The sequence below is a fragment of the Ascaphus truei genome, chromosome 13 (assembly GCF_040206685.1).
Source record: "Ascaphus truei isolate aAscTru1 chromosome 13, aAscTru1.hap1, whole genome shotgun sequence".
Classification (NCBI taxonomy): domain Eukaryota; kingdom Metazoa; phylum Chordata; class Amphibia; order Anura; family Ascaphidae; genus Ascaphus; species Ascaphus truei.
The window spans coordinates 40,343,697-40,407,368 of record NC_134495.1 but is presented as its reverse complement, the minus strand read 5'-3'; the positions used below and the strand labels follow the sequence as shown (position 1 = coordinate 40,407,368).

Sequence of the window (63,672 nt, the reverse complement as noted above, 5' to 3'; positions counted from 1 at the left end):
TCTTGAACACAATTATTTTTCATTTGAGGGAGTTTACTATCTTCAGAAGTGTGGCACCGCCATGGGCACGAAATTTGCACCCAGCTACGCAAACCTTCTCATGGGTGCATGGGAGGAGGAATATATTTGGTCCATTGCGGAGCTGGGTGCGGACCTGTGCCTGTGGCGGCGCTACATCGACGATATCTTCTTCATATGGAGAGGAGATGAGGAGAGTCTGATCAGATTTATCCACTATCTAAATGATAATACCCTAAATTTAAAATTCACCTGCGAATATAGTCAGGAAAGGGTTAATTTCCTCGACATAACAGTCATCATTGATGGTGGTTTGATCAGTACTCAGACTTTCTTTAAAGAGGTGGATATAAATAATTATATATCTCCCCTTAGCTGTCACCATCCCAAATGGTTAAAAAATGTACCATATGGACAACTGAGACGTATCAGAAGAAACTGTTCAAACGATAACACCTTCCGTGAACAGTCTCTTTTTCTGCAGGATAGATTTAGAGAAAAAAATTATGAAACTAAGACTATCAAAGATGCAGTGGAAAAGGTGGAATTTTTGGATAGAGAAAACCTCCTGCTTGAAAATGTAAAAACTGGGCCTAAAAAAAACTTTGATTTTACGTTCATAACAAACTATAACAGACAGTCAGACAGAATTACTAAAATAATTCGGAAATATTGGCACATCATTAAAAATGACTCAATATTAGGTGACTTAGTCCCAGACCAGCCTATGGTAATCTTTAAGAAAGCGAATAATTTAAAGGACAAACTCGCACCAAGTGCATTACCTAAGGTTAAGAATAACAGTAATAGGTGGTTGCCCCAAATTAAGGGCTTTTTTGGATGCACAACGTGCACTGCATGTAAATACAGAGCAGATGATAAATTCGGTTTTAAATCAAACATTTCGAAACAACAGTTTCATATAAAGCAACATACCACATGTAAATCTGATCATGTTATATATCTGATACAATGTCCTTGTGGGCTACAATATGTGGGTCAAACCACACGGCCCATAAGGACACGTGTTTTAGAACATGTGGGTAATATTAGAAGGGGGGTAACGACCCATTTTTTATCCCATCATTTTATTTTAAAACACAATGGCGACGCATCAGGCCTGAGGTTTACTGTCCTTGAGCATGTACTGCCCCATTGGAGAGGTGGGGATAGAAGCACAGCACTGAAAAAAAGAGAAAGCTTTTGGATTTTTATGTTGAAAACTTTAGTTCCCCAGGGCCTAAATGTGGATTTTGAATTGGGTGCCTTTTTATAAGATAATTCAATTTTAAAAGCCCCTCTTTTATTGACATTTGAATACATTTTAATAATTTTTATTAATTTTTATAGATTTTATAACATCTGCTTTGTATATGTGCACAGTTTCTTTTGATGTATGAGATATGAAATTCCTGTTTCCTTAATTTTCCTTAACATTCTTTTGTTTTATGTCTTTTAAGATACATCTATCGTCGTCCCTTAGTGTTAGTAATTAGTTATAGTGAGTTCTAATGCTATAATGTTTTATTGATTTTTATATATAATAAAGTTGTATGTATAATTTTAATATGATTCTCCTCTTAAATATGTAAAGAGAGAATCTTTCTGCTATGGTTATTTTATGTATTGTATAAAATTTTGTCCATAATGTATACCTAGACAACTGGGATAGATACTATTGCTGCCCAGATGATAGGATATTTAAATGATTAACCTTTTGGAGGAGGGGTTAACATATGTTTGAGTGGGTATAAAAAGCCTCTTAGGACAGGTCACAAACACTCCTGATGAAGACGTCATTCTAGTGCGTCGAAACGCGTTGAGTGTGACCCTGAGACTGAGTGAGAGAGAACACGGAGCCTGTGACGTCATCTCCAACCGGCCGGGATTCCGGAAGTGACGTGACGGCTGTTCGAGACACAGTCGGGTGGCGTGCAGCAGTGCAGCAGTAGCAGTGACCGGATGATCGAAAGATTACCTACTCCCTATGCTGTTAATCCTTTTGGATTCTGTAAGCCTCCAATTCATTTATTTATGGATAAAAGTGTTTTGCTTATCCCTGTGTTTGTCTCTACTTAAGGTCTTAACTCCTCTTGGTGTTTATACCATTGTTGGGTGGTTATATGTGCTATAGCCTTCCCATATAGATTTCTAAGTTTGGTGTCTATATATTTGTTGGGTGGTTGTATGTGCTATAGCCTTCCCATATTTCTAAGCTTCTTAGAAACCACTTTATTGTGCTTTACAGTATCACACTATGCAGATTCTGTTTTTATTTTAAGGTACAATCGCTCCCCTGGTTTTTCCTGATCATACTGTTTCCTGGACCCTGAAACAGTCCATCTAAGGGTTTGAGTGTACTATTGTACCCATATTTGCACTTGTTTTAATTTATTTGATTATCACATTGCACTTTGTATATCACATTTATACACTGTATTTTATTTATAGTATTAGAGCGCCATCTACTGTTTGTTTGTTAGAATGAGGAAGAACCCACCAAATAGCAATGTTCTTATAATGGGGCACACTCCCAGCCACTCCATGTAATCACTGACACTGTAACGGGTGCTCACCACAAACAGGACGGGACCGCGGGGCTGAGGTAGGGATGTGTGAGGATTGGATTTCGGTCCCACTTCTTGATGCATTGGGTGACGCCCCTCGCACGAGCGCTGAAATACTCCTGCCGACACTGGACCTAGGCTCCGCCCCCCCACCGCCTTCCGTGACGCAACGGAGGACGCTCCTGTCTCCAATACACGGCGGCGTAGCATTTCCAGAAGTACATGAGGGGTTAATGCTGTCAATTACTCCTCATCTGCACTTCCCCCCTGCCCCTGCCTATCAGTGGACTGAATATGTCTAAGTGGCGGTTCTCTTTCGTTACCTTGCAGCTGTGTGCTGCCTTTACCATTGGCTGGCTACCTGCCCTTTAAGTACTGAGCCAGCCCTCCCACAAAATGGTTGAGCATAAACTCTTGTTTGTGAACCCATGCTTGCTGTTTGTTGCAGTTACTGTACCTTGCCTGACCTTTTGTTGTGACCCCTGCTCGTACCTGGACTTCTCCCTTCTGTGCTCCTGAACCTCGGCTCGCTTTTCGACTCCGCTCTCTCCTCGGCTACGGATTACGACTGCTCGCCTCTCTCCAACCCTTGACTACCATGACTTACCAGAACTCTACTAGCCTGACCAGCTACATGACCCTGACTCTGCAATCTGGACATGGTCTTGCGGTTGTAGGGCGGTGGTTATATACATCCCCACCTCAGCCTCACGGTCTAGTCTCATTTGTGGTGAGCACACGTTACAGGATGTTGGTATACACTGACCTAAAACCGCGAAACCTCATCCGGAGTGCAGAGTGGTAGTCGTTTAGCCGGGTCAGGTTAGAAGAGGTCAGAATGGTTGTGATACTCGCCATGGTCTAGGATTGGAGAAGGCGGATGGTCGCTGTGCATAGTCGGGGTCCAGGAGTAGAGAAGGTGGGAGTCCAAATGCAAGCCGAAGTCAAGGGTAAGAGAAGGCAGTGATACAGGTACAATCTGAGGTCAGGGTACAACGAGAAAGGCAACAGGTAGAATGCAAAGGAAAGGCAGCAGGGTGCTTGAGGCAAGCACTACGTCACAAACAAAGGTTATGCTCAGCCAATTTGCAGGAGGGATGGCTGAGCATACACTGGCGACACACTTTATTCGAGCTCGGCTAGTCCCACGAATTCGGGTATACCCAGGTGTATTGAGGTTTGTGACTGTTTTCTGCCCGAGTGCATTGAGGTATTTTCCAGGCAGGTATTGAAGCATTTTCTTCCCGCTGGCTGCAATACTGCACAGTATATATATATACTGCATTACAATTCATGAATTTATGCCATCTGGTAGACACGCGAAGCATTGCAGCCTATTAAATCCTAATCATTATCATTTAACAGATCAGCCGCCCGTCAGCCAGGCATGAACCCAGGCTGGGAAGGCAAACGCAACGGGGCTTGTCAGAGGTGAGGAGCGGCGCATTCCAGGTATCTGCCAGGTACATACTGGGTATTTGCTCGAATAAAGTGTGTCGGTGCAGTATAAAGGACTGGCAGTCAATGGCAGGACTGCACAAGGCTTTTAGGCAATGTGTGCTCAGAGGTATTCTGCCACTGGTAAGCAGGGGTGGAGTGTACCGCAGGTGTGGAGTAGTTGTAGATAGCATTAACCCTACGCGTTTCACTGGTAATGCTGCGCCGGCGTGTAATCACCTGAGTGCGAGGGGCTTTCTCTGTGGCGTCAAGGGATGCTTCGTGGGGGTGGGGCCTAAGCCCGCTGATGGTCGTGGTAACGCGGTGCTTGCGCGTAGCTCCTGTGTGAGGGGCGTCAACAGAGACGTCATGGGACAAGTCACGAGGGCAGAGCCTAAGCCCGATCCGTGTGGTGTTCTTCAGCCTGGCAGCACGGCGCCTATGCGTAACCTCAGTGTGAGGCGTGTCACCCGCCTCGTCACGGGACGCCTCACATCACGGGGGCGGGACCGAAGCACAATCCATACTCTCACACAAAGAGTCAGCCCTACTTCAAAGATCCTTCAGTGGTTACGGAGGACAATGGAACTCAAGTGACAACCAGATTTACAGAGTTCCAAGTACACTGGCGACACACTTTATTCGAGCTTGGCTAGTCCCACGAATTCGGGTATACCCGGGTGTATTGAGGTTTGTGACTGTTTTCTGCCCGAGTACATTGAGTTATTTTCCAAGCAGGGATTGAAGCATTTTATTCCCGCTGACTGCAATACTGCACAGTATATATATATAAACTGCATTACAATTCATGAATTTATGCCATCTGGTAGACACGCGAAGCATTGCAGCCTATTAAATCCTAATCATTATCATTTAACAGATCAGCCGCCCATCAGCCAGGCATGAACCCAGGCTGGGAAGGCAAATGCAACGGGGCTTGTCAGAGGTGAGGAGCGGCGCATTCCAGGTATCTGCCAGGTACATACCGGGTATTTGCTCGAATAAAGTGTGTCGGTGCAGTAAGCACAATAGCAAATGCCACACAATACAGTATGCATCAGGATAACCAAGTACTAAGGATCACATGATCCAATACACAGGCACGAGAATACATTTAATAAAGAGAGGTACAGTACACAAACGTTTATCATACAATTCATCTTTTTTTGTCCAGCTTCGGTTATGCTCCGTTTTACACACAGACGCTTATGCTCCGTTTTACACACAGACGCTTCTTGGATAACATACAATTCAGCAGCAAGCAGCAGTAAAATAAATGGGAGGGTAGTCAATGTTCCTACAAATTACAGTATAAGAGAAGTTGCAGCCCGTAGGGACAGAAGGCTGGGTGCTGAGGCAGCAGGTTCCTGTATGGTCCAGCATGTCCAAGGAGAGACAGCACAGCAGGTGAATGGCTTCCCCATGTGAGTCTTAAAACAAGACTGCCAGGAAGGGAATTTTAAAAATGTTGTGCCCAATTGTTCCCAATGGGCTTTTTTGACTATATGGACATTTGTGTCAGTTTCCCGCACATAACAGAAATGTGAAAATAAGAGTGAATCCAGACATGAAGGGATAATGATCCCATAAACAAGTGTGCCACTTTGCCCGAGATCTAGGAAGCATCAAAGGCCCCATCTCATCAGGGGTCATGCAGCAAATGGCAGCAGGCAGGCACAGGAAACACTGCATGGGGCCTCTGCTGGATTTGAGTGGGGGAAGGGTGTACAGTGTACCAAAAATCAATACCTTACTTTAAATACATTTATTTTCTATTTCTCTCCAAAATGAAGGTACCTGATGGGAAAATTGGCTGTAGGCTCTGCATAACTTTTATTTAAGGGTCACTTCAATCACATATGGCCCTTAATGTCTTGATCTTTCTGGGAGCGAAAATCCATGATTCTCACAGTGATATTTTAAATGCTATATATTTAAACTCTGTGGTGTCTCTGATTATTATCAAGCTTCAAAATGTGGGTAAAACATTTTCCATATTAGGAGTAATCACGTTTTTTCATCTGAGAACTTAAAATCTAATTAACTATTTGGTATGTTTCTGTGAGATGATTAGGCAAACCACTCCCTTAATTGTTAGTCAAATGCATGTTATCAGAGTATCTAATACAGTCTATCTTGGCTGTGAGCCATATGCTTTTGTGTAACATCAAGGTGTCACATTTAAAGTGTCTGTAGAGTTCCTTTTGGAGTTGAAAGTGGAGGTGAAGATTAGAGGAAGATCTGGACTCTGCAACTTTGCAACTGTGAGAACTTGACTTTCTATAAGCTGTGATTATTTGTACTCTTCATATCCTCCAATAACTGGGAAGTCTCTCGTCCTGCATCTCACAATGCCCTCCCTATTGCCTTTTCTGTTTACTGTTTCCTCACTCCTTTGTGAACGCCTCTGTTCTCTCTAACTTTCCCAATCCCCACTGCACCATTATTTATACACCTATCTCCCAACAACTTCTTTAGCCTTCAATAAAAAAACACCCACACAAATTCTCTATTCATAACCTCTATCTACTCCTTCCTGCTGCTTGGGATCTCTCCTAAGCCTGAATGCAGACATACACACCTGCTCTCACCCACGCCTCCCTGCCATCTCTTCCCCTGTAAATGGTATTAACCTTCCGATTTAATACGGACTAACATTAAAACTCGTCCCACAAATCAAGCATCCCAATAGCCTGCACTCATTGCTATTGTCCCACACACACAGTCACAGTCACTCCTACCACCCATTGTGACCAAGCACTGCCATCTATAGCACTTATTCCCTCACCTGCTGTCTCTGTAAATCTTCCATCATATCACTTAGATTGTAAGCTCTTCGGGCCAGGGATTCCTTTTATTGTCTGATTTTGCTGCGCTTGTTGTATTAATATAATTCCCAGAACTGTATTCTTTGTGAAGCGCTGAGTACACTTTTGGCGCTATATAAATAAAGACATACAATACAATGTGTGTGAATTCTCTGATGTTTAACAACAAGATCTGACTTATGGAAAAAATATTTTCCACATTCAGAGCAAACAAATGGTCTTGGTCTCTCCTGTGTGAATTATCTGATATGTATTAGGCTTAGAGCTGGAGGAAAAACATTTCCCAAATTCAGAGCAAACAAATGGTTTCTATCCAGGGTGATTTCTCTGATGTCTAATAAGACTTGAGCTCCGAGAAAAACAGTTCCCACATTCAGAGCAAACATATGGCTTTCCTCCTTTGTGAATATTCTGATGTCTAACAAGACTTGAATTCTGAGAAAAAGATTTCCCACATTCAGCACAAAGAAATGGTCTCTCTCCTGTGTGAAATCTCTGATGTACAACAAGACTTGAATTCTGAGAAAAACATTTCCCACATTCAGAGCAAACATATGGCTTTTCTCCTTTGTGAATTTTCAGATGTTGAACTAGATGTGACTTAAGGGAAAATGATTTCCCACATTCAGAGCAAACATGTGGCTTTTCTCCTTTGTGAATTTTCTGATGCCTAACAAAATCTGACTTACGGGAAAAAGATTTCCCACATTCAGCACAAAGAAATGGTCTCTCTCCTGTATGAAATCTCTGATGTGTAATAAGATTTCTGTTGTTGGAAAGATATTTCCCAGATTTAGAGCAAGAAAATTGTTTCTCTGCTCCATGCATTCTCTGATGACTAAAAAGAAATGATTTACTAGAGAAGTGTTTCCCACATTCAGAGCAAGGAAAGAACTTCACTCCCTCGTGAATTCTCTGATGTATAACAAGAGCAGAGTTACTAGTAAAGCATTTCTGACATTCAGAACACGTATACAGCCTTTCTGTAGTGTGTGTTCTTTGGTGAATTGTATAATCTGATTGATTATTAAAGTCTTTACCACATTCACTGCACTTATACTTCATTACTGACAAGTTTTTGTGAATTTCCTGAGCCTTGGTGTTTCCTTTGTCCCACTTCTTAATATGAGCAGATGCATATTCATGTTCTTTCAGTGTATAAATGTGGGAGACTGTGGGATTTTCTTCTTTACATGAGTCTGATTCCTTAGCCATAATTCTCACAGCTTTTCTTTGTCTCTTACTGGGGTTATTTTGCCTCAAGTAATTTGCTCCTTGATCACTTTTAATAACACGGTTATCTTCATTCACACGATCTGGTGAACAAAGAGGAGTGTGCCATCCTGCAGGTGTACTTCTGCTTATGAGTTTATCTGTTGGAAATAAATGCACAATGTGAAAAAAAGTTAATTAATAGCATAAACATCATTTAACAATACTGGTTAAACATTACAATTAGTATAAAACACTTCTGAAATTACAATTGGAATATACTGCAAGCTAAAGAAGTATTGTGGCAAAATTGAAAACAAATCGGGGAACCCCTACAAATGTAGGGGTTCTACAAATCTATTGAAATAGGCTTTGAGAACTAAAATGTTCTAGTCCTTCCTGGAACAAAGTGGGTTAAGTTTGCTGAGATAAACAAAACGTCACAGATGTATAACTGACCCTCAGAAATGTCACCTGGAAGCCCACATCCAATACCAAGGACCAGAGTAAAAGCCAAACAGAATGGTTGTCCTGACTCCTTGAGGTTGGAATCAGCTAAGAATATATACTGTGAGAGAATCCCTGACAATGCATTTGTGTGCTGTAAATGCCACTGGAGCTAAACTTTTCAGAAACCTGCGGTGATGTGAAATTATATTTATATTGTTTTGTATGTTTACAAAGTAAGAGTGCATGTGGTGCTCAGTAATCAGACACGGTTCCGTCTGCAAGGTATATGCAGCATAATTTCCAGATAAGAATGGAGTGTCCACAAAGTTATAATTCAATGGAACTGGGAGGGATATGTGTCTAGTGGTGTCGACCACACAAATTGACACATTAATGAACACCCAAACAGTATGAATACATAGAATAATGTCCAGTGTATACAGGAAATATAACAAGGCACAGCGGCCCTTTATCTGTATACTCACAGGGACAATCCAGATATCTGCGGCTTGCAGTCCATCCAAGTGAGTAATCCAGAGAGCAGCAGGTGTCGATAGAGCACAGCCAGGGGGATCCAACCTCTAGTTTCAAGAAGAAAAAAGTATCCAGGCAACTCCAAAATTAGATGAATTTATCAAATTTATTACAATAAAAATGGACAACATGAACTCGCCTACGCGTTTCATGCAACAGCTCAGATCAGATTCCAACAGCCCAGGGTGTGGTTAAGTCTCCCCGGGTACAGCAACACTGTTTCCAGTCGCCATGGCAGGCTGACCGAGGTGGTCCCCGGCCCATTATAATTAGTACAAACCTAACAGTTGCCTTTCAATAAGTGTAAGGAATCCGCTCCTGGCTTTGAATCTAGCCTTGCAGACCTCTGCAGTTTACAAAATCTCCCTCTGGCAATCAATGGCACATGTGTTGCCTCTCACTGCAGCTCCTGCCCTGTGCTCTGTCATTGGAGGAATGCTCACACACCTCCCTCCTGTGATTGGCTCGCTGCCCTTTATATGCTGGGCTCTGGCACTGATTCAGTGCCGAGCATAATGCTTCTCTGGATGTTAGTGTTCTGCCACAAGCCTCCTGGCTTGTTTCGTTTGTTTACTAATCTTTGCCATGCTTTAGTCTTTAGTTCTCAGCATTAGTTCCTATATATCCTGAGACCTGCTGCTACTCTCTACGCAGAGGTCTGTGTACCTGTTTCCTGCGGCCTGCTGCACGATCCCTTCTGCAGGGGCCTACTTCGGACTCGTGAGCTGAAGCGCTGTTTTTTCCCCGGCATTGCCCTGCGGTGTTCTTCGGCCAGCCTGCTGTTTCCTCCTACTGAGACCGGCATCATGGACCATGCCCTCTCCTCGCACAGAGGCCGCTCTTGCTCCTATGCTGAAGCAGAGAGCACCCATCTACCCGTTGCCGAACTCCTGCCTGAACCACGACGATGCTGCCTTCTCCGATCCTGACCCTGGCTTCTCCTCAGACTACGCTGCCTTCTCCAGTCCGGACCCTGGCTTGTTTGACCACGAACTTCGCACTCTGGATCCGAGGCCTAAGGTCGTGATTATGCAACCCCACCTCAGCCTCGCGGTCCGGTCCTGGTTTGTGGCAAGCACAACCGTGACAATAAGGAACCATTTTTCCTAATAACAAGAACTTCCTTTCTGTCTTAGGTTTGTAACCTTTTTCTCCAACTTCATCTGAGAAACCTCCTGCTTGGCAGCAGTAGAGTCCAACGTAGCATCCCGGTCAGTCTTCAGAGCTTCGAGCTCCTCGCCCAGGTCACGCTTTTGGTTCTCTGCCATCATACGGCCATTACGCTCGGGCTCCAGGTCCTTCCTCAGGTCTTGAAGCTGTCCTTCTGTATTTCTTTTTTCACTCAATGCAGATGCTAGTTCAGCTTCTTTGGAGTTGAGTTGCGAGTCCACATCTGTCAGCTGATTCAGAGCAAGGTTTAACTCTATTTCCTTTTCTCTATTCTAGACCTGCAGCTGCCGGTGCTCCTCCTGGACATTGTCCAGCTCCAGCTGCACCCTCTCATTGGCCGTGTGGTTCAGCCGCTTGTGGATATCGGCCATCTTGGTTTCATAGCACAATGTCAGGCAGGCCACCTGATGGACGGACACCTCCCTCTCGGCGAGCTGCATCTTGCGTTCAGTAATCTGCATCTGCAGCTCTTCAATTTGATCCTGCAAGTGCCCTCCCTAACAGGGCAATCACCTCTTCCTGGTGCTTGCTCTGGGTTTGCATCAGAGCCTCCTTCATATTTTGGAGTTCTGCAGTTTTTGCAGCTAGGAACCCAGCAGCCTGCCTTGCCCAGGTTTCTTTCTCCTGGACATACTGACTGCTGGGGAGGAGCAGCATCTCTGCTCCTCTAGCTTCAGTTTCTGGACTTTCTCCCGCTCCCTCTCATACAGAGCCACCTGGCCTTTAAGCTCTGCCTCCAGCGATGATCTTGTGATGCTCAATGTGACCTTCAGTTGCTCATGCTGCTCTGTGGGGACACTCGGTATTCAGATGCTCCTGCAGAGCTTTCACTTTGTTAGCAGCCAGGGTACATTCTTCCTGCAGACCCACTGCTTCTCCTTGGCCTCCTGTATATGCGCATTCAGCTCTTGCAGTTGGTTCTGCAGTGCCGCCTGTACTTCTACATTTTCCTGGGACAATTGTTCCGTCACTTTTTCTGCTTAGTGAGGCTTCTTCTTTCCTTCACTAGCCTGGTCAGACAAAACTGAATTTTCTTCTTTTAGACATATTCTCTTTCTTTACAGTCTCTAAATCACTCAGGGCATTCTCATAGGTTTCCTTTAATGTACACAGCTCTGTGTTTGGTGAGAGTGTTCCAGCTCTGTGCTGTGAGCGTAAACCTCTGAGAGACTTCCAAATCTCTACGGCAATTGCGAATCTCTTGCAGAGCCTCCCCCTATTTCCGTTTCAGCAATTGAGGTGTTGGCACTTTCTAGACTTGTCGTCACCTCCTCCAACTCACTCCGTAAGAGACGCTCTGTTTTCTTCCAAGCGTAATACTCCTGTAAAGCTGGGAGTATATTCTTCTGTAAAGCGGCGTTAGCCTACTGCCCCTGGGCATTAATCTCTCGCTCCCTTATCCAATCGTTCCTGCAGGACATCATAATTATGGTGGGCAGTTTGGAGTACAGAAGTGAAGGCCTCTTTATCCTGGATGAAGGATTCAGCTTCCCTTTGCTCCTCCTTTTTCTTTGCCACCGTTTCGGTGACAATTTCGCTCGGCACTCCGGTCTGCAGCACATCTCGGTGCCTTTCTGACCATGTTGCCCTGATATCGCAGGCTCAAGTGGTTCGGTCACTTCCTCTGTGACTTGAGAAATACTTTTCTTTTTCTTCCTCTTCCTCTTTGCTTTATTAGTTCCAGAGACATCAGTATAACTGGGCACACACTCACTGGTGAGCACAAAATGGGTATGTGCACATGCCAACACCAAAGTGAAGACCACCAATTGAGCCGTGGACACTGAGGGGAACTGTGACCAGACCAAAGTCATTCTACAGAGAAGCCCAAATAAAATATACACTTATTAGGATTGGCACTCACACAGGGCCGTGTGAGTAATTATCTATACATACATAGGGTGATATGTATATATATATATATAATTGTCCAGCTGCATTGAACCAATGTCAGTGCTTTGACTGGGGCATCTTACCCCTTGAGCACTGGCTTGGTATTTAAAATACCCGGGAGAATTTCGGTTAAGTCTCCATCCGTCAAACAAATTGTTTAATAATTTATTTCTTTTCACTATCCACTGTTCATTTTGTGCTCCCCTATTGTTTGTTTCTATTTTGCATGGTTTGAGAATCCTGGATAGATCCTGGTGGGGTTGAGCCTCAGGAAGAGACTCAAATTTTAGGGGTACCCTGCGTACCCCTAGTGGATTATTATTTTTCACACGTTTACTAGTTAAGTGAGTTAGCGCCCAGGTATTTCTTTTCTCGTTCTTTTCACACACTCACTGGTATCAGCTACCACATCGTGTTTGCGCTCACAGGGTGTTGCTTGCTTTTGCAGCTGTTTGTATTTGAGAATTTGGGGACATAAGTCTTCCATATAACCTACTTCATGACAGGCCCAGCATACTAAATTAATCTGTGGGTACGAGTTGTCATCATCATCGTCATATGGTCTGAAGGGACACTGTTTTCCATGGTTATGTACATAACAAAATAAATATTTCACATTGGCCATTTAAAAAACCCGGCAGGAAAACTTGACACTCAGCACTTTGCTTATGGCGTTAGCTTTACACAGCACAGCAATCTTTTCATACCCGACAGGGCAGACTTTACACTCAGCACTTGCTTGATGCAATTTTCACTTTCTTCAGCAAACATTTTGGTTTTCTGCTTGAGTTCAGGGCCTTAACATATCTTGATCTACTGAGCTCTGGGCGCTATTGCATCCACACTTCACACATTCTCTGTGTATGCTGTAAGCACAACTGGTCACACACAGTGGAAAAAACTTCACTCGCAGACTCTGCACTTTACTTCGGCCGGGCGGCCATTTTAAATGCCTACGTTTTTTCCTCAAACCCACAGACCTTTCAGTGTCTGCCCGCACTCATCCACTATATGTGGCAAACTGCTCCCTTTATGTAGCGCTGCCGCTTGCCCAGGATCTTCCTGACACAGTCTTCTAGGTTTTGTTTTGTAAAAAGGGGGACAAACACGTATATAGACACAAGGGGCACACAGCCCTCAACCTTCAGAGGTTTATTTCTCCATTAGTGACACTACACATTTTTAAACACCATCACTTTAAGTCAAAACAAACTAAAAAACAACACCTATTCCCTTTAGGAAAAACTAACTACACTGTAGCTTTAACCCTTACTAACTGGATGGCCAGCTAAACTGGTTCTGTGAGATGGGGACAGTGTCCCTTTAGATCCTCAGATTCTGCAGTATGTGAAGGGGGCGTCCTCCCCGAACTGGCTGCAGTAGAGCTGCGATACCCCCAGCCTCCAGGCGAGAGACTGAAAAATCAACCCTCTCTACTCTAAATACATGTTCTAGTAATTAGGAGAGCAGGTGTGGTTAAAACCAGAACCACTAATCTGTGGCCTGGAGTTTCTATCTCACAGTCTCAGCATCTGTGGAATGGATCACTTCCATACCAAGTCTGCACTTTCTTCTATAAATTAAACAGAAAGCTGCCCATTATCCTGCGACTATGTCACAATGTGTTCTCCTGTATATGTATTTTCTATTTGTATCTGTTCTGCTATCTTGTGTGTCTGTGTGTGTTTGTCCTGTTCATGTTTTCTTGTGACACTGTCCTGTTTATTTTTGCTGTGACTGTCTTATTTGTCTGTCGAAGTGTGTGTCGACTGTCTATTGTGTGTAGCAATCTGTGTGCGTGTGCAGCGATCTGACCCGCGAGTGTGTGAGAAGCGGCATGTCCCATGTGTGTCCTGTTCGCACTATTGTAAGGGAATCGGCAACCGAGCATTATGAATACGGAGCCTCGAGAGAAAAAAGGTTGGGAACCTCTGCTCTAAATTATTCTGTCCAGAGTGACAGAGATGAGCCTCTGGTTGCCCGGCTCTGTAACTTGTTTCTTGTTCATGCCATAAACCTCCCAACTAAAACACAAAGTATAACTTGAGCTCCTGTTTGCTGGATCCAAACATGACTGAAATCTCTATTAGAATAACAGAAAACCTCCTCTTACTCAGTGAGCTGCGGTTCTGGTTGTTCTCCATCACGTCCTTGTAACGCTCCTTGTGTCCTTCTAAATACTCCCACTCCTCCATGGAGAAATACACAGCAACATCATCACACTTTATAGGTACCTGAAACACAGAGAATCCCCCACTCAGTATCCAGATATAATAATTGGTCCTGTAAGAATCTCTTCCTTATAGAAAGCCAGGTGAGCAAGGCAGAGAGGAAAATACAGATATATAGAACAAAGTTTGCTCAAGAAAAGGCTGAATGAAGACAGAAAGGTGGCAATATCTAACGCTGCCCAGCAGCCCTCACCTCTCCAGTCAGCAGGTGAATGATGATGTTGGCGTGTTCCAGGATCTTCTCAGACATCAGCTTCTTGTCATTGTTTCTCTCATGTATCAGGGAGTTAGTTGGATTCTCCATGATGGGTCTCTGGGTCCTGAAGAATATTTCTGGCACACAGGGACTGCTGCTGTCTGTGACATGCTCACCGGGCTTCTTCACAACAATATAATCCTACATATAGAGAGAGACAGTAATAAATATCCCTGTGCAGAGCAAGAGACAACAATTAATATGTCTCGTGTTCCTGCAGATTTGTTGCTTTGCAGTAAGAGGGACACGTCTCTTCTTAACAGCTCTATACTCAATATATTCAGTGCCCTTCCCACCAATTCTGTCTATTGTATCACTGACATGTCTGCACCAAACTCACTGACTCCCCTGTGCCTATATGAGCACAAAAATCATGGATTGTACACACATCACATTAAAAAGTATATGTAATCATTACAGGACTTGTAACACTGTAGATATTTAATTAATAATCCCTGAAGAACAGGGCATTACTGGCCAATAATGCCCTGTTCCGAGGGGGTATTATTACTATTATAGGCTAAATGTAGGCTTTTTAAAAAAAAATTCATTACTCTATTATTTCCAAACTCTTCCAGTCCCAGTTCCACTGTTAGAACTACGGAACATTCAGTCTCATATCCCCCGTTTCATATGGAAACAGCGCAGACCGAGGGTGCAGAGATCAGTGCTGCTAGCCTCTAAGAGGAGAGGGGGTTTGGGGGCCCCAGATGTGGTCAGATACTACCAGGCAGTCCAGCTGAGGCAGGCGGTGGTCTGGAATAACTCCCCGACCTCTTACTGCTGGTTGGCGATAGAGTCCCACCATGCGGCCCCCACCCCCCTCCCGGTCTTATTATGGTCTCAGACGCACAAAGAAAGGAGACCCCGGAGATTTGAGCTTGGGGCGATGAGATGCACGTGGTCTACCTGGACTAAAACTAATGGGAAAGATGGCCTAGCTTCATCCCCCTCACAACTCACCCCCATTTTCGGGAACCTGGATTTCCCACCCGGATGCGCCCGTAACCAATTTGGTCAATTTCTGGACCTAAACATCAGAATGGTTGCGGATCTGCTGGAAGGTGATGAGGCTCTGTCCTTCCAAGAGCTCAAAAATAAATTCTCCTCCCCTGGCCTCCCCATTTTCAAATATCTACAGATAAGGCACTTCCTGCGAGCTCTATCCCTAAACCCTAAATTCCCAGCGCAGACCAGATTTGAAACACTTTGCCTAAAAGGGGAATATCAGAGGAGGATTAATCTCCGAAATCTATAGAATAAAAAAGGCCTCCCACCCCCCCCCCTCCCTCTCGCATACGTATATGCAAAAATGGAGCGCCGACTTAAACATACAAATTGATCTGGAAGATTGGGAGGATGTCTGGGAAGCTGCTTCCAAAACATCAATTTGCTCCATCACAAAAGAAAATATATATAAAATCCTATTCCAGTGGTACCTAACCCCGAGTAGACTGAGCCAGATCTTCCCAGGCACAACAGACTTGTGCTGGAGAGGATGTGGTCAAAGGGGGGAAATGACCCATATTTGGTGGTTGTGCCTGGAGATCCAGAGGTTCTGGACCAGGATCCAGAGACTCTTGATTGAAACAGTAGGACTGGAGATCCCCCTGGACCCGCTGACATACGTGCTGGGAAAACCAATTGAAGACCTCCCTGCCCCATTGGCCAGATTGATTTCGGCGATCCTAACGGCCGCTAGATGCTGTGTCGCGACGGCCTGGAAACAAATGAAGGCCCCCTCCAGGAGAACAGTAATAAATAGAATAGACATGGTCATGAACATGGAGAGGCTCACAGCCATGCTGAAACAGAGAATGCACTATTTCTACAAAACCTGGGAACCCTGGCCGGGCTCAGGCGCTCCGTCTCTACTACAAGCCCTGGTCCAGCTATGACACCCTGTGGGTCAGAGGGGTCCAGAGACCCATCCAACCCATCCCTGGCTCTCTCTTCCCCCTCTTCATCCCCGTGTCATTCCCAACTATCCACCCGCCCCTTGTCTCTCCCCATCTTTTTCAACAAAAAAGGAAAAAAGGGTTTATTGAGTATCTCAATTCACTTCGCAGTCATGTGCCTATGACTCATAACCATCCGCTCAGCTGTGACTGTTGTTTCTATCTGCATGTACCTTGCAAGATACCAATAAAGTAAAAAAAAAAAAAAGATTAAAAAAAAATAAAAATATAGATATGTAATCATTACAGGACTTCTGACACTGTGGATATTGCAAAATAATGTAACACACACACACACACACACACACACACACACTAGTATCTAGGTTTTCCCTCTGCACAAACATGTCTATTCCTGGATCCAAATACATGCAATCACTGTGCCAGTCCCCTCTGCCAAACTACATCCTTCTCTGACCCTCTCTGTATCTGTGATCTCCTGCAGCCCAATCGTGTCCTTATGTGGTCCTGGGCTCTACATATGACCAAACATCTTGTCTGCCCTTGGGTTCTTTCTTTCTCTAATGACATGTGTCCCTGGATATTGCTTCTCAAGTATCTCCCATGTTAATGCTCTGCAGGTCCCTGCTGTAGTGAGGGAATTAAGAGTGGTGTCATTGTGGCTTTCTCCAGCAGCCCTCACCTCTCCAGTCAGCAGGTACATGATCTCCAGGATGTGATGCAAGATCCTCTCAGTCATCTGCTTCTTGTCCTTGTCCATTATCAGTGAGATATTCAGATGCACCAACAATCGTCTCTGGTTCCTGTGGAAGTGTTTCACCGCGTGGTGACCTCTGCAGTTAGTGATATATATTGTACTTTTCCTTCACAGTAATAACCTCCTACACATGGGGGGAGAGAGAGGAATGTATATGTGACTCTGCAGTGACAGAAAAGGATAAAAATGAAAATAAGTGTCCCTCCCGTCTGTGTCACCCTGCAGTGGGAGGGACAGATGTGAGGGGCTGGGTGTCCTTTCTGTCTGATGAAAGGTCCATATGACACCTGAAACGTTGTCTTTCCCCTGACACATTAAATGGAGAATTGCATTATGAACTTGTGAGTAGAGCTATACTTTGTATCTGTTTTAGAGGAGACCTGTACTTTGAAGAATGTTTGTCTGTATTGTGTTGGCTGCACAAGCAGGATTCTCCTCGCCTGAAATGGTTTCCCCGCACTTCGGAATTGTCATTTCTGTCGTTCTCACCATGCAATGGTAGGGACAGATGTGAGGGGCTGTGTGTCCTTTCTGTCTGTGTCACCCTGCAGTGGGAGGGAAAGCGGTGATCCTAAATAATATGTTGTTGTGTACAGTATTACTTTTCTAAACACTGTGGGAGGAAGTCGGTATATGTGATGAATACGTTGGGCTCGTCCTATTGGAGCAGGCAAATAGTGGTCATAGATCACAGGACCCCTGAGGTCTCTTACCCCTGAGGAAGTCACTGTATGCGATGAAACACGTTGGGCTCATCCTATTGGAGCATAAGGAGTGATCATAGATCACAGGAGTTACTACACTCATTGAGACTCTTGGCTGCTACGAGAGAACCATCTGTGAATTCCCCTTTCTTCAAGCTGCCGGAGACATCAGTCTAGCGTGGACAACTACACAGTATTGAGGCTGGTCTGGGCATTCATCTCTGAGCAATAAGAAAGTGCATGTAAGGGATTTCTCTTTCACAGATCTGGAGATCAGCTGCTTGGAAGACGCTATCTTATTAGCTTGTGACCCACAATTTACACAGTATCAAGGTTGGTCGGGACAGAAGGTAACATCTCCTTCCTAGCGTCTGCCAGCAAGAAAAGTCTGCAATTAAGGGATTTCACTTCTCAGGAGAACAGAGATATAACTGGTGTCTATATGTTTGGGATTACATTTGGGTATAGATAATATCTTGCAGGTTAATCCCCTGCATCGAATGAAGAAAGAGGGGATCGGTGTGACGTCCAAAACCATTGAAAAAAGCGGAACTCACCGGCCAAAAATAATTAAAAATAAAATATCTTTATTGGGCTACATAAAAATGTTTAACATCCACATGAAGAACAAGCTCCTGCATCCCTCCCATCCGAACGGACCGAAAGTATTATCATTATCAATTACTGACTGGATTTTATTGATACAACATCTGGCGAGCTGAAGAAAAAGTCCTCCTTGGCGCTGGTCCTCAGTGTGGTATATTAGACAGTGATATGGAGACAACAAAATAAAACAGTGTAAACCTTCTAATCTATCTACTGTGCACACTGATATACATAGTTACATGCAGTGCTCCATGTGTACACGAGATACCAGACAAACTTGGTGAAATATTCTGAAGGAATAGGTGGGAAATTATATACTTAGCTCCAATTGGACAAGGAGATGCCCATTGACATGGGTAAAGGGCATAGCTATGAAAGAGAGAAAGACAATTCTAACACTAGCCTCTTGTGAACCATCTATCTGAACAATTTCCTCACACCTACCACATGCAGCAATTATCTGAGATCTGACTCCAAAAGACTGTTCATGGTCCCAAGGCTCAACAAAGTATCCGGCCGCTCCTCCTCTTAGGCCGTGCTTATAGTGCCGGCGTCGCGACGTTGCTCAAAAACAAAAGCATTGGCGCCGCCGCGTGCGCTTATAGTGCACGCGACGTCGATAAGCGACGGCGTGAAAACCTGACGCCGGTAGAATTTGCTTTTTCAAGGGCCGTCGCGTCACGTGACGGCCCTTGAACAGATCAAATTGCGGGAATTCCGCGATGCCGCCGACCGGCGAAACATAACTTTCGCCGGTGGCGGGTGACGTCACGTGTCGGCGGCACTATAGGCAAAGCCTTACTGTGCACCCCAAAACTGGAACAACCTACCAGAGACTCTCACATCCACCACCAGTTTAAGTTCTTTCAAAACTAAAGATGTCTAACATTTTAATCTGGTCTATAACTGTTGTTACATACACCTATAATATGTGCATGCAATGTCTTGTATATAATGTATATCCTGTTCACCTATGTAACCATGTATTATTTGTCTTAACTCTGTGCCCAGGACATACGTGAAAACGAGAGGTAACTCTCAATGTATTACTTCCTGGTAACACATTTTATAAATAAATAATTTGTGTGGAACCGTATCAAAAGCCTTTGTAAGATCTAAGTAGACCACATCTACTGCATTACCCGGGTCTAAATTCCCACTTACGCCAGCGGCCATGTTAAAACTCTCCCGTTTCACGGCCCACGTGATCGGGAGATTTAAACATAGCTGGGATACCGGTACCCCATAACGGGGCCTGTAACTCGGGAAGCAGGGGGTGCCGGACCTGATATCAATGTGATCCAGCTCCGGAGACCCCCTGCTACAATAATATGTTAGCAAAACTAAATAAAAGCCCCACGATCGCCTGTTAGAGGCGCACAGGTAGAGTGACTGGTTCAGTCTCTCTTACTGCACGTCTGTTACATACAGGTGCAGCCAGGTAGGATTCCCACCAAGCGAGTCCCATTAAAATGGAGGGACGCCCGCTGTGCTAATCCGATGGTCCATTACAGCCCGCTGTGCTAATCAGATGGTCCATTACAGCCGGCTGTGGACTCTCTGAGTGGTTACGAGATGCTCAGGGATGTTCCTCAAACATTGGCTCAGAACCGGCAGTTGCATCTGTATGTCACTGTTACATGTATGTATTACAATAGCTGCTGTATGTCAGTGTTACATGTATGTATTACAATAGCTGCTGTATGTCAGTGTTACATGTTTGTATTACAATAGCTGCTGTATGTCAGTGTTACATGTTTGTATTACAATAGCTGCTGTATGTCAGTGTTACATGTATGTATTACAATAGCTGTGTGTGTCAGTGTTACAGTGTGTCTGTGTATTACAATAGCTGCTGTATGTTAGTGTTACATGTATGTATTACAATAGCTGCTGTATGTCAGTGTTACAGTGTGTGTGTGTGTGTGTGTGTGTGTGTGTGTGTGTGTGTGTGTGTGTGTGTGTGTGTGTGTGTGTTACAATAGCTGTGTATGTCAGTGTTACAGTGTGCCTGTGTTTTACAATAGCTGCTGTATGTCAGTGTTACAGTATGTGTCTGTGTATTACAATAGCTGATGTATGTCAGTGTTGCAGTGTGTGTCTGTGTATTACAATAGCTGCTGTATGTCAGTGTTACAGTATGTGTCTGTGTATTACAATAGCTGCTGTATGTCAGTGTTACAACGTGTGCCTGTGTTTTGCAATAGCTGCTGTGTGTCAGTGTTACAGTGTGTGTCTGTGTATTACAATAGCTGCTGTGTGTTAGTGTTAGTGTGTGCCTGTGTATTAAAATAGCTGTGTATATCAATGTTAGTGTGTGTCTGTGTATTACAATAGCTGTGTGTGTCAGTGTTACAGTGTATATCTGTGTATTACAATAGCTGTGTGTGTCAGTGTTACAGTGTGTGACTGTGTATTACAATAGCTGTGTGTGTCAGTGTTACAGTGTGTGACTGTGTATTACAAAAGCTGTGTGTGTCAGTGTTACAGTGTGTGTCTGTGTATTACAATAGCTGTGTGTCAGTGTTACAGTGTGTGTCTGTGTATTACAATAGCTGCTGTATGTCAGTGTTACAGTGTGTCTGTGAATTACAATAGCTGTGTGTCAGTGTTACAGTGTGTCTGTGTATTACAATAGCTGCTTTATGTCAGTGTTACAGTGTGTGTCTGTGTATTACAATAGCTGTGTGTGTCAGTGTTACAGTGTGTATGTGTATTACAATAGCTGTGTGTGTCAGTGTTACAGTGTGTCTGTGTATTACAATAGCTGTGTGTGTTACAGTGTGTCTGTGTATTACAATAGCTGCTGTGTGTCACTATTACAGTGTGTGTCTGTGTATTACAATAGCTGTGTGTGTCAGTGTTACAGTGTGTCTGTGTATTACAATAGCTGCTGTGTGTCAGTGTTACAGTGCGTGTATGTGTATTACAATAGCTGTGTGTGTCAGTGTTACAGTGTCTGTGTATTACAATAGCTGCTGTATGTCAGTGTTACAGTGTGTCTGTGTATTACAATAGCTGTGTCAGTGTTACAGTGTGCCTGTGTATTACAATAGCTGCTGTATGTCAGTGTTACAGTGTGACTGTGTATTACAATAGCTGCTTTATGTCAGTGTTACAGTGTGTCTGTGTATTACAATAGCTGCTGTATGTCAGTGTTACAGTGTGACTGTGTATTACAATAGCTGCTTTATGTCAGTGTTACAGTGTGTCTGTGTATTACAATAGCTGTGTGTGTCAGTGTTACAGTGTGTCTGTGTATTACAATAGCTGTGTGTGTCAGTGTTACAGTGTGTCTGTGTATTACAGTAGCTGCTGTATGTCAGTGTTACAGTGCGTGTATGTGTATTACAATAGCTGTGTGTGTCAGTGTTACAGTGTGACTATGTATTACAATAGCTGTGTGTCAGTGTTACAGTGTCTGTGTATTACAATAGCTGTGTATGTCAGTGTTACAGTGTGTCTGTGTATTACAATAGCTGCTGTGTGTCAGTGTTACAGTGTGTCTGTGTATTACAATAGCTGCTGTGTGTCAGTGTTACAGTGTGTCTGTGTATTACAATAGCTGTGTGTCAGTGTTACAGTGTGTCTGTGTATTACAATAGCTGTGTGTGTCAGTGTTACAGTGTGTCTGTGTATTACAATAGCTGATGTGTGTCAGTGTTACAGTGCGTGTATGTGTATTACAATAGCTGTGTGTGTCAGTGTTACAGTGTCTGTGTATTACAATAGCTGCTGTATGTCAGTGTTACAGTGTGTCTGTGTATTACAATAGCTGTGTCAGTGTTACAGTGTGCCTGTGTATTACAATAGCTGCTGTGTGTCAGTGTTTCAGTGCGTGTATGTGTATTACAATAGCTGTGTGTGTCAGTGTTACAGTGCCTGTGTATTACAATAGCTGCTGTATGTCAGTGTTGCAGTGTGTGTCTGTGTATTACAATAGCTGTGTGTGTCAGTGTTACAGTGTCTGTGTATTACAATAGCTGCTTTATGTCAGTGTTACAGTGTGCCTGTGTATTACAATAGCTGCTTTATGTCAGTGTTACAGTGTGCCTGTGTATTACAATAGCTGTGTGTGTCAGTGTTACAGTGTCTGTGTATTACAGTAGCTGCTTTATGTCAGTGTTACAGTGTGCCTGTGTATTACAATAGCTGTGTCAGTGTTACAGTGTCTGTGTATTACAATAGCTGCTGTATGTCAGTGTTACAGTGTGACTGTGTATTACAATAGCTGCTGTATGTCAGTGTTACAGTGTCTGTGTATTACAATAGCTGTGTCAGTGTTACAGTGTGTCTGTGTATTACAATAGCTGTATGTCAGTGTTACAGTGTGTCTGTGTATTACAATAGCTGTGTGTGTCAGTGTTACAGTGTGTCTGTGTATTACAATAGCTGTGTGTGTCAGTGTTACAGTGTGTCTGTGTATTACAATAGCTGTATGTTAGTGTTACAATGTGTCTGTGTATTACAATAGCTGTGTGTGTCAGTGTTACAGTGTGTCTGTGTATTACAATAGCTGTATGTCAGTGTTACAGTGTGTGTGTGTATTACAATAGCTGCTGTATGTCAGTGTTACAGTGTGTCTGTGTATTGCAATAGCTGCTTTATGTCAGTGTTACAGTGTGTGTCTGTGTATTACAATAGCTGTGTGTGTCAGTGTTACAGTGTTTCTGTGTATTACAATAGCTGTGTGTGTCAGTGTTACAGTGTGTCTGTGTATTACAATAGCTGTGTGTGTCAGTGTTACAGTGTGTGTCTGTGTATTACAATAGCTGTGTGTGTGTCAGTGTTACAGTGTGTCTGTGTATTACAATAGCTGTATGTCAGTGTTACAGTGTGTCTGTGTATTACAATAGCTGTGTGTATGTCAGTGTTACAGTGTGTGTCTGTGTATTACAATAGCTGTATGTCAGTGTTACAGTGTGTCTGTGTATTACAATAGCTGTGTGTATGTCAGTGTTACAGTGTGTCTGTGTATTACAATAGCTGTGTGTATGTCAGTGTTACAGTGTGTCTGTGTATTACAATAGCTGTGTGTATGTCAGTGTTACAGTGTGTCTGTGTATTACAATAGCTGTGTGTGTCAGTGTTACAGTGTGTCTGTGTATTACAATAGCTGTGTGTATGTCAGTGTTACAGTGTGTCTGTGTATTACAATAGCTGTGTGTATGTCAGTGTTACAGTGTGTCTGTGTATTACAATAGCTGTGTGTATGTCAGTGTTACAGTGTGTCTGTGTATTACAATAGCTGTGTGTGTCAGTGTTACAGTGTGTCTGTGTATTACAATAGCTGTGTATGTCAGTGTTACAGTGTGTCTGTGTATTACAATAGCTGTGTGTCGGTGTTACAGTGTGTCTGTGTATTACAATAGCTGTGTGTGTCAGTGTTACAGTGTGTCTGTGTATTACAATAGCTGCTGTGTCAGTGTTACAGTGTGTCTGTGTATTACAATAGCTGTGTATGTCAGTATTACAGTGTGTCTGTGTATTACAATAGCTGTGTGTGTCAGTGTTACAGTATGTCTGTGTATTACAATAGCTGTGTGTGTCAGTGTTACAGTGTGTCTGTGTATTACAATAGCTGTATGTCAGTGTTACAATGTGTCTGTGTATTACAATAGCTGTGTGTGTCAGTGTTACAGTGTGTCTGTGTATTACAATAGCTGTATGTCAGTGTTACAGTGTGTGTGTGTGTGTGTGTGTATTACAATAGCTGCTGTATGTCAGTGTTACAGTGTGTCTGTGTATTGCAATAGCTGCTTTATGTCAGTGTTACAGTGTGTGTCTGTGTATTACAATAGCTGTGTGTGTCAGTGTTACAGTGTGTCTGTGTATTACAATAGCTGTGTGTGTCAGTGTTACAGTGTGTCTGTGTATTACAATAGCTGTGTGTGTCAGTGTTACAGTGTGTGTCTGTGTATTACAATAGCTGTGTGTGTCAGTGTTACAGTGTGTCTGTGTATTACAATAGCTGTATGTCAGTGTTACAGTGTGTCTGTGTATTACAATAGCTGTGTGTATGTCAGTGTTACAGTGTGTCTGTATATTACAATAGCTGTATGTCAGTGTTACAGTGTGTCTGTGTATTACAATAGCTGTGTGTATGTCAGTGTTACAGTGTGTCTGTGTATTACAATAGCTGTGTGTATGTCAGTGTTACAGTGTGTCTGTGTATTACAATAGCTGTGTGTATGTCAGTGTTACAATGTGTCTGTGTATTACAATAGCTGTGTGTGTCAGTGTTACAGTGTGTCTGTGTATTACAATAGCTGTGTGTGTCAGTGTTACAGTGTGTCTGTGTATTACAATAGCTGTGTATGTCAGTGTTACAGTGTGTCTGTGTATTACAATAGCTGTGTGTCGGTGTTACAGTGTGTCTGTGTATTACAATAGCTGTGTATGTCAGTGTTACAGTGTGTCTGTGTATTACAATAGCTGTGTGTGTCAGTGTTACAGTGTGTGCCTGTGTATTACAATAGCTGTGTGTCAGTGTTACAGTGTGTCTGTGTATTACAATAGCTGTGTGTGTCAGTGTTACAGTGTCTGTGTATTACAATAGCTGTGTGTGTCAGTGTTACAGTGTGTCTGTGTATTACAATAGCTGCTGTATGTCAGTGTTACAGTGTGTCTGTGTATTACAATAGCTGCTGTATGTCAGTGTTACAGTGTGTCTGTGTATTACAATAGCTGCTGTGTGTCAGTGTTACAGTGTGTGTCTGTGTATTACAATAGCTGCTGTATGTCAGTGTTACAGTGTCTGTGTATTACAATAGCTGCTGTATGTCAGTGTTAGTGTGTGTCTGTGTATTACAATAGCTGTGTGTGTCAGTGTTACAGTGTGTGTGTGTATTACAATAGCTGTGTGTGTCAGTGTTACAGTGTGTCTGTGTATTACAATAGCTGTGTATGTCAGTGTTACAGTGTGTCTGTGTATTACAATAGCTGTGTGTCGGTGTTACAGTGTGTCTGTGTATTACAATAGCTGTGTGTGTCAGTGTTACAGTGTGTCTGTGTATTACAATAGCTGCTGTGTCAGTGTTACAGTGTGTCTGTGTATTACAATAGCTGTGTATGTCAGTGTTACAGTGTGTCTGTGTATTACAATAGCTGTGTGTGTCAGTGTTACAGTGTGTCTGTGTATTACAATAGCTGTGTGTATGTCAGTGTTACAGTGTGTGTCTGTGTATTACAATAGCTGTATGTCAGTGTTACAGTGTGTCTGTGTATTACAATAGCTGTGTGTATGTCAGTGTTACAGTGTGTCGTTGTATTACAATAGCTGTGTGTGTCAGTGTTACAGTGTGTCTGGGTATTACAATAGCTGTGTATGTCAGTGTTACAGTGTGTCTGTGTATTACAATAGCTGTGTGTGTGTCAGTGTTACAGTGTGTGTGTGTGTGTGTGTGTGTGTATTACAATAGCTGTGTATGTCAGTGTTACAGTGTGTCTGTGTATTACAATAGCTGTGTGTATGTCAGTGTTACAGTGTGTCTGTGTATTACAATAGCTGTGTGTGTCAGTGTTACAGTGTGTGCCTGTGTATTACAATAGCTGTGTGTGTCAGTGTTACAGTGTGTCTGTGTATTACAATAGCTGTGTGTGTCAGTGTTACAGTGTGTCTGTGTATTACAATAGCTGTGTGTGTCAGTGTTACAGTGTGTGTGTGTGTGTATTACAATAGCTGTGTGTGTCAGTGTTACAGTGTGTCTGTGTATTACAATAGCTGTGTGTGTGTCAGTGTTACAGTGTGTGTCTGTGTATTACAATAGCTGTGTGTGTCAGTGTTACAGTGTGTGCCTGTGTATTACAATAGCTGTGTGTGTCAGTGTTACAGTGTCTGTGTATTACAATTGCTGCTGTATGTCAGTGTTACAGTGTGTCTGTGTATTACAATAGCTGTGTCAGTGTTACAGTGTGCCTGTGTATTACAATAGCTGCTGTATGTCAGTGTTACAGTGTGACTGTGTATTACAATAGCTGCTTTATGTCAGTGTTACAGTGTGTCTGTGTATTACAATAGCTGCTGTATGTCAGTGTTACAGTGTCTGTGTATTACAATAGCTGCTTTATGTCAGTGTTACAGTGTGCCTGTGTATTACAATAGCTGTGTCAGTGTTACAGTGTCTGTGTATTACAATAGCTGCTGTATGTCAGTGTTACAGTGTGACTGTGTATTACAATAGCTGCTGTATGTCAGTGTTACAGTGTCTGTGTATTACAATAGCTGTGTCAGTGTTACAGTGTGTCTGTGTATTACAATAGCTGTATGTCAGTGTTACAGTGTGTCTGTGTATTACAATAGCTGTGTGTGTCAGTGTTACAATGTGTCTGTGTATTACAATAGCTGTGTGTGTCAGTGTTACAGTGTGTCTGTGTATTACAATAGCTGTATGTCAGTGTTACAGTGTGTGTGTGTGTGTGTGTGTGTGTGTATTACAATAGCTGCTGTATGTCAGTGTTACAGTGTGTCTGTGTATTGCAATAGCTGCTTTATGTCAGTGTTACAGTGTGTGTCTGTGTATTACAATAGCTGTGTGTGTCAGTGTTACAGTGTGTCTGTGTATTACAATAGCTGTGTGTGTCAGTGTTACAGTGTGTCTGTGTATTACAATAGCTGTGTGTGTCAGTGTTACAGTGTGTGTCTGTGTATTACAATAGCTGTGTGTGTCAGTGTTACAGTGTGTCTGTGTATTACAATAGCTGTATGTCAGTGTTACAGTGTGTCTGTGTATTACAATAGCTGTGTGTATGTCAGTGTTACAGTGTGTGTCTGTGTATTACAATAGCTGTATGTCAGTGTTACAGTGTGTCTGTGTATTACAATAGCAGTGTGTATGTCAGTGTTACAGTGTGTCTGTGTATTACAATAGCTGTGTGTATGTCAGTGTTACAGTGTGTCTGTGTATTACAATAGCTGTGTGTATGTCAGTGTTACAGTGTGTCTGTGTATTACAATAGCTGTGTGTATGTCAGTGTTACAGTGTGTCTGTGTATTACAATAGCTGTGTGTGTCAGTGTTACAGTGTGTCTGTGTATTACAATAGCTGTGTGTGTCAGTGTTACAGTGTGTCTGTGTATTACAATAGCTGTGTATGTCAGTGTTACAGTGTGTCTGTGTAGTACAATAGCTGTGTGTCAGTGTTACAGTGTGTCTGTGTATTACAATAGCTGTATGTCAGTGTTACAATGTGTCTGTGTATTACAATAGCTGTGTGTGTCAGTGTTACAGTGTGTCTGTGTATTACAATAGCTGTATGTCAGTGTTACAGTGTGTGTGTGTGTATTACAATAGCTGCTGTATGTCAGTGTTACAGTGTGTCTGTGTATTGCAATAGCTGCTTTATGTCAGTGTTACAGTGTGTGTCTGTGTATTACAATAGCTGTGTGTGTCAGTGTTACAGTGTGTCTGTGTATTACAATAGCTGTGTGTGTCAGTGTTACAGTGTGTCTGTGTATTACAATAGCTGTGTGTGTCAGTGTTACAGTGTGTGTCTGTGTATTACAATAGCTGTGTGTGTCAGTGTTACAGTGTGTGTCTGTATATTACAATAGCTGTATGTCAGTGTTACAGTGTGTCTGTGTATTACAATAGCTGTGTGTATGTCAGTGTTACAGTGTGTCTGTGTATTACAATAGCTGTGTGTATGTCAGTGTTACAGTGTGTCTGTGTATTACAATAGCTGTGTGTATGTCAGTGTTACAGTGTGTCTGTGTATTACAATAGCTGTGTGTGTCAGTGTTACTGTGTGTCTGTGTATTACAATAGCTGTGTGTGTCAGTGTTACAGTGTGTCTGTGTATTACAATAGCTGTGTATGTCAGTGTTACAGTGTGTCTGTGTATTACAATAGCTGTGTGTCGGTGTTACAGTGTGTCTGTGTATTACAATAGCTGTGTGTGTCAGTGTTACAGTGTGTCTGTGTATTACAATAGCTGCTGTGTCAGTGTTACAGTGTGTCTGTGTATTACAATAGCTGTGTATGTCAGTGTTACAGTGTGTCTGTGTATTACAATAGCTGTGTGTGTCAGTGTTACAGTGTGTCTGTGTATTACAATAGCTGTGTGTATGTCAGTGTTACAGTGTGTGTCTGTGTATTACAATAGCTGTATGTCAGTGTTACAGTGTGTGCCTGTGTATTACAAAAGCTGTGTGTATGTCAGTGTTACAGTGTGTCTGTGTATTACAATAGCTGTGTGTGTCAGTGTTACAGTGTGTCTGGGTATTACAATAGCTGTGTATGTCAGTGTTACAGTGTGTCTGTGTATTACAATAGCTGTGTGTGTGTCAGTGTTACAGTGTGTGTGTGTGTGTATTACAATAGCTGTGTATGTCAGTGTTACAGTGTGACTGTGTATTACAATAGCTGTGTGTATGTCAGTGTTACAGTGTGTCTGTGTATTACAATAGCTGTGTGTGTCAGTGTTACAGTGTGTGCCTGTGTATTACAATAGCTGTGTGTGTCAGTGTTACAGTGTGTCTGTGTATTACAATAGCTGTGTGTGTCAGTGTTACAGTGTGTCTGTGTATTACAATAGCTGTGTGTGTGTCAGTGTTACAGTGTGTGTGTGTGTGTGTGTGTGTGTGTGTATTACAATAGCTGTGTGTGTCAGTGTTACAGTGTGTCTGTGTATTACAATAGCTGTGTGTGTGTCAGTGTTACAGTGTGTGTCTGTGTATTACAATAGCTGTGTGTGTCAGTGTTACAGTGTGTGCCTGTGTATTACAATAGCTGTGTGTGTCAGTGTTACAGTGTGTGCCTGTGTATTACAATAGCTGCTGTATGTCAGTGTTACAGTGTGTCTGTGTATTACAATAGCTGTGTGTGTCAGTGTTACAGTGTGTGCCTGTGTATTACAATAGCTGTGTGTCAGTGTTACAGTGTGTCTGTGTATAACAATAGCTGTGTGTGTCAGTGTTACAGTGTCTGTGTATTACAATAGCTGTGTGTGTCAGTGTTACAGTTTGTCTGTGTATTACAATAGCTGCTGTATGTCAGTGTTACAGTGTGTCTGTGTATTACAATAGCTGCTGTATGTCAGTGTTACAGTGTGTCTGTGTATTACAATAGCTGCTGTGTGTCAGTGTTACAGTGTGTGTCTGTGTATTACAATAGCTGCTGTATGTCAGTGTTACAGTGTCTGTGTATTACAATAGCTGCTGTATGTCAGTGTTACAGTGTGTGTCTGTGTATTACAATAGCTGTGTGTGTCAGTGTTACAGTGTGTGTGTATTACAATAGCTGTGTGTCAGTGTTACAGTGTGTGTCTGTGTATTACAATAGCTGTGTGTCAGTGTTACAGTGTCTGTGTATTACAATAGCTGTGTGTGTCAGTGTTACAGTGTGTGTGTGTGTATTACAATAGCTGTGTGTGTCAGTGTTACAGTGTGTCTGTGTATTACAATAGCTGTGTATGTCAGTGTTACAGTGTGTCTGTGTATTACAATAGCTGTGTGTCGGTGTTACAGTGTGTCTGTGTATTACACTAGCTGTGTGTGTCAGTGTTACAGTGTGTCTGTGTATTACAATAGCTGCTGTGTCAGTGTTACAGTGTGTCTGTGTATTACAATAGCTGTGTATGTCAGTGTTACAGTGTGTCTGTGTATTACAATAGCTGTGTGTGTCAGTGTTACAGTGTGTCTGTGTATTACAATAGCTGTGTGTATGTCAGTGTTACAGTGTGTGTCTGTGTATTACAATAGCTGTATGTCAGTGTTACAGTGTGTCTGTGTATTACAATAGCTGTGTGTATGTCAGTGTTACAGTGTGTCTGTGTATTACAATAGCTGTGTGTGTCAGTGTTACAGTGTGTCTGGGTATTACAATAGCTGTGTATGTCAGTGTTACAGTGTGTCTGTGTATTACAATAGCTGTGTGTGTGTCAGTGTTACAGTGTGTGTGTGTGTGTATTACAATAGCTGTGTATGTCAGTGTTACAGTGTGTCTGTGTATTACAATAGCTGTGTGTATGTCAGTGTTACAGTGTGTCTGTGTATTACAATAGCTGTGTGTGTCAGTGTTACAGTGTGTGCCTGTGTATTACAATAGCTGTGTGTGTCAGTGTTACAGTGTGTCTGTGTATTACAATAGCTGTGTGTGTCAGTGTTACAGTGTGTCTGTGTATTTCAATAGCTGTGTGTGTGTCAGTGTTACAGTGTGTGTGTGTGTGTGTATTACAATAGCTGTGTGTGTCAGTGTTACAGTGTGTCTGTGTATTACAATAGCTGTGTGTGTGTCAGTGTTACAGTGTGTGTCTGTGTATTACAATAGCTGTGTGTGTCAGTGTTACAGTGTGTGCCTGTGTATTACAATAGCTGTGTGTGTCAGTGTTACAGTGTGTGCCTGTGTATTACAATAGCTGCTGTATGTCAGTGTTACAGTGTGTCTGTGTATTACAATAGCTGTGTGTGTCAGTGTTACAGTGTGTGCCTGTGTATTACAATAGCTGTGTGTCAGTGTTACAGTGTGTCTGTGTATTACAATAGCTGTGTGTGTCAGTGTTACAGTGTCTGTGTATTACAATAGCTGTGTGTGTCAGTGTTACAGTGTGTCTGTGTATTACAATAGCTGCTGTATGTCAGTGTTACAGTGTGTGTCTGTGTATTACAATAGCTGCTGTATGTCAGTGTTACAGTGTCTGTGTATTACAATAGCTGCTGTATGTCAGTGTTACAGTGTGTGTCTGTGTATTACAATAGCTGCTGTATGTCAGTGTTACAGTGTGTCTGTGTATTACAATAGCTGCTGTAGGTCAGTGTTACAGTGTGTGTCTGTGTATTACAATAGCTGCTGTATGTCAGTGTTGCAGTGTGTCTGTGTATTACAATAGCTGTGTATGTCAGTGTTACAGTGTGTCTGTGTATTACAATAGCTGCTGTAGGTCAGTGTTACAGTGTCTGTGTATTACAATAGCTGTGTATGTCAGTGTTACAGTGTGTCTGTGTATTACAATAGCTGTGTATGTCAGTGTTACAGTGTGTCTGTGTATTACAATAGCTGCTGTATGTCAGTGTTACAGTGTGTCTGTGTATTACAATAGCTGCTGTATGTCAGTGTTACAGTGTCTGTGTATTACAATAGCTGTGTGTGTCAGTGTTACAGTGTGTCTGTGTATTACAATAGCTGTGTGTGTGTCAGTGTTACAGTGTGTGTCTGTGTATTACAATAGCTGTGTATGTCAGTGTTACAGTGTGTGTGTGTGTGTGTGTGTGTGTGTGTGTATTACAATAGCTGCTGTATGTCAGTGTTACAGTGTGTCTGTGTATTACAATAGCTGCTGTGTGTCAGTGTTACAGTGTGTCTGTGTATTACAATAGCTGTGTATGTCAGTGTTACAGTGTGTCTGTGTATTACAATAGCTGTGTGTGTCAGTGTTACAGTGTGTCTGTGTATTACAATAGCTGTGTGTGTCAGTGTTACAGTGTGCCTGTGTATTACAATAGCTGTGTGTGTCAGTGTTACAGTGTGTGTCTGTGTATTACAATAGCTGTGTATGTCAGTGTTACAGTGTGTCTGTGTATTACAATAGCTGTGTGTGTCAGTGTTACAGTGTGTCTGTGTATTACAATAGCTGTGTGTGTATATAATGTGAATGATGACAGAAGATCAGATCATTACCTTGCTGCAGCCATGAGGGGGCGGTTGCAAAACTCCTCACTGATTGGCTTATCCATTTCTTTATGGCAATGCATTCTGGGATTCGTAGTTTATCTATCTGTAAATACTATAATATTGGAAGAGAAGGACTACAACTCCCAGAAACCCTTTGGCAGGGAGGGAGAGATCACATGGCAAGCAGCAGCCAATCAGTGTGCAGCTTTAGAGGAGGCGGAGATAGAGACAGAGGGAAAGGAAGAGGCGGGAGAGGGGGCGGGGCCTCTGGCTGCTGTCACAGGATCTTCATATAATTTCCTGCAGATTTATATCAGTGATTGTGAGATAAATAATAATATAAAGTGAAACATTTCTAATAAACCCTCAGTATAATGAGTCTCTCTCTAATCACAGATATTAGTCACATCCATAAGCAGTTTCTCATTCATATTCCCAGTAACTCTCTCTCAGGGATAAATAAAGCCTGGGATCCTTGCAGCGTTTGATGAGCCTTGTGAATAAGGAGATGGGACTTTGTCTCAGAGCTGATAGCACAGAATAGTTATAATAATCAGGATCAAAAGAGACATTGCAATAGGAATTCTAGTAGTTTAAAGCCTCAGATTCATTTAATGGGTTAAAAAAATGTTTTCCTTTCAGAAAAGGCGTTAATTCCCCCCCCCCCCCCCCCGGCTTCCCCCCCAAATTCTGCATCACATACACCAGTGGTTCCCAAACTTTTTCGGTTCAAGGCTCCCCAAGCGATCAGGATTTTTCCGCTGCGCCCAAAGTAAAAACAAAGTTGTATATACAGACCTAAGAGTTGCAGTGCGCAGTTGGTGTCTCTCAGGCCTCGGACATGGTGAAAAGAAGAGCACTGACGCTCATGCTCTCCTGCTCAAGCAGGAGCTTTTTTGTGTCCCTGCGTCAGCGCGCACGCTTGTGTAACCGTGTGAGAGCCGGGCGGGAGGCAGGTCGGGAGGCGGGGCTAGCGCGCCACGTCACGAACTGCCATTGGCTTTTGGCAGTCACGTGACGGGCCCTCCGCTTCCCTCAGCGGCAAAAATTAAATTCTCCTGTCTCCTGCAATTCCAGACTCCTCCGCACGCCTGCGGAAGCGCCATCTAAAGCCACACTAACTAAAGATGATGGGGTTAAGTGGCGCAGCTCAGCACGGTCTTTTTGACCATGGCACTGGCCTCAGGCACATACTCTCTCAGACACACACTCTCTCAGACACACACTCTCTAACTCTCTCAGACACACACTCTCTAACTCTCTCAGACACACACTCTCTAACTCTCTCAGACACACTCTCTAACTCTCTCAGACACACACTCTCTAACTCTCTCAGGCACACACTCTCTCAGACACACACTCTCTAACTCTCTCAGACACACACTTTAACTCTCTCAGACACACACTCTCAGACACACTCTCTAACTCTCTGAGACACACACTCTAACTCTCTGACACACACTCTCTCAGACACACACTCTCTAACTCTCTCAGACACACACTCTCTAACTCTCTCAGACACACACTCTCTAACTCTCTGACACACACTCTCTCAGACACACTCTCTAACTCTCTCAGACACACACTCTCTAACTCTCTCAGACACACACTCTCTAACTCTCTCAGACACACACTCTCTAACTCTCTCAGACACACACTCTCTAACTCTCTCAGACACACACTCTCTAACTCTCTCAGACACACACTCTAACTCTCTCAGACACACACTCTCTAACTCTCTCAGACACAGACTCTCTAACTCTCTCAGACAGACACTCTCTAACTCTCTCAGACACACTCTCTCTAAGACACTCTCTAACGCTCTCTCACTCTCAGACACACACTCTCAGACACTCTCTCTCTCTCAGACACACTCTCTCTCAGACACATACTCTCTCTCTCTCAGACATACTCTCTTTCACCTCACTCTCAGACACCACTCTCTCACTCTCTCAGACACACGCTCTCACTCACTCTCTCAGACACACTCTCTCTCACAGACATCATTCTCTCAGACACACTCTCACTCATTCTCTCAGACACACTCACTCATTCTCTCAGACACACACTCACTCTCACTCTCTCAGACACACACTCTCACTCTCTCAGACACACACTCACTCTTTCTCACTCAGACACACTCTCTCTGACACACTCTCTGACACACACCCTCTCTCTCACACACTCCCTCTCTGACACACTCCCTCTCTCAGACACACACTCTCTCTCAGACACACACACTTTCACTCTCACTCTCTCAGACACCACTCTCTCAGACACACTCTCTCTCACAGACCTCATTCTCTCAAACACACTCTCACTCTCTCAGACACACACTCACTCTCACTCTCTCAGACACACACTCTCACTCTCTCAAACACACACTCACTCTCTCAGACACACACTCTCACTCTCTCAAACACACACTCACTCTCTGACACAAACTCTCCCACTCTCTCAGACACTCTCTCTCACTCAGACACACTCACTCTCTGACACACTCTCTCTCTCTCTCTCAGACAGACTCTCACTCACTCTCAGCCACACACTCTCAGACACACACTCTCACTCTCACACACTCTCACTCAGTCTCTCAGACACACTCTCACTCAGTCTCTCAGACACACTCTCTCACTCACTCTCTCAGACACACTCTCACTCACTCTCTGACACTCTCTCACTCAGACACTCTCTCGGACACTCTCACTCTCTCAGACACACTCACTCTCTGACACACAGACTCCTGATGAAACCAAGAAAGGTGAAACGTGTAGAGTGACGCTGACAGATGATCCACACTGCCGACCGGAACCCCCAGATCCCGCTGACGTCATATCCGGAATTGCTGAAACGCAGCCGTGAGACGCACGCCAAGCAGAGGGGAAGCAGAAAGTTCATTCCAACTGCAGCCGAGATCGATTGTGTGATCTAAATACGTGTAACCATCTTATACCATGTGAGTGTATTGTAATATACTTACCTTTTAATATAAATTCCTACAGTCTGCACTATGTTTGGTTCTTTGTTTAATCAGCCGAGGCTGGCACATAATTCCACAGCAGCCGGCGAGTCATCACTTAAAGATACCGCTACGCACATTGATCTATCCTCACTTTTGTGAGTATGCATTTCATAGACCCTGAGAAGACATCCACGTTTATTATGTAACATTACTGCACCATCAGATCTTTATCTTTTGTTTTCACATGTTTGCGCTTCCCAACGAACACTATTCCTTCAACTCTACATGGGATTGAGAGAGCAATCCTCCACTGGGTCACAGCAGCATTCAACAAATTTGTTTGTATCACTATATATTTTTATATGATTGCACTGTATTAATACTGTTTGTTTAATTATAATTAGAACGCCACTATTGATAATTATTTTCCACTTGTAACACTCACTCTCTCAGACACACTCACTCTCAGGCACACACTCACTCTCTCTGACACACTCTCTCACTCTCTCAGTGTGACGGTTCAGGGGATTCCTTCCCCTTCTTTCACTCCCTCTGTCCCTTCCCTTGCCAATCTCCCTGCGCTTACCCACTCCTGTCCCGCTCCTTCTACCTCTCATGCTGCTCCGTTGCCTCAGCGTATGCCCCACAAGTCTCGCGCACCTGCGCGGTCCCCGAGCCCCTGCGGCAACGCTCCCCGCTCCCAGACTCCCTCAATGCCCGCTGCCATTCCCTCACCTCTGGTGGCGATCCCCTCCGTTCCTCCGCTTCCCTCCGCTGGTGTGCCCGCGGCGCTCCGCGCGTCTCGTGACGCAGCCTGTGCACACGCACTCTCGGCTTACAGAGGGCGCGCGCACACGCTCCTCTTCTAAGGCCTGTCACTCCCCTGACTCCTCCCATTACCTGCAAGCTATCACTCTGTCTGACCCTTCTGTCTCCTCCTCTTCTCCTCCTGACCTATCCCTGTTGTCTCCCACTTCTCTCTCTGCTCCTCCCCTCTCTCCCATTGGTGTGTCTTCCTTTATAATCCCTATCTGTCCTCTATCATCGCTCTGCATAGTTCCTGTTATCCCTGTGTGTGCAGTCCTATTCTTTGCTCCCTCTGTGTTCCTGCTTGTACCTGCTCCTGTGTTACTTTGGATTTCCCTGGCTTTGACCCCTGCTCGTCCTGGACTACCCTGCGCTCTGTAACCCTTGAACCTTGCTACGAAGTCTACTTTGCTGACTTCTTGAATCCTTGGACTTGGCTTATGAACTTCGACTACTCTGCTCTGTGTATCCCTGAACTTTGGCGCACGGACACGACCATTCTTACGTTTAACCCTACAAGACGTTGCAAGTATCCTAACCACTTTTCCAACAGGCCCAGCAACGCTATACCACACTCTGGGCTTGCTCCCACTGCTGTGGGTGTGTGGTGTAATACCGTTCCCACCTCAGTATTGGGGTCTTGCCTGGTCTGCGGGCATACGGGCGTGACACTCAGACACTCTCTCAGACACACTCTCTCTCACTCTCTCAGACACACTCTCCCAGACACACACTCTCCCACACTCTCAGACACACACTCTCCCTCACACACACTCTCAGACCCACACTCTCCCAGACTCTCACTGATAAACACACACACACACACACACACACACACACACACACACACACACACACACACAGTCACTGATACACACTGTCACTGATACACACACAGTGGAGAGCAGTGGAGAGCAGAGGCAGCGATGGATGTGAGTGACTGGGAGTGGGGGGGAGGAGGAGGAAAGACAGGAGATCCGTGCAGGCGGCTCCCCGCCTCCCCCTGCACACAGTCACTGATACACACACAGTCACTGATACACACACACACAGATACACACACACACAGATACAGATACATACACACACACACACAGAGATACACACACATACAGATACATACACACACACATACAGATACACATACACACACACACATACACACACACAGATACACACACACACACAGTGGAGAGCAGAGGCAGTGATGGATGTGAGTGACTGGGGGGGAGGAAGGAAAGGCAGGAGATCCCTGCAGGTGGCTCCCCGCCTCCCCCTGCACCCACTGCCAGGACAGGCAAATGTACAACTCCCCCCCCCCTAGCACCCCCGCTACCTTCTCCTATCACCCCGGGCAGAAGGGGACAAGACACTGCGCAGCCACCAGCAGACAGAGGAGCCAGGAGCGGGAAGGCAGACACACACACTCACCGTGTGCTCTGCACAAAGCGGAAGCCCCGCCCCCGTCTTCCTCTGACCTGCAGCCAATCCCCTGCGGCCCGGCCGGCATTAAGGAGGGATGATGGGGAGGGATAATCGGAGGGTTGGTGGGGAGGGATAATCGCGGCGCCCCTCTAAGCAAGCCACGGCTCACCAGGGCGCCGCGGCGCACAGATTGGGAACCACTGCCATACACAGTTCCTTTTCTCACTGTAAGAGACCTGCGCAGAAACATACTCAGGGAGACAGATTTGGGGGAAATTAAACATGGTTTATTTAGCCTGTCACTTTAAACAGCAGTTTAAGGCAAAACATATATACAAACGTAACAAACACCTATCCCTGTGTAAGGGCGAACTTACTTCCCCAGTCCCTATCTGCAAGGCTGGGGGGGAAAACCCCTTACCCACCTGTCACCCCACGGTCTCAAGCGGTACCTGTAAGCAGGGGCTCTTTGTGGCAGTCTCTGAGTCTAGGAAGGTGTCTGTTGAGGGCCATCTTCTGGCAGATTCCTGGGTCCTGTGTCCAGGAAAAGAGGTCTGGTGTCTTGCTATCAGCACAGCTTTGTGCTCGTGACTTCGTCTCCCTAAGGCTTGGTCCCCGTTGCCTGCTGCAGCGCCCGCCATAGCAGCATACCCGGCACAGCGTGCTCTACATGTGCTCAAAACAAAACTCCCTGTATCAAACCTATGGGACTTCTTCAACCTCTTCCCATTCAGGACCACCCATGGACCCACCTATCCATTGATTTCATTGTAGAGCTACCCAAATCCAAAGGAATGAACACTATCCTGGTTGTAGTGGATCGCTTCTCAAAAAAACACACACTTTATTCCACTGAAGGGTCTTCCCAATGCTTCAAAACTGTCAGAGGTGTTCATTAAAGATTTTTTTCGCCTGCACGGAGTACCACAAGCCATTGTTTCGGATCGCGGGTTGCAATTGATATCAAAGTTTTGTCGGTCATTTTGTCAGCAATTGGGGATCTCGCTGCAGTTTTCTTCAGGTTATCATCCCCAGACCAACGGTCAGACGGAACGAACCAACCAATCTTTGGAACAGTTCATCCGATGCTTTGTCTCGGAATCCCAGGATGACTGGACTGATCTTTTGCCCTCGGCCGAGTTCGCGCATAATAATCTACTGTAATATGTGCTCACCACAAACAGGACTAGACCACAAAGCTGAGGTGGGGACGTATATAACCACCGCCCTACAACCACGAGACCAGGTCCGGATTGCAGAGTCAGGGTTGTGTAGCTGGGTCAGGGTAGTATGGTTCGGGTATGTCGTGGTACTTGCCGTAGTCAGGGGTTGGAGAGAGAAGTGTAGTGGTAATCTGTAGCCGTAGTTGAGGAGAGGAGAGAGCGGGAGTCCAGAAGCAAGCCAAGATCCAGGGGCACAGAAGAAAGAAGTCCAAGTACGAGTAGGGGGTCACAACGAAGGTCAGATAAGGCACAGTAACAGCAACGAACAGCAAGCAGCAAGCACGGGTACATAAACAGGAGTTTATGCTCAGCCAGTTAGTAGGAGGGCTGGGTGTGAGTATTTACAGGGCAGGCAGCAAATGGAAAGGAAGCACAGAGGTGCAAGGTAACGAATGAAACCCGCCCCCAAGACATATGCAGTCCACTGATAGGCAGGAGCAGGGAGAAGTGCAGGTGAGGAGTAATTGAGAGAATTAACCCCTTGTGTACTTCTGGGAATGCGGCGCCGCCATGTACTGCACCGACACACTTTATTCGAGCAAATACCCAGTATGTACCTGGCAGATACCTGGAATGCGCCGCTCCTCACCTCTGACAAGCCCCGTTGCGTTTGCCTTCCCAGCCTGGGTTCATGCCTGGCTGACGGGCGGCTGATCTGTTAAATGATAATGATTAGGATTTAATAGGCTGCAATGCTTCGCGTGTCTACCAGATGGCATAAATTCATGAATTGTAATGCAGTATATATATATATACTGTGCAGTATTGCAGCCAGCGGGAATAAAATGCTTCAATCCCTGCCTGGAAAATAACCCAATGCACTCGGGCAGAAAACAGTCACAAACCTCAATACACCCGGGTATACCCGAATTCGTGGGACTAGCCGAGCTCGAATAAAGTGTGTCACCAGTGTATTGGAGATAGGAGCATCCTCCGTTGTGACGTGGGGGGCGGAATTTAGGTAAGGTGCCGGTAGGAGTACTGCGGCGCTCGTGAAAGGGGCGTCACCCAATGCGTCACTGGGGTGGGACCGAGGTCCAATCTTCACAGTACCTCCCCCATCAGGGGTGTCCTCCGGGCGACCCAGGGATGGTCTGGAAGGGTACTTAAGGTGAAAGGCCCAGATAAGTCTTCAGGCGTGTACTTGTTCCTGGGAAATCCACTCGTTCCTCAGGGGCGACACCTCTCCAGTGCACAAGATACCGAATTCTTCCCCTCGAGACTCTGGAGTCGAAAATAGCCTGGACCTCAAACTCTTGTTGACCCTCCACCTAGATAGGTTGAGCAGGGCCATCTTAACAGCATTATGGGCCCCGGCCAAAGCAGTGCACTGGGCCCTGCCAACTCCGCTACAAATTGTAATTTTTCTCCTTCTACCGAGTTAGCGGGAGATTTGAATGTTGAGGCAGGTGATCGGAAAATTAGTGTTAAATTCTGGTCTGTGCATAGATTAGCATGGGGCCCCTATGCTCGTGGGGCCCTCGGGCAACAGCCCAGCGTGCCCATTCGTTAAGACGGCACTGAGGTTGAGGAGGTAAGTCTCGAAAGGGTGAGTAAGGATCCTGAATGAAGGGTTTCGAGAGAGACACGTGGAAGACAGATGGAATTTTCATAGTCACCGGTAGTCTCAACCGATAGGCGACAGGATTGATCCTTTCCGAGACGACAAAAGACAAAAGGCCCAATGAACCTCTGTGCCAATTTGGGAGAGGGTACCTTTAGACCGATGTTCTTAGTTGACAGCCAAACCTTTTCTCCTGGTGTATATGTCGGAGTCTCACAGCAATGATGGTATGCTTGTCTTTTCTGTATAGAGACAGCGTTTCTAAGGTTCCCTTGTATTTTGTCCCAGGAGTCCGGGAGGTATTGAATCCTGTTTTTTTTTTACAAAGTATCTTTTTATTAGGGAGTTTACAGATACAATATGCTACAATGAAATGTTTGAATTGTATTTAAACGTACATGGAACATCTTATTACTGTATTACATTTTTGTCACATATTTGTCCTCTTTTTCTCTCTAGGACAACCATTCGAACAACTTCGGATCTTTATCATTTTGTGTAACAGGGTAGTTCTCCGCATTTGGTCTAGTTTCTTCGGTTTAATGTCACATATTTCAATACTTATTTGCTATACCCATTTTTCTTTTTTGTCAAACTTATAACTGGTCTTGATCTAATAGATCTTGACCATTTCATTCAAAACTTTGTTACATAGCGTGTTTGTGACTCCCTTTTTAACTTTTGATTATCGGATTTGTATTTGACTTTGAATAGGCTCTTAGTTTTTGTTCTGATCTGTTATGTTATTTGTAGGACGTTTTCCTTATTCTCTATTTCCTTTGTCAGGATTCCCATCAGTTTTAGTTTATATTTTTATCTAGGTTGGCATCGAAATGTATTCTGTTCTAGCTGAGGAAAGGAGTTTATAATCATCTCCCATTTTTGGTCAAACTGGTTATCTCCTACTTGTTCGGTATATATTCTGTCTATCGTGATCAGTTTGATCAAGAGTGATTTTATAAGTTCTATTTTAGGTGCTTGAATATCCAACCACTTGATCAAAATAGCTTTTCTGGCTACCAGGAGGATCATCTCTGTTGGGAGAATCGCTCTCCTGTTTTGGTTGATCTTAATTATCCAAGGTTTGGTGTTGGCAAATATCATGGGGAGGGGCTGTCTCAAAAAACATTAACCTTTGAGAATAAAGACAAAACACACAAAAATACCATCACATCCTTTATTACGTGCCAGACGAATCAGTGTACTGTCTCACATGTGGCTATCTCAAACACAAGGCTACTAAAAATACGTATTCAAGAACACATAAGACTAATTTCTAACAAGGATACAAACCATCCAGTATCAAAACATGTTTTGGAATGTCAATCAGGTTCTCTTCGTCATTTAAATGTACAGCATTGGAACACATTCTCATTCCTAACAGAGGCGGCAATAGAGCAAGAACATTATATCAGAGAGAGGCATTTTGGATTTTCCCTCTGGGTACACTCCAACCCCATGGTCTTAACTCAGAGTGGGATCTGGGTTGCTTCCTATGATATATTGGCTCTCTCTCGACTCTGTTGTGTAAGAGTTATAATAAGATCAATGTTACTCTTTGTTGCAGTTTTCTACATCACAATTAACACTATCATTACATTATCTATATATATTATGGGACTTATTTCTCTCCTTTAAGTTCTTTGTATTAAACAATATATATGTTTAGGGTACAACCCTCCATTGTTACACTCCAAGCTATGGATCTGGCTGAGTCTATTTGTGTCAGGAATCGGCATTCTCCGCGCTCCCCACACATAGCACTCTCTTCTCACAGGGAGTCCCTGGACACACACCTCAACCCTACCTTACCGCTCTCCGCGGCTCCCCGCCCCTGCCGCCGTCGCGGGATCACTCCCCTCGGCAATTCCACTGCTCAGCACCGGGCGCGCCCACGGCCACCCACACGCACATCTGCACCCTCCTCTGGCGCGGTCCACACACGTACACGCGTTACGAAGCGCGCTCATTCTGCACACTCTTCTTCCTTTCCCCCGGACCTCAGGCTCCGCCCCCGCGCGGGCATACTCAGGTTACCAACAAGACTCACCTGGCTTGTTATGTCTGCACCAATCTGCAGTGTCTCCCTGTAGCTCTTCCTGTCCCGCCTCTGATCCTGATTGGATCTCCCTGCTTTATCTAGCTCCTCTCTGCTCTGTCTTTGCTCGACATAGTCTCTGTATGGATGTACTTCTGGATTCTCTTAGTGTTTTCACAGGTTCTGACGCGGCTTGTACGACTACCCCCTCTGGCTCTTGATCTCGGCACTCCTTGGACAACGCTCACTCTGGTAACCCCTTGAACACGGCTTGGACTATGACCTATCTCCGCTCTCCACTCCCTGACCTCGGCAAGGCATTCTTCACTCTATCTCTACAACCGGTACCGACAAGTATTGTCTACCTTACTACACCTAGCCTGGCAACACTTTATACCACACTCCGGACACGCTCCCTTTGCTGCGGGTGCATGTATTACCACTTCTCCCTTCAGCTTAGGGGACGGGTCTGGTCTGCGGGCAGCACCGGCATAACATTATGTCGAGCCCACAAGACGCAGACCAGACCGAACTTCAACAGTTTCTCTCCAATCTGCTTCAGCAAAACCAGGCCATGGCGGATCAAATTGTGGCACTTACATGCCAGGTCGCAGTACTCTCATACCGAGTACCGACCGCGACCTCGCCAGATGTAAGCCCCCACTCCGTAAGCGCAGTTAGCAGCTCAGATGTAAAGATTCCACCCCCCAAGCCTTATGCAGGTGAACCGCAAGAATGTAGGGGTTTCCCAAACCAGTGTGAGGTGCAGTTTGAAATGGCCCCCATCTCTACAATACTGGTCGCAAGAAGGTAGCCTACATTTATAACCTCCTCACTGGCAGCGCCCTGGCTTGGGCTTCCCCTGTTTAGGAGCGACGTTCTGACCTTACCCAAGATTACCCGGCATTTAAAGCCGAGTTCCAACCAGTATTCGATTTCCCCCGCTCGTCGGGAGATGGCATCTGTTTCTCTTCTCCAGATCACTCAGGGATGGCGAATGGTGACACAGTATGCTGTGGAATTCCGGACTCTAGCAGCCGAGACTAACTGGGGACAAGATGCTCTCGTCTCCGTATTCTGGCAAGGCCTGGCAGATCCCATCAAGGATGAACTCTCTCGCCAGTCAATTGGAGGTCCTCATTGATTTGGCCATCCGAGTGGATCAACGTATCCAGGTACGCCGCTCAGAGCGTCGGCGCACTCGCTTCCATAACTTTCAAGTTCCGTTCTCCAGTACTCCAGCAGCACTCCTGCTCCCCCAAGTGCTACCACACCTGTTCGTCCTGCACTGGAGTTGCCAGAGCCAATGCAATTGGGGGTACAACGCATCCGCACACCGATACGGCAGTTCCGCCACGCCGGGGGATTGTGTTTCTACTGCGGATCCATGGAGAATCTGGTTCGGGAGTGTCCACTGCGTCCGGGAAACGGGTTCACCCAGTGACTACAGAGGGGCTCTCTCTGGGTATAATGTCTCCACGTCCCCTTCATAAAGGTGAACTCCCTCAGAAACTTACATTTCCAGTCTCCCTTTCAGGCGATAAGTTCCAGACTTCTACTGCCGCTTTCATTGACTCAGGAGCTGGAGGAAACTTCGTGGACCTTGAATTCGCCAGGTTAAACCGCATACTGCTCGTGAGGAAGAAGGTTCCCATCGCACTCGTCGGTATCGATGGACGGTTTTTTACCCCGGCCCACATCTCCTTAGAGACGGTGCCTTTGCTTCTGTCCTCACATCTGCACAAGGAGATCTTAGTTCTCTATGCCATTCATGCTCCTGGCATACCCATCACCCTTGGTCTTCCTTGGCTACAGCTTAACAATCCTCTAATTGACTGGACTTCCTCTGCTCCCATCTCCTGGAGGCCGAGGTCAGATGAGACTCATCAACTGCTGGCCAATACCTCTGTTCCCGAGGTTATTCTACCTTCTGTTTACCACCAATTCCGGGACGTTTTCAATAAGGTACAATCAGACCTTTTGCCGCCACACAGGACTAATGATTGTCCGATCGATCTGGTTCCAGGTTACTCCCTACCAAAAGTCCAGGACCTACCCCTTGTCGTTACCAGAATCTCACGCTATGGATGAATATATCCAGGAGAATCTTAAGAAAGGCTTTATTCATCACTCCATTTCCCCAGCAGGGGCTGGGTTTTTCTTCGTCAAGAAAAAGGACGGGTCGTTGAGTCCTTGCATCGATTACAGGGGTTTGAACCACATAACTATTAAAAATCGTTACCCCCTTCCCCATATTACTGAACTGTTCGATAAATTACAGGGGGCCAAGATTTTTTCCAAGTTGGATCTACGTGGTGCCTATAACCTGGTGCGCATCAGGAAGGGGGATGAATGGAAAACGGCCTTCAACACACGTAGTGGACACTACGAGTATCTTGTAATGCCTTTCGGCTTATGTAATGCTCCCGCTGTCTTCCAGGATTTCATCAACGACGTCTTTCGTAAGGTACTCAATATCTTTGTAATAGTATACTTGGATGATATCCTGATTTTTTCCAAAGATCTCCAGGACCATATACGTCACACCTCCTACGTCCTTTCCCGTCTCCGTGAACACCATTTGTACGCCAAGCTGGAGAAATGCACCTTTCATCAGACCTCTACTCCGTTCCTGGGGGTACATCATTTCCGATGAAGGTTTTATGATGGATTCCAGTAAACTTCAAGCAGTTACTTAGTGGCCAAGACCCAATTCTCTCAAGGCCATACAATGTTTTTTAGGGTTCGCTAATTACTACCGTAAGTTTATACGTAATTTTTCTACCATTGTGGCACCTCTCACTGCGCTCACCAAAAAAGGAGCTGATCCCTCTGCTTGGTCATCCGAGGCCCTCTCCGCCTTCGAGACACTCAAGGAAGCGTTTATATCCGCACCTATTCTCCGTCATCCCAACATTGAACTTCCCTTCGTCCTGAAGGTCGACGCTTCTGATTGCGGCACTGGAGCTGTTCTTTCTCAGAGACCCACGCCTCAAGATAAGTTACATCCCTGTGCATATTTTTCCAAGAAATTCTCATCCGCCAAGAGGAACTATGACGTGGGTAACAGGGAACTTCTGGCCGTGAAGATGGCTCTTCAATAGTGGAGACACCTGCTGGAGGGGTCGAAAGAGCCGTTTACTATTCTCACAGACCACAAGAACCTTCTTTACATAGAAAACGCTCGACGCCTTGGTCTACGACAGGCTCGTTGGGCTCTTTTTTTTCTCTCGATTAGAGAACGTAAAGGCAGACGCACTCTCCCGAATACATTCTTCTGAAGAGAGACCAGTGGAACCTTTGGAGACCATCCTTCCACAGGAGAGGATCCTCGCCACGTCTTCTTTCAAGAATCTTGACAAAATTTTGCACTCCCAGAGACGCATTCCCAAGGACTTGGTCGTTCCTGACAACAAACTCTTCGTACCTTCCAAATTTGTTCCAGAGGTCCTGTTTTTGGGGTCACTCCTCTAAATCTGCAGGTCATCCTGGTTTTAAGAAGACTACTGATCTCATTCGTTGGAATTTCTGGTGGCCAAGGATGTCTCAAGATATTCTGGAGTTTACTCGCGCCTGCCCCACGTGCGCTCAAAGCAAGACTCTTCGTCAAAAGCCTCAGGGTTTTCTGTTACCTCTTACAGTTCCCGGCCGCCCCTGGTCCCACATTTTGATGGACTTCATCATGGACTTGCCCAGGTCCAGAGGAATGAACACTATCTTGGTGGTCGTGGACAGGTTCTCAAAGATGTCTCATTTTATTCCACTTAAGGGATTACCCACATCCCCCTCCCTTGCTGATATCTTTACGGAGCAGATTTTCCGGATTCATGGGATCCCTTTGTCCATTGTTTCTGACAGAGGTTCTCAGTTCGTATCCAAATTTTCAACCTGGGACTTAATATTGAGTTTGACCTTGCAGCTTTTTTGAAGGACAACTAGCATGTTGTCATATATTCCCTACCAGTTTATAACTTTAAGTCATTTGTATTTTATTGTAATGCTCTCCATTGTATGGATCCTTCCAAGTTTGTTGCTATATATTTTTTCACAGTCATTTCTTCCACTGTCAGTTGTCAATTTATGTCATATGTATTAGGTGTATTTCACCATCTATATGAATCACATTGTAATCATCATGTATTTTTATTGTTTTATTGTTTTAATATTATCACTCCTTTTTTAACATTATCCTATATGCAGCAGTATGGACGAATATGTCATGGGGTAACCCCGTTCACGTTTGCAATATAAATGCTGATCCTCCTTGTCATATCCAATTGCATGCCCCGCCCCCATTAGGAGGTTTACTCAATTTGGGTTCTGCTACTTAAGGGATACATTGACTAGGCTCCTACATCCCCTGACGAAGTGACCACGTGTCACGAAACGCGTAGGGAGGAGCCTAGCCTTGCGAGCCGTCCCAGCACTCGTACTCCACACGCGAAGAGAGTTCCCTGCATCACTGACGTCACACGCGCAGTCGACAGCGGGCCTGTGTGCAGTGATCCTCTCTGTCGCGCAACGAGGAGATTTCAAGTTGCGGACGGCATTGTGTATGTCTCTACATACTCATGGAGCATGTGAGTGTGGTTTTTACTGTTTTTAACCTTTATTAAAGCGTGTGTTCGTATTACACTATATTGTGTCTACCCCTTATTCCATATTCGTGGGGGTGCCTGCATCGTCACCACCGCCGCCGCCGCCGCTGAACGAGGTGTATTCCAGCCAATCATCCCACGTGGGGTCCGTGAGAAGAGCTGATGTGAAGTGGATCAAGCACAGATTCTCTCCACTGAATATGCAGGCGTCCATTATGTGAGTAGGATTCTTCATAGTAAGAGACTGAATGTGAAAACACACTACGCAATCAAGTGTGTCTATTATCTGTTATTCCAGATGCTGTGAAAATCTACACCAAAAAGACATCTTCCCATCTGAAACATCTTTACCAAGCCCATCTTCCATCTAAAAGATCAGAGACTGCCTTTAAGATCACGGTATCTTGGACTTATTAGCGCTAGGAACTTTATTTTGTGTGTATATATGTTTGTTACCAGATTTGGAATAGTCTGTAGTATATTGTTCCTGTAGTCGCTTATTCACCTATCATCACATTGATATCACTATTTATTTGCACTTAATTAATTGAATTTGCACTTAATTGAATTGCACCAGCATTTAGGCATCACTGTAGGTCAGCGCTTTTTAGTGGGTTATTTCTATTTGTTTGCCAATCCCTATTGGAGTACCAGCCGTAGATGAACGCATTTCTTCCCTCCAAACCGCATGGTCCAGGATTCAGTCTACCCTTCTCAACTCCCCCCGCAGATCGAAACTACAGGCTGATCATCGTCGTCGTTCGGCGCCCAGTTACAAGCCAGGGGATTTGGTATGGCTCTCCTCTAAGAATATCCACCTCAAGGTACCATCTCCAAAATTGGCACCTAAGTTCCTGGGTCCCTTCCCTATTTGTGAACAAATCAATCCCGTGGCATTCCGGCTCCAACTACCACCCAGTATGAAGATTCCCAATGTCTTTCATGAGTCCCTCTTAAAACCATTCATCTCCAGTCACTTCTTTCCGGATCAGACTCGTAAACCGGACCCTATTACTGTCCAAAATAACGAGGAATACAATGTTCACTCTCTTTTGGATTCTCACCTATCCAGGGGCTAGCTCCAGTTCTTGGTGCAGTCCTTCAGGAAAAAGTTTCCAGAGAAACCTTTCATGGACCGTCCTGAGGCCGTTCCTGAAGGGGGGGGGGGGGACTGTCAGGCATCGGCGTTCTCTGCGCTCCCCACACAGAGCACTCTCTTCTCACAGGGAGTCCCTGGACACACAACTCAACCTTACCTTACCGCTCTCTGCGGCTTCCCTCGGCGATTCCTCTGCTCAGCGTCGGGCGCGCCCATGGCCTCCCGCGCGCACTCCTGCACCCTCCTCTGGCGCGTACACGCGTTACGGAGCGCGCTAATTTTGCACACTCTTTTTCCTTTCCCCCGGACCTCAGGCTCCGCCCCCGCACACCGCATGGGTATACTCCGGTTACCAACAAGACTCACCTGGCTTGTTATGCCTGCACCAATCTGCAGTGTCTCCCTGTAGCTCTTCCTGTCCCGCCTCCGTTCCTGATTGGATCTCCCTGCTTTATCTAGCTCCTTTCTGCTCTCAGTCTTTGCTCGACATAGTTTTTGTATGGAAGTACTTCTGGATTCTCTCAGTGTTTTCACCGGTTCTGACGTGGCTTGTACAACTCCCCCCTCTGGCTCTCGATCTCGGCACTCCTTGGACAATGCGCACTCTGGTAACCCCTTGAACACGGCTTGGACTACGACCTATCTCCGCTCTCCACTCCCTGACCTCGGTAAGGGCTGGGACCCGCTGCGCCCGGTGGTGCGGGCGGCCGCACGAGCGTTCCCCACCAGCAGGGGAATCCTCCCGAGCCGGTCCCAGTCCCCCCTCACGGCACGGATCACTACACGCTGTGACGCGACAGCCGCCAGGGGATTTAAGAGAATTGTAATCCCAAGCGGCGACGCGTCACGTGGTGTGGCTGTGAGCCAATGAGGAGGGGAGGCTTCGGGGAGCGGGGAGGAGTGTGTGGGGGGGAAAGCACGTGAGTGCCTGTCTGTGTGTGTGTATGTGTGTGCCTGAGTGCGTCAGTGCCTGTCTGTGTGTGTGCCTGAGTGCCTGTCTGTGTGTGTGTGTATGTGTGTGCTTGAGTGCGTGAGTGCGCCTGAGTGCGTGAGTGCCTGTCTGTGTGTGTGTATGTGTGTGCCTGAGAGCCTGTCTGTGTGTGTGCCTGTCTGTGTGTGCCTGAGTGCGTCTGTGTGTGAGGAGTTGAGGGGCTGAGGATTTGAGGGGCTGAGGGGCTGAATGGCTGACGGGCGGTCCCGCCCCCTCACGTCATGGCCGCGCCCCCCCACGTCATGGCCGCGGCCCCCCACCCATTTTGGCCACGCCCCAGTGCCTCTCCACGCGCCGCCTGTCTGCAGTGTGGGCGAGTGGTCTGAGGCAGCGGGGCCTTAGCCTAAGGCAGGGGGGCGCAAACTTTTTTCCCTGCGCCCCCCTGACAGCTGTCCCCTCACTCCCGCGCCCACCCCAACCCCAACTTACCCGCGCTCCGGCGTAATGACGTCACGTTGCCATAGCAACGTGACGTCACATGACCTCACAGCGTAATTTTGACGCTGCGTTGCCATGGCGCCACAGGGAGGAAGCCGCCGGAGCCACGGTAAGTTAGGTTTACAGAGGCCCTGCAGCTCCCCCGGCACTTAATTTAAGTGCCTTCGGGAAGCGCGGGGCCTCTGTAAACCCCGCGCCCCCCGTCGGCAGTGTCGCGCCCCCCCTGGGGGTCGCGCCCCACAGTTTGCGCACCGCTGGCCTAAGGCATTCTTCACTCTATCTCTACAACCGGTACCGGCAAGTATTGTCTACCTTACTACACCTGGCCTGGCAACACTTTATACCACACTCCGGACACGCTCCTTTTGCTGCGGGTGCGTGTATTACCACTTCCCCCTTCAGCTCAGGGGACGGGTCTGGTCTGCGGTCAGCACCGGCGTAACAATTTGGCAGTGAATTAAGATGTGTATTGGATATTGGGTCTTTACACTTTTAGTCTAAATATTTTTGACAAATTGATACTATTCTAAGGTTTGTTACTGTTTAACATCTCATACATATTCTGTACTATTACTTTTCAGGGGATAGACCTTATACACGTATTGATATTTATGTTATATCAATATTGATTATGTCCTTTGATATATTCCATGTCCCAACCGGTACATGTCTTTTTCTATTTCCATATATATTTTTCATTTTGAAGCATTATTTATTATGCATCATTTGTTAGAATGTATTATAGATTCTTTAGGCTCTAATCTACATATTATGATTGAATTTATATATAATATTCTATATCATTAATAATATAAACAGATAATTATTTATGGTTGCATTAAAATTAAAGATGGACTTTTTGATTATAATCCATAATTATTATATTACTGGATTCACTATCTATGGTGTACATACTGAGCATGTTAGCTAACGGTTATTGTCTTTCTTTATATATGATTTTATTTCTTAGTCTCAGTTTATGTGATTTTTATATACTTTTAATTGATTAAATGTATCAATACTGTTATGCCACAATCAGCTGCGTCTGATGTGGTTTTCTTAATCATTCAGCACGTATAAAGGTGCTTACTTCCAGTTTGTCCATTACTCCTTGAGCGCAGCATTTGCATGAAATGCGTGGGAGGACTATTCTGTCCTGAATCAGCTATCAATTTCCATTTTTCCACTACCTGGGTACCCCGTTTTTTCAATAGATTTTTCTACCAGTGAATTCTTGGTTATCGCGTGAGTGTCCTGAAGTATCGTCACGGTGTTGCTGTTACTTTCCTATCTTCGGCGGCACCTTGGGGGGGAGGATGCGTTTTAGTTGCCGCGAACATGCGTTTTTGAATCTTCATGGACTGCGGAACTCAGAGCCTAAGAGTGGGTCTATAGTAGGAGGTAAGAAGGCTTTCCTTACCTCCATTACCCCTTACTCAGTCCCCCGGAGCTTAATTCCATTCACACACCTATGGGATTTTTTTTGTGTCTGAATTGGAGAACAGTCGCAGTACTACAATCTCCAGGACTATATACTTTCCCCGACGGACCTCCTATTATTCCTCCCCCCGATCCATATACACTGTCCTTCATTGGAATCAGCACACTCCAGAGCACACGACAGCGCCATTTTCTATTAAAACATATTTTTATTAACAATATTTATATTACAATTTTTTTTAAATCCATAATTTCTTAGAGAGAAAACAAACAAACATATCTAGCTCTCAATGTTCAAATCAAACAATGAAACGTATGGTAGATCTGAAATCTAGAATATTCAAACATCTATTATGAATACATTTAAAAAATGAATGAAAAGAGTTTTTCATCTCGCAGAAAGGAGCCTGGGTCACAGTCTATATTGATCCCCTTGATCGAGTGTTTAAGAAGGCAAATCCAATAAGATTCCCTGCTTGAAATGTATGTAATTCTATTACCTCCCCTCCAATGTACTTTCTGTTCCCACAAATTGTAACCCTTTTAGGTCTTGTCCACTTACTAATCTAAAGCGGTTAGAAACACTGTGTGTTTTATTAATCCTTTCTTAATGTTACAAATGTTTTCCACAAAACCTTCTTTTAACAGGTCTACTGGTCCTCCCTACAGTACATATTAGAGTCCACACTTATACTCCAATAAGCAGACTACAAATCTACTACTACATAATAGTGTTGATTGTGTATTTCTTCTTTGTGATGTTTGATTTGAATGTGTTCCAACCTTTATTGTACTTATATCACAAAAGGTATGTATTTTCTTATCTCTTCCAAGTTTTGTGACCCTCCTACCTTGAATATTTACATGACGGAATGTAGTAAAAACCTTTGAAGATATTTAGATCAATATCTACTAGGTGGTACAATTGAATAAATCACCTTCCAGCACTGGAACATACCTTACAACCCATCCATGTGAAAGTGACACTGACACAGTTGTATACTGACTAATCCTAGCGTACTCTACTAGGATGATACAGCCACTAACCAGGACCACTAGGGTGGACCACCCAAGAGCTATGCTCTTATACCTGGGATACGTTGCACTACTATGCCCTTGTGGTTTCTGTGGGCAATGGGACATCCCCAAATGCAAGGGGTCTCAGGGCTCCCAGAAGCAACACAGAAAACTAGGCAAAAACACAGTGCATACAAAGTAATAATCCTAGTCTAAACTCATTAGGAGGTTGGCACTGATCAGGCTATGAGGAAGAACCCACCAAAGAGCAATGTTCTTATAATGGGGCACACTCCCAGCCACTCCCTGTAATCACTGACTCACTGTAACGGGTGCTCACCACTAACAGGATGGGACCACGAGGCTGAGGTGGGGATGCGTGAGGATTGGACCTCGGTCCCGCCCCGTGATGCATTGGGTGATGCCCCTCATGCTGCAATACTTCTGCCGACACTGGACCTAGGCTCCACCCCCCACCGCCTTCCGTGACGCAACTGAGGACGCTCATGTCTCCAATATACGGCGGCGTTGCATTTCCAGAAGTACACGAGGGGTTAATGCTGTCAATTACTCCTCACCTGCACTTCCCCCCGCCCCAGCCTATCAGTGGATTGAATATATGTAAGGGGAGGTTCTCTTCTGTTACCTTGCAGCTATATGCTGCCTTTACCATTGGCTGCCTGCCCTATAAGTCCTGAGCCACTCCTCCCACAAACTGGCTGAGCATAAACTCCTGTTTATGTACCCGTGCTTGATGCTTGCTGTTTGTTGCTGTCACTGTGCCTTGTCTGACCTTTCGTTGTGACCCCTGATCGTACCTGGACTTCTCTCTTCTGTGCCCCTGGACCTCGGCTTGCTTCTGGACTCCCGCTCTCTCTTCGACTACGGATTACGACTACTCTCCTCTTGCCAACCTTTTACTACAGCAAGTACTACGACTTACCCGAACTCTCCAACACGTAATTGTTTACTTGGATGACATCTTGATCTTTTCTAAAACTGTACATGAAGCAGGTTCTTCAAAGATTGCGTGAGAATCACCTTTTTGCCAAGCCTTAAAAATGCCAATTACACCAGACCACGACTTCCTTTTTGGGGTACATCATTTTTCGATACGGGACTCGCTATGGACCCTGCCAAAGTCAAAGCGGGGGTAGACTCGCCTTGCCCCCTGTCTCTCAAATCCATACAAAGGTTTCTTTGGTTCGCGAACTATTATCGGAGATTTATCCAAAACTTCTCCTCGGTCGTGCCGATCACACCCAAAAAGGAGCCGATCCAGCACTCTGGCTTCCTGAAGCTTATTAGGGCATTTGAAAAGTTAAAGAAAGCCTTTGTCTAAGCACCTATACTTGTGCACCCGGACCCAGGACTGCCCTTCACGCTCGAGGTGGACACTTCTGATGTGGTAGCTGGAGCGGTATTATCGCAGAGAAAGGACCCTCAAGCCAGACTTCCTCCTTGCGCCTTTTTTCTAAAAAAAATTCTACCGCTGAACAGAATTACAACGTGGGAAATCGTGAACTTCTGGCCATTAAGATGGCATTAGAAGAGTGAAGACATCAACTTGAAGGTACAGAGAGTCCCATCACTATCCTGACCGATCATAAAAATCTGTTATATATTGAAGGTGCGCGTCGCTTGGGGTCACGACAGGCACGTTGGTCCTTGCTTTTCTCTCGATTTAACTTCGGCATCTCGTACCTGTCCGGCTCTAAGAATATAAAGGCAGACGGTCTTTCCTCACAATTCCTGGTGGAGGATAAGACGGAGGATTGTTAGGACACTATACTTCCCCCAGCTTGTATACTTTCAGCCTACACCTTCGACGCTTTACCGAACATCGCAAAGGCTCAAGTCCTTGTCCCAGAGGGCCTCAATGTCCCAGAGGACAACTTTTCATACCACCTACCATTCACAGGAGAGTAATAAGGCAGAGTAGAGGAATGAACCTCAAAGCCTGGCGCTACTAGCCCCAAAGACAGCGTGCATCATGCAGAGGCTTGTAATTAACCCTATACACACTGAGTCTGAACCTTTCATGTTGGAAACGCTGTCACTGTAACAAGGTAAGCCCTTAGGTCACATATAATGGGGATCAGCTGCAAGCGGTGGACATGGGGTCCCCCTGCGGGAACCGGCAGACCCTCGCATAAACAACCGAATAACCCTTAGTGACAAAACAGCAGTGAACAGTCAATGGACGGCTTATTCACGAACCAATCCCAGGTAAGTCTGAATCTCCGGTATAAGCAGCGTGCATCCACAGGTAAGCAGGAATAGATGAACAGGAGAAAAATAGGAGCACAGCAAAAAAGAACGAGAACTGGAGGCCAATTGAAAAAATAACAAAAATGTAATGAGACATAAACTAATTAAAAAGAGAAAGAGGTTTCTCTTTTTAATTAATTTGTCTCATTAAATTTTTGTTATTTTTTCAATTGGCCTCCAGTTCTCGTTCTTTTTTGCTGTGTTCCTATTTGTCTCCTGTTCACAGGAGAGTAATACAATGGGGTCACGCATCCAAAACAGCTGGTCATCCAGGTACGAGGAGCACGATCAACCTTTTGGAGCGGACCTTCTGGTGGCCAGGTATGCGCAAGGACATCAAGAACTTTGTCTCTGCCACTTGCGCTCAGAATAAGATGCCTCGCAATAGACCGTCGGGTCTTCTTCAACCTCTCCTGATCCTGGAACGTCCTTGGACTCGCCTTTCGATAGTGTCACGCTGTGCTGTCCGCAGACCAGACTAACCCCCAGTACTGAGGTGGAGAGTGAGTAACCACGCACCCGCAGTAGTGAGAGCGTGCCCGGAGTGTGAATTTGGTAGCGTGGCCAAGACCAGGGGTACAAGGAGCTAGTCGTAGTACTTGCCAAATCCGGGTGTAGAGAAGGTACCGTAGTGAAGTCCAAAGCCAAGGGTCGTGGGTAGGAGAGATCCAAATCGTAGGTGTCCGTGAGCCGAGTTCGAGGGTCCGAGAGGTAAGCGAGGTCGAATGGAAGCCGGGGTCGTAGAGCCAGAGAGGGAAGAAAGACAAGCCGGTTCAGTAACAAGATCTGAAACGTAAGAGGGAGCTAAGCACAGTATCCAACAGCACAAGGCAAAGGAAACTATGCAGAGCAAGGTTGCACAGGAATCACAGGAGTAATAAAGCGAGGAAAACCAATCAGAGGAGGGGGCAGGGCAGAGGTGAGCCGAGGAGCCTCCTGTGATAGGACAGCAGGTAATAACCTGTCCTGTTGCAGCTGGAGCCATGGGGAATTGGTGCCTGGGTCAGCCGGTGGGCGGGGCGTAGAGCGGAGTGGAGTGAATAAATTAACTTTTGTGAGGCGTGCGCTCTGTAAGTTGATGACGCGCTCTCAGAGAGAGTGATGGCGGCATGAGAGAGCCGCGAGGGGGCGGTGCGCAGACGCACTGCAGCCGACGCTTTGGAGACCGGAGAGAGGGAGCAGCGGCAGGCTGAGGAGGTAAGGGGTGGGTGCACCGAGGGCGGCAAGTCCCCTGCCTCCTTACAGATAGACTTCATTGTGGAGCTGCCTAGCTCTAAGGGGATGGATACTATCCTGGTGGTGGTCGACCGCTTCTCCAAGCAGGCGCCCTTTATCCTGCTCAAAGGTCTACCCAGCGCTCCCAGACTGTCTGAAGTGTTCATCAGGGAGATCTTTCTGCATCTTGGAACACCCCAAGTCATCGTTTCTGACTGAGGTTCACAGTTTATTTCCAAATTCTGGAGGCCCTTCTGCAAACAACTAGTCATTTCCCTTCACTTTTCCTCTGGATATCATCCTCAAACCAATGGCAAAACTGAATGGACAAATCAATCCCTCGAGCAGTTCATTCGCTGTTTCATTTCGGACGCTCAGACAATTGGACGGATCTCCCGCCATGGGCTGAATTATCACATAACAATTTGTGTAATGAATCCATTCAAGAATCGCCCTTCATCAACTATGGTTTCCACCCTTCAGCTCTTCGCACCACAGTTTCCAGATCTAGGGTTCCCACTGCTGAAAACAGGATTCAATACCTCCATAATTCCTGGTAGAAAATTCAAGGAAACCTTAGAAACGCTGTCTCTTTACAGAAAAGACAAGCGGACTGTCATCGCAGTGAGACTCCCAGTTACACACCAGGACAAAAGATCTGGCTGTCAACTAAGAACATCCGCCGGAAGGTGCCCTCTCCCACATTGGCACCTTTTGTCATCTCTGAAAAGATCAATCCAGTGGCCTATCGTTTGAAGCTGCCAGTGTCGATGAAGAACACTTCAGTGTTTCCTGGATTTCCCTCTTCTGTGCTCCTGAACCTCGGGTCGCTTCTCAACTCCGCTCTCTCATTGGCTACAGATTATGACTACTCTCCTCTCTCCAACCCTTGACTACTATGACTTACCAGAACTCTCCTACCCTGACCGGTTACATGATCCTGACTCTGCAATCTGGACATGGTCTTGCGGTTGTAGGGCGGTGGTTATATACATCCCCACCTCAGCCTCACGGTCTAGTCTCGTTTGTGGTGAGCACACGTTACAGGATGTTGGTATACACTGACCTAAAACCGCGAAACCGTGTCCGGAGTGCAGAGTGGTAGTCGTTTAGCCGGGTCAGGGTAGAAGAGGTCAGAATGGTAGTGATACTAGCCATCGTCTAGGATTGGAGAAGGCGGATGGTCATTGTGCGTAGTCGGGGTCCAGGACTAGTGAAGGTGGGAGTCCAAATGCAAGCCAAAGTCAAGGGTCAGAGAAGGCAGTAGTCCAGGTACAATCCGAGGTCAGGGTACTACAAGAAAGGCAACAGGCAGAATGCACAAGGCAAAGGAAAGGCAGCAGGGTGCTTGAGACAAGCAATACGTCACAAACAAAGGTTATTCTCACCCAATTTGCAGGAGGGATGGCTGAGCATATAAAGGACTGGCAGTCAATGGCAGGACTGCACAAGGCTTTTAGGCAATGTGTGCTCAGAGGTATTCTGCCACTGGTAAGCAGGGGTGGAGTGTACCGCAGGTGTGGAGTAGATGTAGATAGCATTAACCCTACGAGTGTCCCTGGTGATGTGGGCCGGCGTGTAGTCACCTGAGTGCGAGGTGCGTTCTCTGTGGCGTCAAGGGACACTTAGCAGGGGCGGGGCCTAAGCCCGATGATGGTAGGGGTAGCGAGGCGCTTGTGTATAGCTTCCGTGTGAGGGGCGTCACCCGAGACGTCATGGGACGAATCACGAGGGCAGAGCCTAAGCCCGATCCATGCGTTTTTCTTCAACCTGGCAGCACGGCGCCTGTGCGTAACCTCAGTGTGTCACCAGTCATCTATTTCTCTCCAAAATGAAGGTACATGATGGGACAATTGGCTGCAGGCTCTGCATAACTTTTATTTAAGAGCCACTTCAGTCACATAAGGCCCTTAATGTCTTGATCTAAGCCTGAATGCAGACATACACACCTGCTCTCACCCACGCCTCCCTGCCATCTCTTCCCTTGTAAATGGTATTAACTTTCTGATTTAATACAGACTAACATTAAAACTCATCTCACAAATCAAGCATCTCAATCGTCTGCACTCATGGCTATTGTCCCACACCCACAGTCACTCCTACCACCCATTGTGACCAAGCACTGTCATCTACAGCACTTATTCCTTCACCTGCTGTCTCTGTAAGTCTCCCATCATATCACTTAGATTGTAAGCTCTTCGGGCCAGGGATTCCTTTTATTGTCTGATTTTGCTGCGCTTATTGTATTAATATAATTCCCAGAACTGTATTCTTTGTGAAGCGCCGAGTACACTTTTGGCGCTATATAAATAAAGACATACAATACAATGTGTGTGAATTCTCTGATGTTTAACAACACGATCTTACTTATGGAAAAAATATTTTCCACATTCAGAGCAAACAAATGGGCTTGGTCTCTCCTGTGTGAATTATCTGATGTTTGTTAGGCTTAAAGCTGGAGGAAAAACATTTCCCAAATTCAGAACAAACAAATGGTTTCTATCCAGTGTGAATTCTCTGATGTCTAATAAGACTTGAGCGCTCAGTAAAACAGTTCCCACATTCAGAGCAAACATATGGCTTCTCTCCTGTGTGAATTTTCTGATGTTTAACAAGATGTGACTTTACGGAAAAAGATTTCCCACATTGACCGCAAACAAATGGTCTCTCTCCTGTGTGAAATCTCTGATGTACAACAAGATTTGAATTCTGAGGAAAAGATTTCCCACATTCAAAGCAAACATATGGCTTTTCTCCTGTGTGAGTTTTCTGATGTTGAACAAGATGTGACTTTTGGGAAAAAGATTTCCCACATTGACCGCAAACAAATGGTCTCTCTCCTGTGTGAAATCTCTGATGTACAACAAGACTTGAATTCTGAGAAAAAGATTTCCCACATTCAGAGCAAACATATGGCTTTTCTCCTTTGTGAATTTTCAGATGTTGAACAAGATGTGACTTACGGGAAAAGGATTTCCCACATTGACTGCAAACAAATGGTCTCTCTCCTGTGTGAAATCTCAGATGTACAAAAAGACTTGTGTTCTCAGAAAAAGATTTCCCACATTCAGAGCAAACATATGGCTTTTCTACTTTGTGAATTTTTTGATGTCTAACAAGATCTGGCATACGGGAAAAAGATTTCCCACATTCAGCACAAAGAAATGGTCGCTCTCGTGTGTGAAATCTCTGATGGGCAACAAGATGAGAGTTAAGGATAAAACATTTCCCACATTCAGAGCAAACAAATGGTCTCTGTCCTGTGTGAATTCTCTGATGTGCAATAAGATTTCTGTTGTTGGAAAAATATTTCCCAGATTTAGAACAAGAAAAATGTTTCTCAGTTCTATGCATTCTCTGATGACTAAAAAGCAACGACTTACTAGAGAAGTGTTTCCCACATTCAGAGCAAGGAAACAACTTCACACCATTGTGAATTCTCTGATGTCTAACAAGAGCTGAGTTATTAGTAAAGCATTTCTCACATTCAGAGCACGTATGCAGCCTTTCTGTAGTGTGTGTTCTTTGGTGAATTGTATAATCTGATTTATTATTAAAGTCTTTACCACATTCACTGCAATTATACTTCATTACTGACACATTTTTGTGAATTTCCTGAGCATTCGTGTTTCCTTTGTCCCACTTCTTAATATGAGCAGATGCATATTCATGTTCTTTCAGTGTATAAATGTGGGAGGCTGTGGAATTTTCTTCTTTACATGAACCTGATTCCTCAGCCATAATTCTCACAGCTTTTCTCTGTCTCTTACTTGGTTCATTTTGCCTCACGTCATTTGCTCCTTGATCACTTTTAATAACATTGTTATCTTCATTCACACGATCTGATGCGCAAAGAGGAGTGTGCCATCCTGCAGGTGTACTTCTGCTTATGGATTTATCTGTTGGAAATAAATGCACAATGTGAAAATAAGTTAATAGCATAAACATCATTTAACATTACTGGTTGTACATTTCAATTAGTATCAAACACGTCGGAAATTACAACTGGAATATACTGCAAGCTAAAGAAGTATTGTGGCAAAATTGAAAGCAAATCAGGGGTTCATTTACTTTTTATATAGGTACTTTCTACACATCTATTGAAATAGGTTTTGAGAACTAAAATGTTCAAGTCCTTCCTGGAACACAGTGGGTTAAGTTTGCTGAGCTAAACAAAATGTCACAGATGCATAACTGACCCTCAGAAATGTCCCCCGGGAGCCCACATCCAATACCAAGGACCAGATTAAAAGAATGGTTGTCCTGAATCCTTGAGGTGGGAATCAGCTAAGAATATATACTGTGAGAGAATCCCTGACAATGCATTTGTGTGCTGTAAATGCCACTGGAGCTAAACTTTTCAGAAACCTACCATGATGTGAAATAATATTTATATTGTTTTGTATGTTTATATCCTGATATAAATGGGTAATTAAGAGTATTTCAATATCTCCTTTACAATATCATCTTATTCCTTTCAAAGCGACAGTCGTAAAAAGCATTCATGTCTGCTATGTGTAACAACTCCAGGGGTATTCTGGTTATATTGAGGGACAGATTAGAGAAACCCAGACAGAATTATTGGGATCCTTAAAAACAGTGTTTCTCAGCAGGGGTTTAGCGCCCCTTGGGGTGCCTTGTGTAAGGATCCATGATTTGCGGCGCACTCGGCGTGTCCCCCGCTTATCCCAACCCGCGTTCGGGTGTCCCACTTCCTCCGCCTCCTGCAGCATGTCTCGCGTGCTGGTGAATGCCAGCCTTCCGTCTAGGTGCACGCGTGGACCACACGCTGCATTACAGTAGGAGGGATCCGAAGATTCCAGCGGTGCACAGCTTGTAGAGATGAGAGACCAGCAAGGTGTAGATTAAAAATGAAATTTTATTGAAAAAACATATGGTATGTCCCCCATACCATATGTTTTTTCAATAAAATTTCATTTTTAATCTACACCTTGCTGGTCTCTCATCTCTACAAGCTGTGCACCGCTGGAATCTTCGGATCCCTCCTACTGTTATATTGCACACCGAGCGTGGATGCACGCACAGGAGAACAGCCATACACTATGTGAGTATTGTATGTCTCCCTTCATTGAGACTGGATGACCGGTAACAGTGCGGCAACACAAGGGTCATGTAGGGCGCAATCCTACAAAGTAACGGTACGTTAACCCTCATTCATGTTATTTGTCATATGTGATAGATTCATGTACCAAGCACTGGGTCCAATACCTAAAAAGTTATGGTTATAGGCTGACTCCACAACAAAATAAGGATTTTTATTATCTACTGAAGTTCTGAACGAGATTGAGCACTGTTTTTGGGACTCTTGCCCCATAACTACATACACACGCTGCATTAAATGCCACCCCTGCTGGTCCCACCTCCAGGCTACTCCCACGCGGTGATGTCACCACCACACAGCCCGTACTCACTATGCGCAGCCGTCACGCGCACGTGCAGAACCTCCTTCGCTCCTCTGCCTTAGTGGTAATACCTGTTGCTGACTTCTCTCCAGCCAACCACAGCCAGGCATACTGGTGAGTCTACTCTCCTTTCACTGGACAACCCTCCTTTATATGCTCAGCCAACCCTCTGGCAAATTGGCTGAGCATAACACTTCCAATGTGCGTAGTGTTCACTGCAATCCTTGCCTCCTGTTGGAAGCCTTGTCTTATCACTGTCTTGTCTTGCCTGACCTTGCTTGTTCTCTGAACTCCGCTCTTCTATACTCCTGACCCCGGTTTACCATGACGATCCGCACCTCTCCAATCCCGACCTCGGCAAAGTACCTCGACGATCCACACCTCCACAATCTGACTATGGCATAGTACCTGCAGCGATCCGCACCTCTCCAATCCAGACCTCGGCACGTACCGTTGACTATTCTGACGTCTCCAAACCTGACCCGGCTACCTCGACCAATCGACACTCCAGACCCACCCTCGCAGCTGGAGGTTTGTGTTATATCAAATACCCACCTCTGCCACACAGTCACACCTTGTTTGTGGTGAGCACTCCGTTAAAACGTGGGAGGATGAAAAGGATGAGCAGCAGGGAGAAAGCAGGGCAGTTGTTAGGAGGCTGGGCAGTTTCCTCCATTCTGATTGACTGTATTACCAAGCAGCAGCCAATCAGGAGGTAGCATCAGGAGCTTGTGTTCCTTCACTAACTCAGATTCTCTTGGACATAACAGCCAAGTTGCACAAAATACCTGGAGATCGTCAGCCCCTCCGCCTGCATATCTGCTGTAGTGGTCGGTGTGCTGTGCAGATTACTTCCTTCTACCTCTGACTGTCTTGAACATAACACCCAAGTCGTGCCAAAGGGTTTGAGCCATTTTCTGCTGTTACAGCTGCTCTGTTATTGGTCTTGGATAAAATATTGCAGAAGCATTGTAAGAGACGTGTTCAGAGGTACGCAATGGAGACTGTTTTAAGGTGAAATTAAAATAAGGCTTTATTGCCTGTTTCCTTAAATAGCACAGCAAACACATGAAAACAACAAAAGCAACAAACGCCTATTCATGTGTAAGGGCTAACTTACTTCCCCAGTCCCTATCTGCAGGGCTGGAGGGATAATCCCATTACCACACGAATCCCCAAAGTCTCAAGAGATACCTTAAAGCAGGTGGCCCTTCATGTCAGTCTCTGATAGGTTTCTGGGTCCCCTGTGTCCAGGAATATAAGTCTCTGAGTGTCTTGATCTCAGCACCCCTTTGTGCTCAAGACAGTGTCTGTATGCAGGCTTCTCTGCTTTCCTGTGTCAGCTCAGGAATCTCCTTCCTGTGTCTCACATGACACTATTTCACAAAACTCTGATTAGGCAGGTGGGGTTGGCCGATTGCAGGTATGCAATTAACCAGCACACTGCTGGATCAGAGGCAAGTTTCTTAACAGGGATAAGTCCCTGTTACAAGCATGTTGAAGCATTTTCACACATTACCTGCTCTCACAGCTTTATCTCAGCATAATCCCACATACTTCTCCAATGCCAACTCCTTCAATTAACAAGCAGCCATCCAACACACACCAACCTTCTTATCCCCCTGTATCTTATGTTTACACTTACCCTTCTTCATAGAAGCTATTTGGGGCAGGATGCTCTTTATCTACTGCAACAATGTATGTTTATTTTATTGTTTTCATCCTCCAATCCTTTGTACAGTGCTACAGAATATGTTGGTGCATTATAAATAAATGAAAACAATATTATTAATAATAATGTGTCTGGGGAGGTGGGGCCAAGAAGAGGTGGAAGCAGTATGAAAAGGAGGAAGGTGTGAGCACAGGGAGGAGAGGATTGTGTCTGCATGTTCTGCGTGTATCTGTTCTCCTGTGGTGTGTCTGTCTGTAATGTATACTCACACTGACAATGGTGCCTAACACTATTCTCAGAATTGGTGCAAAATACCATTGAAATTCATAGTAACTGGTGATATTAATATTACACAGTGTAAACATATGTGAATACAAACATGAGTGTTACTCAAAGTCCATTAGCTGCCGATAAAGTCTTTCTTGGATATCATATATAGCAATTTCCAAAAAAGACTTTAATTGGCACATTATGATGAAAACAAATATTAAAAAAAGTTTTTCAAACCCAACCGTTGCATATGGTTGTATGCATGAGTTCCTTTGTCCGCAGTTCACGTGGATTGAAAAAACACAAACATAGTGTAATATCTCGGTGGATAAGTAGGTAATTTGACTTGTCTGTCTCAGTGGACATTTAGGAATTATATCATTTGGAAAAAGGTAGTGTTCAATAAGTGGAATAACTGGCTACATCGGTCATGCTCTGTTTTTCACACAGACACTTCTTGGATAACATACAATTCAACAGCAAGCAAAAGTAAAATAAATGGTAGGGTAGTAAAAGTTCCTACAAATTACAGTATGAGAGAAGTTGCAGTCCGTAGGGACGGAAGGCTGGGTGCTGAGGCATCGGGTGTCACGATAGACCGGGTCTTACCAACAAATAATACCGGGATTCTGAACTGAGCAGTACAAGGCGGGTAAAATAAATGTAATTTATTTCCTTTTAAGACAAATACACAATACTTCACAATTACAGTCAATATACACTTACTGGCATGGGGGAACGAAATAAAATGTCCACGCAACGAAACAAAGTCTCTGGGCACCCCTGCACGCATGAAAGTTGGTGCACGATGTGAGCCGTGCAACACTCCTTGGCTAGGGGCGCAACTTGCCAGCCCTATATCTCCGCCAAAAAGAAGTCTATCGTAATGTCCTTACAGGATTTGTTCGGGAACCCCTAGCTCAAACGAATTCTGGAAGAGGGGTGCAATTCTTCGTTACGGAGTAGTTAACCCCTCACACTCCGGAACCGCTGATGCTGTACTTGGACGCTTCTTGGTAAAATCTGAG

General features: G+C 45.0%; 2 protein-coding genes across 3 annotated transcripts in view; both read right to left on the bottom strand.

Annotated features, from left to right (window-relative positions):
• Positions 1-5,117: 5,117 nt before the first annotated feature.
• Positions 5,118-32,301, bottom strand: LOC142465259 (uncharacterized). 2 transcript variants are annotated; one of them, XM_075569267.1, is made up of 6 exons: positions 32,198-32,301; positions 17,198-17,396; positions 14,534-14,737; positions 14,223-14,343; positions 8,998-9,093; positions 5,118-8,223 (listed from the first exon to the last, which is right to left on the bottom strand). In XM_075569267.1, exons 2-6 carry the CDS (start codon positions 17,273-17,275, stop codon positions 7,160-7,162), a joined length of 1,563 nt encoding a protein of 520 aa, XP_075425382.1. In that variant the 5' UTR covers positions 17,276-17,396; positions 32,198-32,301; the 3' UTR covers positions 5,118-7,159. The 2 variants fall into 2 exon arrangements, with proteins under 2 accessions (XP_075425382.1, XP_075425383.1); XM_075569268.1 differs by lacking the exon at positions 8,998-9,093.
• Positions 32,302-54,269: 21,968 nt separating this feature from the next.
• LOC142465270 (uncharacterized) overlaps positions 54,270-63,672 on the bottom strand; it is a 375,233-nt gene continuing 365,830 nt past the window's right edge. The window contains 2 exon segments of the mRNA XM_075569284.1: positions 54,270-58,571; positions 58,656-58,737. Coding sequence (XP_075425399.1) covers positions 57,671-58,571; positions 58,656-58,737 — 983 coding nt within the window. The 3' untranslated portion in view covers positions 54,270-57,670.

Bases quoted from the DNA above. Each gene is read 5' to 3' on its own strand.
- LOC142465259 (XM_075569267.1), bottom strand. From the start codon at position 17,275: ATGGACAAGGACAAGAAGCAGATGACTGAGAGGATCTTGCATCACATC. The intron at 14,738-17,197 runs GTGAGGGCTGCT...CTCTATATGTAG, and splicing joins TGTACCTGCTGACTGGAGAG to GATTATATTGTTGTGAAGAA. The intron at 9,094-14,222 runs GTAAGAGGAGGT...TCTTGAAACTAG, and splicing joins CCAGAACCGCAGCTCACTGA to AGGTTGGATCCCCCTGGCTG.